Below are 71,651 nucleotides of genomic sequence, written 5' to 3' on the forward strand. Positions count from 1 at the left end.
TGAATATACACCCAGAAGTTACTCTCTATTTCACTTTTTCACTTTTTCACTTCAGTTTTCCACCCCAGTCTTGAGAGGTTAGTTTAATACAAGTGTGTATATAGAAAAAGAAGTGAAGGTATCAGTGACTGTTTTAACTCTTGTCTTTATGTTTTCACAGAAGTTTTGGATCAATCTCAGAACAGTTACAGCTTCTGGGGGTTAAAAATTGCCACTTGGTATAGTCTGGGAGTTCTTTTGGGAAGATTTGAGCAGTAACTTAGCCTAAATTCCTCAAGGACCTAATCCAGCAGACGTTGTGAAGTTACAAAGCAGCAGCTCTTCTGATTTTTTTTTATGATTTTTTTTTTTTTCCTACTGCTGTGACCCCTAACACGATGATTACTGAAAGTTTTTTAAAAAACAAAACCAACACCAAAACATGTACGTCCTTATCCTGGAGCTTTTGGAAGCACCTTGGCCAAGTCAGTGTCGCATTTGCTCGGTGTATTTATTCATGTTGCATGTCTCAGGCACAAAACAGGGAAGGAAAAGTACTGTAGGAAACAGTAAGATATGTCTGTAAACCCAGAAGTCTTTGTAGAATCTCAGAAATAAACAAAGTACCTGAAAATATTTGTAACTAATTAAAATAAGGGAAAAAAAAATCTAATTAGTAGTACAACTTTTAAGCTAAAATTCTGTTTCAGCTGAGTTCAGTGAATGGAGGGTTAACTTGTATTTTCCCTCTATCAATAGAGAGAACTTAAGACTATGCTGGAAAAAAGATTTTACAGTAATATGATTTGTTTGGCATGTACAGCACCAGGAATTCTGCTTTTCTTCTACTGGTCATCAGGCTCTGTACAGGGTAGTGTATTGTTTTGCACTGAACTTTCTGTCTAATCTTTAAATGCATATGTGACATTTTGTGTTGCTTGAATATATTCTGTTATTATACATAATAAGGTTCTGTTATATGCAAGAAGCACACTTAATACTGGTTCTGCCATTGCATTTGTTTTGAACATTGTGACTTTTACGCAGCTTCTCTTTTTCTTGTGTGACTTCTTTGTATTTTTTCATTCTCTTTACTAAAGCGATAGGGAGAATATTCTTAGTATCTCACTTAAGAAAGCATGTTATGCGTTTTTGACTGGATATGTGCAGTTCAATTACCATTTCATAAAATGGCTCACAAAGCTGTGAAGAGCTCCAGGGTCATTATTTCTCCCACCCTCTTTTTCTGACTCTCTCATTTGTCTCAGAAGGGCTTTAGTTATTTACTGTGTCCTTCGTCTTAGAATTTATATTTTTTCAGCATCACCACCTGCCCTGGGTGAAATTTCCTCCCTTTCTAACGGAAGACTGAAAGTCTGGTTGTCTAGTGAAGTGAACCCTTATGTCTTTTGGTTGTTGATGATGGGAAGTGGAATCGCAGCCTGTGACCACTTAGCTCTTCTGACATCTCACTTGCCTGTTCTCTTTCTATGCCAAAGGAAATGAGATTTTTTTTTTTTTTTGGTGCTGCTAGCTTTGCATTTCTGCATATAACTTAATTTTCTGTTTTTGCAGAGCTGGGTTTTCTTTAATTCTTAAGCTTCATCCGTTGAATCTTAGCAATTTTCTTGAGTCTCCTTACCAAAGAAGCAGCAGTTTGGAAATGACTTCTAAAACAGGGAAGGGTAAACTATCTCACTTTGTCATTCCTACATTTTACACCCTCCATGTGCGCCACAAAAGGTGAATTCCTTGCTGATCCTTTGCTGGACCATGAAGTATTTAAGTCTGGCAAATGCTGTAGATTCATCGTGTATTGTGGGAAACAGAATTAATGTTTTCCTCTGGGGGAAAAGGGGAAATCCTTTGCAAATGCCAACTACCTAAAAGACCCTACTGTATTACTGTAGTTAGGTTGGACGGACAATGGGCAGGAGCCATTTTTTGCCAGATGTGAGCACGGTTTTCAGCAGAATGGTGCCCCAGTTGCTGTTTCTAGGTGTTACTGAAGTGCAGATATATGCAATTTGCATGAAGAGGCAAAATAAAGGGTGCTGAATTTCCTCCTGCTTTCTTCAAGTTCTGCTATTTCTAGCTGCTGTATTTTTTCTTCTCTGCAAATATTATTGTGCAGAGGAAGGAGGACAGTTTATTTAAAAACAAGTATTTCATAGCTCTTAATTTGTGCAGTATTTATAGCAATTACTTGAAGAACACACGGTACCTTTTCTGTTGTGAATAAAAACTGTACTAAGCTCTACTAGGGAGTAGTGCAGGTTATCTAATGAAATACTTTGCATCGTGTGGTTCCCAACTGGTTCATTCATATCACTGTTGGTGCTGGCTGAAAGATGATTTGTTCCTGCTCTGTGAGAATAATCCCTCTGCAAGTGCCTTGTGCATCTCTGTAATGATAACAATAAACTAGTGTACCTGGAATAGTGAGTGCTTTCAAAAACGGTCTTTCTAAAAGCATGTGCTCATGTCCAGAAATGTGCACTGTTATGGCAAAAGGACCTTAATCTGTGTGAGTTTTAAAGAAGTCACTTGCCCCTCTTACGGCCTTCAGCTGGGTCACATAGGCAGAAGAAAGAAAAGTAAGGCAGGCAGGCAGGGAATGAGTGGATTGTAGAAGGGATGCTTTTGAGATTCCTGGTCAGTACAGAACATGCCTTCGTTTTGTAGGCAGCTGGCAGAGCTTTCACCAGACAGAAAGGTAGGCAAATTGCTCTGTTTACTTCCTTTACGTCATTGAAATATTTGTCACCTCTCCGAAGTGTCTGTTGCTGGTGGAAGGTGAATGTTTTCCAGCCTCAGTTGCCACTGAGGCTGATGAGGTCTAGATCTTTTCCTTTATGTTTGCAAGAGGGTGAGGCTTTACGAAACAGCCATCGACTTCCCTGCTGTCATCCAGTGACACGAGCTGCTCCCTTTCACTCTGCTGGCCCGTGTCTGACCCCATGTTGGGCTGGGTGAGATAGCTAAACTACCAGACAGCTATTCCCATTATTCTGGCAAGAAGTTGTCTGCCAAATTAGCTCCTTAAACAGATTCACTGTGCGGTCAGGTGAGTGACCGTGCCTCAGTAAGGACAGCCTGAGGAGAGGAGGCATGGCTTGCCCCTTTCAGCGGCAACCAAAGCTGGGGTAGGGTTAGCTACATTCTGTAACAGCAGTAGTAAGAGTTATATTCATAATATTTTGGTTTCTTCTGCAGTGTTGTATTGTCCATCTCTGTAAACCTAGGATCAAATGCCCATTTCAGAGCTAAATGGCTGAACCATTTTAAGAGAGCAAATCAAAGCCCAGCATGATGGTAATGACAGTATGCTGATGATCAATGAGTTTGTTTCAGACTTCAAATTTTTCTTTACAGCTGCAAAGACTAGAAGCTCTTTCAAGCATCAAAATCAGTTTTCCTTTTGAAAATAATTTCTTCACCTGTTTTTTTGGAGAAAAATAGGAATAAGGTGGTGGCAATGTTGCACACCTCTGTAGCAGAAGCAAGTATTTCCTACCAGCCAAAACAAAATGAATTTACCAGCTTTTTCTGGAGAGTAGTCTGCTACTAGCCATGTGATACTGAGAAAGCAAGTATTAGTATGTGTTTGTGCCTTGTTGAACCTGAGATTAGTGGCGAAGGTTAATTTCTTAATTGTTTAGACATAACCCTCTTTTAATAAGAATGTGTAGTGTAATCTAGATGTTGTAGTCTTAAATATTGGAATAAGGTAAAAGTTAGGCCACTTTTAACACCGGCGCTAACTTGAGGAGAGCTATTGCTTGTTAACACTATGTGAGGGCAAAACACCTACTTTGCTAAAGGTCTTGTGAAATTTTTCTGATGCATTCAGTGGGTGCACATGGGCTTTGTTATTTAGTTCAGCATGAGCTGGAAAAAATCCACACATTCAAGTACGCTAAAATAGTTTGAATATTTGTGTCTCAACACGTTTTCTTTTGGGGTAGATATAGGTGATTATGCAAAAATGAATTAAGCTGTGGAATCATTTAACATGGGGATGTGATAGATTCTCCAGTATTTGGCACTTTTAAATCAAACTGTTTTTTCCTTGACCTGATCATTTAGCTAAACTCCAAGGCATAGATTTTGTGCAGAAACCTTTGCAGAAGGAATCGGGCCATGGCCTCTAAGGCATGTAAAGTTCTGTGACTTCCATTGCTCCACCTATAATACTTGCAGGGAAGTATTTTGGTGATTTGCAACAAAGTGTTGCAACTTTGTGCGCTGTACTTTTTTCTTCAGTTGACTTGTGCCTTGACTGTTTAGCAAAAGTTGGAAGAACTGGGATCCTTCAGCATCTTCCTATGCACTTTCCATTCTTGTTGCCATTAGAAATTGCAGACTGGTTACTTAGAGTTCACGGAGAGGTCAGAACATGGGAATCTACTGGCAAAATCTTTTTTCTTCCTCCTCCAGTTTACATTAGGGAATTAATTTTTGTTTCTTTGTTGTTTATTTTACCCAAAGGCTCTTATCTGTTTCCCCAAACACATTCTGTTTCTTTTGAGGCTTAATATTCGTGTTGTCTGAGATATTTATTACACCTTTTAACAAAAAAGGTGATTTTTAGGCTTTTCTTATAGTCCTGCTGACAAGCAACTATTTCTAGTTAGGAGAGAGTTTAAAGCCTGTTAGTTTTTACCAGTTAGTAAAAGCTATGAAGCAGGCTGAAGTCCTCTCTCCTGCTCTGACAGTCTTAAGCTACTGTTGCCAGATGTTTTTACTTGCAAATGTTATGTCCGTATGGGTCCGCTCCACCTTTCTTTTCTGTTTATCTCTGCCTATGAACAAGGGCTATGTGAAAATGGTGATGTGAAAATGGATAGAAATACTGTAAACTTCATTCAGTGTGATTTTTTTGTACCCTTGAATTTTAATTTGTGGGAACAGCATCCACTTGCAACATGATGGTAGGAACTTTTTGAACAGAAGTGCTAGGGAAAAACCCATCTTGGCTTTTGGGTCTTGGTTTGGTGGGAGATGGTTAAGGAGGGATATTAGGGGAGGTGAACCTGGGGCTCTTTCTGTGGTGTAGTTTCTTCTTCTCCTAGGCTGGTGTTGCAGATGGCTCCTGAGCTGGGACTGGTGGTTGGGCTACGTTGGTCAGAGGGGTCAGGCAGAAGGGTTTCTCCTAAGGATTTGAAAGGTCCTTTGACAAAATTTGCCCTGCTAATTTAAGATACTACCTGCCTTGCCGGGCAGGGGCTGGGTTGGTAGCTGGGCTCGGTAGCATTTCAAACTTCCATGGTGAAACTCGCCAGTTCTCAGCTTGCCCACATCCCGCACCTGAAACAGAGCGGCAGGGGAGCAGAGCAGACGTTTGCGAGGGGCACTATGTGGGTAGGCAGGAATTTGGACCTGGATAATGGAGCACCAGGCTGTCTGTGATGACAGTGGTTGTAGGACTGTTAGGTGTAATCAGGAATGGGAGGCAAGCTTGCCCCTTGTCCATAGTCTTCTACAGAGAGAGGTGCTTGGTCCATCCGCAGACCTCAAAATGCAGACTTTGTTCTTTAAAAAGGACCAAAATAATCATCACAGGTTGGAGTGGGAAGAATAAAGCTAAACAGAAGTTCTTTTCTCCCATTGCCACTTGCCATCTCTTCCCACTCTAAGTGCCCAGCTAAAGCATTAGTACTTAGCTGATGAGGAGGAGTTCTGTATACAGTTTTTCATAATAGAAGCAAGCCTTTTTATGTGTAGTTGGATGTAGGTTACCTATTTTAATCTATTTGAGGTCTTGTTGACCATATTTTAATTATGAGTTTCTACCTGAAAAAAGTAATCTGTGCTCCATTTCTTTGCCTCTTTTTTTTTTTTAATTTTCTTTCATAAGCATAAAAAAACCTCTCTTCTAAATATATGGAGATGAAATGTTTTGATATGGGGAAGTTTACACACAAATCCAATGATGAGGATCAGTTAGTCATACAAACATTTGGATGTTTACCCAAAACCAGGGAAACAAACAGCAAACACAGTTCCCAGCTCTGCTGCAGCTCTTTCCTTATCAAACTCAACTCCTCCTCTTGTTTGCTGTTGCCTTACAGTGCCTTGGGAAGAAAGAGATGGCTTGGGATTCCTCGGTGTATTTTGGGAATTCTTGTGCTGAAACTACTGGTGTTCCCCTGCCCCCCCCTTTTTTTTTTCTCCTCTGTCATTGCTCTTCTTAAATTAAAGTTCAGAAGTAGTGAAGTACCATCGCCACTCTGCAGCAGAAACAATGAAAAAGGGCAGGAACGTGTCTAATGATCCATGAAAGCCACAATCCTTGTAGGCAGTTGGTTGGAAAAATAAGTCACATGTCTTTTATTTTGAATGTCTGGGGTGATTCAGAAAGCATATGCAATAGGAGAAAGTCTGTCAAAACCGTTCTTGCTGACCCTCGTGTATGCATCAGAACCTGAGCAGCTGATCCGAAAAAATGTTTGGGAGCTACTGTCAGATCCATTCTTCAAATATGGTGTCTGTGGAGTTGCAGAAGTCCCTACAACGTGCAGTGATTGGCCTTCAACTTTTTCATTAACATGGAGTTTTTTTCTTCAGTGTGAAGGTTTTCCCAAAGGTTCCATGTTCAGGACAGCGCTGCAAGCTCAGTAATAGTTTTACAACTGATGTTTTGCCTGGCTTTATTGTTGATCTCGGAGATTGTCAGGAAAAAAATGAAGATGTAAAAAGTGCTTCTCCTGATGTCATTAATTTCCATAACTTGTCAAGGTTTAAAGGCTTATTGATCTGTGGTTGCTGATTAGAGTGAACAAACAAGTTTTAAGTTGTTAAATTGTAAGGTCAGAGCAATTAATATACATAGATGTATTTTCAGAGGCTTTTATAATATTTGCAAACATAACAAGACTTGCCCATTTCTTTACCAGCAGTGATAGAAATCTTGCTTAAATAAACTGAAATAAAATACAATGAAGCCTTTGAAAACAAAGCATGGAAGGAAGGGGCAGCAATTTATTGGCTCATTGTGTTGATGACATGCTAAATACACAAGCACACAGCAAGTGACTTGGGAGGGCTTAGCTCAGGGTCTAGTTCAAAGTCTTTTCATTCATGTGTTACAGTGTCCTTAAGGAAAATGAATTCTTATGTCTGGAGGCGGTCTTAGAGACCATAGTGATAAGATCCATGCTTTATCTGGTTAAACAGTGTTGAAACTGAAAGCTGTTAAAATAGCACTAGATGGTTTTAATGTGATGTTAACTGAGGTTACTTTGCATAAAGATCTCCACGGCTTCATTATCTGGCCATGGTCAGCAGGCCAGTTAAATATGTTTTTACATAACTCATATGCTGCTGTGCTTATTTTGAGTAATCTCTTCTTCCTGCAATATAACTGTAATATTTCTTCATGTAATTTCTTGCAAGTCATGCTTCTGTAGGCAAGTAGATGAGAAGAAGGGTTCCTAAAAGCAGCTCAGCGGAACTGTTAAGTGACTCTAAATTGCAGATCTTGAGTAATTAGTTAAAAAAAAACAAAAAACCCCAAAACAACAACAAAAAAACCACAACAAAAAAAAACCAGTGAGGTTGAATAGAGTAACACTGGCAACTTGTCTTGCAAACTCTGCAAATTTAATGTACAAATCACCAGGACAAAATAAGGTAGAAACCTGTTGCTCTGTTCGTAGCAACCTTACAAGAACTTTACACTCGGGGCTGTACAATAAATACGCCATTGTTTTTATCACAGGGAGATTTTTCCTTTCAGTATAAGACTTTGCTGCTTTCTGTGCTCTGATGTTGTGTTTCAAATAGTATGTGTACTCTAAAGCTTAATGTGTTAAATGACAGACTTTAAAGGAAAAAAAAACCCTGAAACTTTTTAGATTTCAAAATTGAAAATTATTTGATTTAGACTGTTGCGGAAAGCCACAAAATTAGCAGAGCAAATAAAGAGGAAATAGTGTTGACAGGTTCCTTTTCCTTACCATAATTATTAAAAATACTGGCTTGTAAAAAGGCCTATGAGTAATGGTTATAAAATGCAGCAAGAGAACCTTAACAGTGAAAGAAAATCTAGATCTGTCCTCTTGGTTGTTATGTGCAGCTGGTCAGGGACTGAATGGAAAACACTTCTACAATAAGCCCTAAATTATGAGGGAAATGAGTTGTATTAAAGAATATACAGCTTTTGGGAAAGGAAAAACAGAAGCAATGCTTGACTACGACTAAACCCAGTGTCCCAAAATTTCATACACTTTGTTCCTGGTACATTCTTCTACCTGCAAGTGGTTTCATTTTAACTTTTTTTTTTAATTTTTTTTTTTTTTTTTTTTTTTAAGGAATTGAAACATGCCTAACACTTTCATAATGCTGTTGGCCAAAGTCTGGCTGCCTGCTGTGCCTGATTCCTTACTCAGTGCAACAGAAACTTCACTAATTCCCATCAATTTGCTAAAAAACTGCCTGCTTGCGTGTATTCAGCACTGCAGTTACTGCCTCCATTCCCTTAGTTCTTAGCCATCCTAAGGAGGATGAAATGTTTCTAATGTGTAATGCTTTCAACTGTTTTTTGGTGTTTTTTTTTTTATTATCATGGCCCTTTGCCCCTTGCTCAGTGGGATAATGCTTACTTGGGGCCCAGTGGATCAGGGTTGTTTTCAGGCAGGCTGTTACTTTAAGCCAGACTTCTTATTTCTACTCTCCAAAGTTGTAACCCTTAAAACTACAGGCTTTTTGATACTAGGTTACATACTGAAAATGAGGATCAGAGATGTGCTTTGCAGACAGATTCCAGAAAAGGCCATTTTTAAATGGTTCCTACTCTTACTTGTCCCTGAGAAAATCAAACCTGCATTAAGTGCTCTTTTGTCCCTGTAGCAGAAATGCTGCAGGGAGTTTGGGAGGAATTTTCAATCATTTCTGCAGAAATGCATACAGTGAACAGTCTTTTGGTGTCTAGTCCAGTCCTATCGTAGATGTGTTTTTTCAAGGGATGATATTTGCAGTAGTGGGAGAGAATGAACGGACTGTACACTTACGTATCTTGTTACACTTGTTGAAACTTGCAGTTTGGCCCGCTGGTCATCTTGTGAACGTAAGTTAGGATTTAAGTCTCCTTTTGCCTGTAAAAGGAACGGTGACTTTTAAAAAAAATGCACATATATCTGCTGAATCCAAGCTTGACTCGGACTTGACTGTGTGGGAATCAAGCCCCCCAGGCGGCCCCCCAGCCACCCTGCTCCTTGCTCTCTCTAGTTCAGAGCAGCTTCTGGCCAACTTCAAAGAATTTACTTCAAAGGCTTTCGGCAGACACAGAACAGCACAGGCTGAATTTGTAGTTGCTAGCTCTGCTGAAGCTGGAAAAGTCTTGGCTTCTTGGGGAGTCCTGTTCTATTTTCTTGTTATTCACTCCATCCACAGCAAAATGCTAACTGCTTTTATGGGGGGCATGGAGGCTGGCATTCACCTGTGACTCAAACCGTGCAGCAAGAGGGGAAAGTGCTGGTGAAAGGTAGATATATCTAGCTCTAGCAGAACAAAGGAACTTAAAATTCAGCTGTGGAGACAAATCCTATATTAGTTCCCCATCTCCCCTGAATGTAGGGATTGTCTTCATAATTGAAGTGCAAGGTTTAATCCTGCCCTTAAGGGATTTTTTTTTTTTTTTTTTTTTAAGCAATCTTATTGCAACTCTTCTGATTCTTCTTAGTCCCACAAAGCTCTGGTTCCTCTTCTCGGCTTCCTGAGATCTTACTTCTCAGCAACTTCCTGTAACTATAATAACAATGAGCTCCACAGAAATAGTGTGCATTACCTGGAAGTTTGTTTTCATTTTTGTTTGGAAATGTGGTACCTTCTGGGTGTCAAGGGTCTGCCTGCATGAGGGGAGACTGCGGCTCCTGCTGGCACAATTGCTCTGGAAACCTCGAGCAAGGTGGATGCTGGGGCAGCCGCATCCCTCTTGGGTTGGAATGAACCCCTCTGCAGTGGGACGGGACCTCAGTTGTGCAAAAAGATGTGCTGTGTGCATCTTCCTGCCTTAACATCCTGAAACTCTGTGTATGGGGTTTTTTTGGGGGGGGAACCGTCCCTCCCCCAAATCCCAGGGTGTATGTCCTGTTAGCCGCTGTTCCTGATTAAAAGCTGTTGTGGCTTCAGGAGGAGCCAAGTAACAGTGGGGCTGGGAGAGCTGCTGAAAAGTTTCTGTCCATGAAAAATAAAATGGGGCTGGGGGGAAGGCACCTGGTACAGCATTTTCGTGAGAGGTACTTGGTGTCCTTCAAAAGTAGATACAGAAATATGTCAAGCACAAGCCTTACCACATTCTCCACATCCCTGTTTTTTTTTGATATTAATAGTTTCCTTTAAGACAGTGGCCCTGAGATGGGGTGTGGTTTATACTACACACTTGCCAGGCTATTTATATATTTAGAGCCTCGCTCTTGGTGGCGGGGCCAGGGGGGGGTGGGGGGTGAACTGTGGGAAAAAATGCTAAAAGTCGACATTTTTTTCTTCCCCTATTATTTTAAAGCAGCTCTTTTTGTGTGTATGGACAAACCAAATATCCCAGTGCCTGCAAAAACCAGAGGTCTGCTGCTTGTGCAGAACATTAATCCAGAATCAATAGCAGAAAAGATATCTCAAATACTGATTATTTTTATTAAACCATACAAACCTTTCTTACACATAAATAATAAACACACACATACATTTTATATATATATATAAAATTTTTTTTACCCACCTCTTTCTCCAGTAGCTGTTACTAGAGTGGAAATTGGGAACTAAGACACTGATCCTGACAAGCACTGAGTGTCCTTCCAGTTAGAGCTGTGAATGTCTGCAGCTCTCCACCCCAGCCTGGCATGTGCCACTGGCTGGGAGTTGTGCGCTGGAAGACATTATCAGACAGGAACTTTTGATTCATTTGCGTGCACACACACAAAAAAAAATCAGGCAATTTTGGCTCCCATCATATCACTGAGATCTTTCATTGTCTTGATCTTGTTTTTAGAAGTCTTGATGCTGACTGGCGATTGAAAAAGCTGTGCCGCAGGGCGGAGGCTTTCCTCCGCTTCTGCCTGGTCTCTTGTGCAAAGCGGCTGCTGATGCACTCACTCGGGACTGGGAAATGGGGCTGGGGTCCTGCCAGCTTGGCCAGGTGTCAGAGCAGCAGGTGGGAAAAGCAGTTCACAGAAGCTGTTGTATGGGAGAAATGCAAAACTCAGCTCAACCTTAGCGGCTGGCCCCTTTTTTATTTGTCTATTTACTTTTCATTATTATCAAGGGGTGTAAATTTGCAGATCAATCACAAAGATGCAAGACATGGGCAAGCTTGGGTAAATGGGGCAGCATTTCAGCTGACTGCAAGTTTGTGTCTGAAGCCATAGAGCTGAAAACATCTAGTCTCTTGAGTAATCACTAACAGCATCCCTGCTGGTACATAATTGGGTATAATGCCTCATGAAAGCTGTGTGGGTACTGAAAGAGTAGTTTTGTGTATGAATGGCCACTTTCTAGGTAAGAAACTACACCTGCAACACAGTATTTTCTCCCCGGTAAAGATAACATAGTAAAAGGAGCTGTTTGGGTCTAATTGTGAGGGCTGGGAATGCTGCAATTCTCTAGAGCATGTATTAGAACATGGATTACCAAAATACCCTGGGCTGGAGGATCTTGCTTCGCTGTGCATACATTGACTCGCCTTTACTGCTGTTAATCGGAGCATTGCATCATGATCTCACTGCTGTCACTTCATAGTGTCGTCCTGCCCATAACTTTGATTAATTAGATGACTTTTTGGGTCTAACTTCTTACTATTTTTGCCTATAAACAAAACCAGCATTAAATGGTTCAGACCCCTCCCTCCCCAGGATACTAATTTCAGTGAACGTATTATAGATGTCTCTATCTGATACACAGGCTTGTCGAGTAGCATTTAGTCCCACCCAAAGCAATAGGAAATAATGAATAACGTTCTTACCATTGTGCTCCAGCTGCTTTTGAATGAGGGGAATGTACTGAGTGGCCTCTGATAGAGGAACTTAATGCTGTTCCCCAAATTACTGCTATTTAGTGGGATTACGCAGAAAGCTAAACAGAAAGGAAAAAGAACAATTTATGCCTGTCGTTTGTACGCTGCTGCCTCCCCACCCTGGCGTGCAAACAGATGCCTTTCCCCAGTGCTTCTTTTTAACGTCTATTTATTGTTTTTACAGTATTTTCTGCTCCCAGGGCTGTTGGCCTGTAGGTGCTAATAAAATGTGTATGTGTCCCAGACTTGCCCTTTCCTAAGTGCATGCAGTTCTGCAGTGGCTGGATTTTTTTTTTTTTTTGGGTATAACATAAAAACAAAAATCTACATCTTTATTTATTTTTGCATTTAGTGAAAAACAGCTTCCCCCCCCCCCAAAAAAAAAAAATTCAAGGGGAAAAAATTGTGGCAATTCAGCAAAGTATGGGGAGGGGGGTGATGGGGACAGGGGTAAGTTTTACAGAAACACAGAAAACCCCAATTTGGCTAGTTTCAAGATAATTTGACTGTTTGCTGTGACCTCATGTTTGAGTGGTTTAGGTTGGGCTTCTTGCCTGTGTGGTTTGTGTTTTTAAAACTGAGCCACAGGGGACGGAATTGGGGGGAAGGCAGTGGGAGAGGAGGGCAGCCCATGTTTTTCCCCAGCGGCACATCCCCGTGTGTCTTTTGTTGAAGCCCTTTCTTCTTTGGGGCTTGACCTCAGGTCTCCCTTGCATTAAGAATGTGTTTCGAGCTCGGTGGTAGTTAAGGGCAACTGGGCACATGGTGGAGGACAGGTCTAAGCCACACTGGTGGCTCTTGGAGAGGGAGCTGCAACCCCACTCTGCACTTTCCCATCGCCTCTGTGGGCCGGCGAGCGGGTGGCCCTGTAGCCAGCTCAGTATGCCTGTCCGAAACGTGAACCTGCATAAAGAAGGTTAGTCTGTTGGCCAGGCAGCAAGGAGATTTCGACCTGAATCTGCTGCATGCCACCAGAGTGCTGTAAGCATTTGGCTATTGGGAACTACTTTCACTGTACTATAGCTGAATGTAGCCCTTTGTTGCCTTGGCTTTTATTCCTCGCGCCCAGCATCTGAACGTTTTTGTCGTGATCGAAATAGTTCATTTTGATCTCCTGCATTGGTTTCAGTGCAAGTCAGAGGGGGTTGTCCTCAAGTGAACCCTTCTGTAAGTTCAGCCCAAATTCATGAATAGTTTAGTCTTCCCTGAAACTGTGTTTTTTAATGAATAAATGATTCAGCAAGGGGAAAAAAAAAAAGTTCCATCCAGAAACAGCAATATTAAAATCTGCTAGGCCTGTTTCTTTATTGCTATATAGTCTTCAAGCTTGTCAGGAGTGGTGTGGATCCAGTTCAGCTGATAAGTAAACTTGTCTCCCTCAGACAAATGAAGGGTTTTGTTTTGTTGCGTTTTTTATAAGCCTATAGCTTTAAAAAAGAGCATTGCACCAAAAGCTGTGATACTGCAGTAGAAGGAACTAGCTTGTATGGTAACACAAACAAGATATCCAAGAGGCAACACAAACTCTCTATAATAATAGAGGAAATGATTAGTCATTTTAAACTCATCCTTACTCAAAGCTGTTCTGACTCTCGGGCGTCTGTTCAGTGTTTGAAATAAAGGAGGAAGCTCTGGTGCTTTATTGGAAAGGTTGTTTCTGCAGAAGATCATCTCAGTTGGAAGATGATGTTTTCGTCTATTTTGGGTTGCGTAGCTGTGCAGGCACTGTGTTTCTGGGGTGACTGAGCCACCGTTTACACCCAGCTTTTCTGGTAGTTGCTATAAATACACTCTGATGTGTTCTGTTGATGGAATGGCAATAAAATTTATAGTAATGAAATTAATCAAAGAAACTTCATGGGCTGCATATTATAGGTGCTAAGATTTGATAGATACATGAAGTGTTCATATGACATGGGAGAGGTATGTAAAAGAACAGTCTAAGAGCTTAAAATGTTACTGTCCTAATATTTGGGCATGGGGGATCTTCGTACAGCATATGTTAAAATGGGATAAGAGGGTTATTAGGAAAACTGGCAATATCTTTCGGGATAAAATTCTAGTTAAATCAGGATAAAGAGTACAAAAAACCAAAATACTATCCTCCTCTTCAGTTGTTTCACTCTACAGTCTCCAGTGTGGGTAGTTTGAATGTAGGGTACAAAGGATGTTATTCAGATGAGACCTTTTCAGTAAACCTGCAATACAAATGGTTTGAGTGAGAGTTAACACCACCACAAGTGCAATCAATTTTCTTTCATTTAAATATGAAGATTAAATTCTTATAAGTTGTGTCATCTAACTTCAGTTTTTGAGAAATTGTCTAGGAGATATTCAGTGGTAGATGTTTGATCAAAAAACATGGAAGATGTTACCAGAGACTTCCCCTTTTAATTACTGTCTTTTGTAGTACTTGTGACTTTCAGTGCAGGATTATCCCTGGCTTTAAGGACTGACCATAACATCTACTTCAGTCAGGAAAAAGGTAATTCTTTTGTGTTTGGTTTCTTCTGTGCTTAGGTTGTCTGTGCTGGTGATGGATTCCTGTCTCCAGAGTAGCAGTGTTTGAATGAAAGTAGGTAACTTCATGTTCTTGCAGTCCATAATGAAACATGGTTGGTTGAAGTACATGCAGTGCAAAAACTTTTTTTTTCTTTGGCAGCTACAAAACCCTACCTACTTGCTTCTTGAAATCTTTTCTATAAACTTATCCCTGATTTTAGAGCTATCCCCGATAAGACATTCTAGTTGATGGTTGTTTATTGGGGTGGGCTTTTTTGGTTTGTTTTTTGGTGGTTGGTTTTTTGTTTGGTGTTTTGTTTTTTTGTTTGTTTGTTTTTAAACCATGACCTTGAGAAATGGTTGATGCTGTGTCTTCCCTCTTACGTGCAACAATGTCATATACGATCAGAGCTCATCTTTTCAGCAGACCACGTCTGAACCCCCTGGGTAACAGTGCAGGAGCACACACTTGCTGGTCTCTCCTCCGTTTTAAAACAGGAAGGAAACCCCTTAGTTATCCAAACACCTTTCTGTTTGTTTGGCTTTACCTGTAAGGAAGGTGCTTTGGTAAGTGTCTTTGAGAGACAGAGCAGGGGCTGGGCTCTAAATTTTAGTCTGGATTTAAAGCAGGCTCTGAACACAGCCTTCACAACATGCAGTTGCTGTTAGAAGAAGCATAGACATAAAACCTGCTGTATGGTGCACGGGAGAAAGTGTTGTAACAGTGGATTTTAAAAGGTTATGAGTCATGCAGACAGGATATATCACTAGGAAAGAAAAGGAGAAAATGTCTTTATAAAGATATTCAGCCCTTAGGGGTTGTCTAGACATCTGCCTTCATGCTTTTTGGCATCTGGAGACTCGTGTGTCCCAATACATGGTATTCCCTTGACAGAAAAAAAAAGTCTGCAGGTATATTTCCATTTTCATAGCTTGAGTCGGGTGATGGATCGGGCATCCGTCTAAACTAGGGCCTTGTCTGCACTAGCGTATTCAAGCTAATGTGTTTCTCAGTCATTTGAAAAGTCTTTTAGCTTTGCACTGGGCAGTCTGGGTGCAGTGAACAGTGGTCTTTAGTTCGACTTGGCTTGGTATGCCTTCAGTCTCATTTGTATGTGTCTTCTTAGCCGAGTCTTTCATCTTGATAAAACTACCCAGTTAGTGTCTGCAAGTCATGCTGAAACACAGGGTGGGCGTTCTGCCATACAGGCAAGGGATAAAACCCTGCTGGCACCTCTTGCTGATAAAGCAAATTGGTCCAAACTGCTTTTTCTTGTTAGTTTGTTTTCTGCAGTTGAACTGCTGTAACGTAGTTGCTATAAGCAGTGATAAAGCAGTATCACCTAGAGATGACAAGAGGCTGCCGTAGCCTGTGAAGGATGTAGGTATGTTCTGGTATAAAGTCATACTTAGGAAAGTTTTACATTCTTTATTCAAACCTGTTTTTCAGGTAGTCATGTTTCTGTCAGCATTATGTAACTCTGTGACATTTTGACTCTCTCTGTTAGAGACAGGAGAGGTGCAAAGGAATCCAGCTTGTGAATCACTCTTGGTTTAACCCTTACTGGAAGATGGGGAAGGAGCATGAGGCCATTAAGGGAGCAGTTCAGGGAAGGCAGTGTGGAAGTCTGCACAACCACATCAATTAAAAGGTACAAGATAATGAGGTTTTAGCAGCTGGAATGCAATTAACTTCCTCTTCACTCCTCTCTCTCTCCCCTACCTGCACATTTCATGCAGGTGAACAGCCACGTGGCAGGTAGCAAAGTTCAATTATTTATGTCATCTGGTAGAAGGCTTTGACTTCTGACTCAGCACCCTGACTTCTCACATTTTTGGGGTTTTTTCATGTGCTAAACTTTAAAGACCTAGGAAGATCCCACCCACCAGTGTAGTGCAGACTGCTTAAGGTTTGTGTAACTCCTGTTTTATATTGCTGCTTTATTGTTGGCAAGCAGCAGTTTATAGACAGTTACAAATATGTATGTTTTCCCCCTAATCTGGGGGAGATTTGGCTGTTACATGAGCAAGTACAGTAAGTTACTTGGCATTCTGTGACATGCACATAAAATATGATGCAGGCATGGAAGACTTAGTTTCATCTTTGTCTTAATGTTAGTTCAATGTGGCTTTAGTATTTGAGTGGGAAGATGAAGCTTTGCCCCGTGTATGCATGGTGAAATGCATCACAGTGAACTGAAGGCTTTCTCCTCTGCCCTTCTCCATAGCTCCTACTCCAAATGTACAGACACATTTACGTGGGTTTTTCTATTCAAAGCTTTGGTACTTGTCAGCCTTAAACATGCAGATGAGAAAGTTTAGAAGTATATTTTTAACAGATCAATCAAAATCCCATTTGTGGCCTAGGTATGCTTTAATGCAATATTTGAGCATTATTTTTCATACCCTTACCTGTATTTTTGTTTTGTTTAAAAGCAAATAAATAATAGGAGTGATTGTGCTGTAGCTGGTTTTGGGTATGTCCTTGTTTCCTCCCTGAAAATGATAGAGATGTTGTACTTTAGCTATTGCAAAGTATAAAAAATTAAACACTAAATGTCAGGCCAAAAAGAAATGTCTCTGATATGGAAACGTTTTACTACCATTTGTTATTCTCTTGGTTGGAAATGCTTTGCTACTGTTTATTGTAGGCATTGTTTCATCTTTAACACATGAAATCCATATAAACCTGTATGTATATAAGTCATAAAGTTCTTGTCCTTCTAGGCTTCCAAGGCATTTTGTGGTGATGCAAGGAAACTGTTTTTACAGCTTAACTCAAGGTTGGAAAGCTTCAGGTAGTGGTGTTTTTCAGTTTCTGTGTTTGTGGTTTGTTGAGGACAGAAGAGCAAAAGAGAATACATCTAATGTTTCAAAGACATGGAACGCATAATCTGGGTGAAATAAAATCAGATCTACTCTTGTGACTTTCAGTTTGAGTCAAAGATTAATTAATTGAAGGAACTGTTTAGGTGTTGTTGAAGATAGAACAAAAATGAAGCAGGAGGATGAGGAGTTGCGATTTGATTCTAGTACCTGCTACTCTTATTTCATCCTACCATTTCGTATATAGGTATTGAGAGGCTTGTCTAAAATACATTGAGCATATCTGGGGGACATCACTAGACTTGAATTTCTAACTGACCAAATATACTTTTTAAAAAATAATTTGACTAAATGGGTTAATAACATAGATAGGAAAAACAGAGATATTGATGAAGCCTTCCCCTACCCCCAATCTCTTCTGCAGTGTTGGTGCCTGACTAGTATTAGTTCTTTTTAATACCTCAGTTTTTTCAGCCACAGTTGAGGAAATAGTTGCTACTGCAGACTGCCAAAGTGAGATCCTGCCAAAGTGCTTGGAGGTTGGTACTGCGCTTGCTGCTGCCCCTTTCTGGTTTTCTATTAGGGGTAACACTGTCAACTGTTGTGGACGCCTGTGTGACAAAATTATTCCTAATAGTGCATTACTATTTCTAATAAATCTTCAAAGTGCTTTTAAAATACTTTGCCAAGGCAATCTGTTAAACAGAAGGCTGCCTGTATAAAATATATATATATATATGCGCCTTTGGAAACAGAACTTTTATATAAACTTTCTTTTTAAACTCTTGTGTTTTTAAAATTTGCAAGAACCATCATCAAGTGGAAGGTGAATTTCTGATTGAAATGATTGTGCTTCATCATTAAACTTGCTGGTAGTGGATATCCACTTAGTGGTGATATATATAACCAGTTGGGATGAAATTCGGTAAATTTTAAAAATTGCATTTTTTTAAAGGTTGTTTTCAGTAATCTTTTTTGAAAACTTTGGATTTGTCTGTTAAGACCATGCAACGGAAAGAGGTGTGCTTTTGTATTCTGGTGATATAGGTAGCAGAAAATCCATAATTGTACGGAAATAGCGAAGGCTGTGGGAAGCCATATGAGTGGTATTATTGCTCTAAGCAAACAATGACCAAAATGTTGTAAAAATTCACTCTTAGTTTTAAAAGCTTCCTCTGTTTCTTTTTTCAAGTGATGTACAAGGTTAAGCAAACACTTCACAGTGATACAACATGCAATTTATTTCAAATGAACATGTTTTGAGACTCATAATGAATAACATAAACATACCTTCCTCTTAAATATAAGAGTTTGAAATGAGCTACTAGCTATTTGATCTGTATCGGAGCTAAACCAAACACAAAGATCAGCAGGAACTCCATGTATCTTGGAAGGAGAAAGAAGCCATGGATATTATTTTTCTAGAATAAAAAGTTTGCAGCTGGTCAGGCTGCCGTGTCAGTTTGATCTCCGGTTCTGACCCTGCATCATCCAGCCTTTTTCCACCATAGCTGGTCTTACCAGATGGCCATGAAGTTGACCTTTGATAGACATGTCTATTGACTGGTAAGTGAGAGAGAGACCATGTCATTGTCAGTGAATAACTTCTCGTGCAGCCTCAATGTATGCATAGAGGCAAGACTGGCAATGGGGTGATGACAGAGCCAATTCTCATTCCTGTTTCTATTCAGCTTCTGTTCAAAGAGGAGGAAAAGGGAGACTCTACCAGAGCCCTAGATGAGCTTACTGGAGCCGTACAATGAGATCTTTTGTTCCCTCCTAGGAGTACTACTACGTGTTTTGAACGCTTGCGGTCTATTTGTCTTTTGCTACAGTTTAAATTCATTAAAGGATTATATGGGCTGACAGTTGAAGGCAAACCTCAAGGGTGTCCCCCCAGCCCCATGTTGCTGCATGTGAAAACAGCATATGGGAAAACATTGTTGAATCGAATTGTTTGTGTTTGTGATAATGCAATCCTTGTAGATCAGCCAGATCTCTGACTTATTTTAGAGTTGAAAAAGGTTTAGCACCATGTTTTTTGCTATAAGGCAATTTGCGTTTGCTTTGAAGAAGTTGATGAAATGCTACTTTGGTTTTAGGGCCCATCAAAAAAATGTAGATTCAATACAAAACAGTGCAGCTGAAGATGTGAGATGCAGTAAATAAGCGCCATGAAGAAATTCTAAGGTCCAGCCAGTAATTTATTGTATAAAATTGCTTCCCTTGTGACAGGTTAGTGATGCTTGAAGTTGCATGGAGCCTGCCTCAGCCTGCTCGGCATGGTGTCATTTGCTCCCACAAGCTGCATCTGAGCTGGCGTTTACATCTACATCCACCCCTTACACCCTAGCGTGGTCATCCTTAGCCTTGTACTTTCCAGAATATGTCAACTTTTATGGGAATCTAGGCATATTTCACTGCTGTTAGTCACTCGGGCTGAAGTTTGATGGTTTTATTGGGGCCTCTAGTGGTCTCAAGACTGCATTACCAAACCAGAGCTGCTGTTAGGCACTCTGAGGAAGGATTGATTTCCTCCCTCCCTTTGGGTAGATTTACCCAGCTACGGGGCAAGGGCAGTACTGTACAGATAATTTATTTGGATTCTAGTGGAGCATTTTACATGGAGTTAGAACTGAACGTGCTGAAGGAGCATAAATAGATGGTAATAAACAGTAACAGAGCGTGAAGGAGGAGATGAAGGTTAGCCTGAGAGGTCTCTGTGTTGGGCAGTGGTCACGGGCTGGTTTCTCCTAGCTACACACCTCATTGCTTTTTAAGTTAGGAAGTTTTCAGGATCCTGGTAAGGGCAAAAAGATAAACTGTCCTAAGAAAAGTATAGAAGTAAGGCAGGAAACAACAAGCCCTTCAGGTACCAGCATCAAGCCTGCCACAAAAAAAAAAGATTTTCTGTCTAGCAAAACAGTTTGGAGCTCTGTGTGAGCAAGCTGATGGTTTTCACAGGCCATGGTTCTCCTGGCCTGCCCCCAGACAGGGTGTCATAGATAAAAAATTCTGTCTTTATTTTCAGTATAAATCATCTTTCTTGATGTTGTATTTGAGCTTTTGTGTAAGTTTTAAAATCCCTTTACAGCTAGTTTTACTTGGAAAACTCTCAACCCAAATCCAGCTCAATGTTGTCCTCCTTGTGAAGTATCTTTTAACACTTTCCTGAGCAAAGACTACGTAGACTCTAAAGTGTCCAGCTCAGGAAAGTGAAATCTACTTATGATAAGAGAGAAACTTGAGAGTCTCAATTGCTCTCAGCTAAGCAGATCTGAAGTAGGGCCCTGTCAGGAAATGCCCCTCATTTTCATGACTGCACTGCAAAGGCCAGGCGGCTGCTGGCCCTGCTGTACATTTTCCATGTTGCCTGGGTGGCCAGCCCTGCTGATTTGGGGACAGTGAGCATTGTGTCATTGCCACAGGAGTATTTTTTTTTTCTCTTTTTCTTTTTTCTTCTTTTTTTCATTATATCCTTCTTCCAGGGTGTGCCGGAGTATTGACTCAGAGTGAAAAAATAGTGCTGTTAGGCTACGTGCAGGAATACGCCTCGTTCACATGAAATAAAGGTTGATGCTTTCTTAGTTTTGAAAGAAAATGACTGGCAATGTTAACTGAAATTCTTGTTAAAAGAGGAGGTTTTTCAGTTCAGGCATTGCTCATTACACACCCAGCTGCAGTTCTGGCGATGTCGGTATGATGTGCAGCTCGAGTAGGATAACAATTTGGGTTTTAATAAGTAATTGTTTTAAATATTGCTTATTGCCATTGCCAAATAAGCACACTGTTCTCTTTGTAAACTCCTTCAGCAGGGTCGTCTCTGAAGAGACATTACATGTAGGACTTACTGGGTTATGTGAATAATTTAAACTCGTTGCAACTTCTCAGCCTTTCTCTGGGATGAAGTTTTGTTTTCTCAGTTGGAAGATTGCAGGATGCTTGGAGGAATGCTAGTGAACTGTGAGATGGTTTGCAGCAGCTGCTGCCTGTAGTTCATCAGGACCTGCAGGTTTGGGGGAAGCAATGAAGAACTACTGGGTTGCATGGAGAAGTTTTAAACTGATGTTTGATGTGGAAGCCATTGGAAAGAAGTCTAATGGTGCTTCCTAGGGTCAGCAGTGAGAGAGCTATCAGTTGTGATGCAGTTGTGTTTGGTGTCTGGGCCTTTTGTCAGCCTGTCTCATACCAAAATCTGTGCTGCTTGGTCTTGGGTATTTCTGTTGCTTGTTTGTTTTGTATGTGCACAGGTAGGTGAATAACTTCCTTTTACCAAACCACAGGAAAACTTGCCCGAGAAAGCTTTTCTTGAAGGTAGGACTGAGGAAGGGAAAACAGATCTAACAGGTACAATTCAGATGAGATCTGTTCTATATTTTTCCCTTTATTTTGGATATGTTACCCAGAAAACTGCTTGCTCCTAGGCTAGCCATCTGAGAAGCAGATAGCAGGTAAAATTTGGAGAAAAATCAGGAGAGGAAGAAAGAACTTTCTCCAGTGTGTTTCAACACAAATTCTCATTCGGTGTCTCATCTTGCCTTTCCTACAAGGCTTTGTCTTCCACAACATTTTTAGTTCACTGGAGATGCTACACAAACTAGAATCTCCTCATCTGTTTTCATAAAAGCCAGTGGAAAAAATGATATTTGGTCTCTCTTTGGAGAAAAGCTTGCTTCAGGGAAGACAGAATTTAGAAATGTCAGGGGTAAAATACAAATACATGCAAAGTGGAAATAGTCTTTCCTCTTTCACATAACTGTGTAATAGCTCAAAATAGCCTGTGCATAGTTGTGTATGGCTGTCAACTGCTTTAGGATTTTGCATAGCTTCCTAATACAACATGGTGTCCTAAGAGCGTCCAGCCCTACCCAATTAATAACAAATTTCAGCTCATGTTTCTTTCTTCTGGGTTCTGGATATCCATCTGGTCCCATGCATTCTCATTAGTGGAGCTGCTCATTTAGGGTTAAAAGAAGAGAAGACTCCAAAGATCTTGCAAAAACTTAGTGCACTGTTTCTAAAATTAGAGCCCCCCCCCCCAGGATAAACCCACTTAAACCAAATATTCTGTGAAATGGTGTTTTGTGGATGGGCTGTGAGTGCCTGCCTAACATACCAGAAGGGACAGCATGTGGAGCTGACGTTTGCTGCAGCGTATTTTCAGTTTTTCATTGGAGGTGAATGTGTCATATTATTGAGACCATCTAGAGTTAATTTGAATAAAAAAACCTGTTGTGGGTTACAGTTAAAATGAATTTAGCACAGTAAATATACACTGGAAAAGGAAAAAAACCCCAACTAACCAGCCAAACAAAAAAACCCCCAAAACCACAAACCCAGCACCAAATCCAGAAAGCAATCAGTCTTAAATGAAACTATATAACATAATTGAATGTTAGCTTCTGACTTAGCCTCATGTTGACTATTTCCTCCTTCAAGTAGTAAGGACCTGATGAGAGGAGGGCTGAGTATTCACAAATGCCACTGAAATTGGTAACTGAACTGTTAGTGTAGCTTGGAGCAAATCTACAGCACACAGGCTTAATCTAGATTGTCTTTTTTTCTTCTCATACAATAAGCATAGGGGAAAACACTTGCTTTTCTTGGCTTGGCATATCTTCAATTGCATATGAATTTCTATGCATTTTACAATAGTGTAACAGTATGATGATTTGTGCTTAGAAGTTGTTTGTTTAAATGCAGAGAAATGCTTTGCAGAATGTAGACTTACATTTTAGGAAGAAATTAGAAAATAGGGCAAAAAATTACATAAGGATATTTTAGCTCATTTTTCACCCCAAAACCCAGAAATTGCCAAAGTAAGGCATGTTACTTGAACTAGGCTCATACAGGTTTAGGCACATAGTTTTATGCCACAGTTCAGGTGATCTCACTTTTCTTGCCTGGTGCTGTAAGCCTACAAACTTTGTGAATTTGGACATAATGTGGAAATGAATTAGGTGAAACAGCCCTGAGATGGGTTGCAAGAGTCAGAAATGTCACACCTTTCCAAACCCCATCCTGTCTCCGAGACTGTTGTCTCCTGCAGGAAGGTGTCACTCCCTGCTGAGTTAGACTTTACACTCCCAGGGATGTGGGAAGATGTCCACAGCTGGAACAGCAGTCAGTGCCTTACAAATCCTAGAAAATCAGCAAGTACTGGAAAGCTGTATCAGTTTGTGGATGCAATACTTGGGCAATCCCACTTCCATTATTGTGGGGTTTCCCAGTGGTATTCCAGGGTTTAATTTTCACTTACTTTGTGTGACCTTGAGTAAAACCATTCTGTGGGAATGCTTTCTGAATAAACCTATGCTATGTATGAAATATCAGAGGTGACAGAGCGGTCTGCAAGTGGCCAAGTTACTGGGTCTTTGCTGGTTAATGTTTGTCAGCTGAGCGGTGATGACTGATCACATCAGCTAAGCCAAGCCTGGAGTCTGAAAACCATCATGATGGTTGCAGTGTGGTGGCTTGCCCTAAAGCCCATAGTTATGGATGTGGGACAACTAATGGTAGGTGGGCATAGCAGAAAAAAAGAAGGAAGTGAGACCACGGTTACTGGGGCAGTGATGATGCTGTTGCTTTTGTGAAAGGATGTTGAGAAAGAATTTGGAGAGCACTGATAGCTTGTAGTACTTTGTGGAACTCCTCCAAACCTGAGAGGATGTGTGGGTGGAGAAGAGAGGATCTGAAGGTACACATGTGAAAGATAGTTAGCTTTGAGAGGGGTGTGATTAATTTCCTGGCTTTTTTACATCTGAGTCATAAGGCACACATTGGTGAGCACACAAGAAAGAGTAAGCAGCAGCCTCAAGTAGTGTTCTCAGAAAGGATTTGTGGCTAAGGGGTTTTTTTTGGTTAGGATTTTTTGGTTTGCTTACTTTGACTATTTAGCCAGCTTCTTAACCTTGATTTATGTGAACCAAACCACGTTGTTTGTTTTGGAAACTGGAGCACCCCAGGCAGGTGGGCTGCTGTTCACAAGGGTTTTCCCCCCAGTGCAGGAACCCTAACATTATTAGAGGGTACAGTTTGGCAGCAGAGCCAAGCTGATCTAAACTCTTGCGGCCAGCAGAAGAGGAAGCACGACTGTCTTCCCCTCTGCTGACCAGCTCCCGTGGCTCCCCCGATGCATGTGTACAGCAGGCATGTTTTAAATCCTGCTCCTGAAAATATCTTAAGGCTTAGACTTAAGACTATCAAATATCAGTGGAACTTGGGCTTCTCAGTCACTTAGTGTTTTTGAACATGTCTTCTTGCAGTACATCTTATTTCTTCCTTGATAAGATTGCCTGTGAGACTAATAATAATAGTAATTCCTTAATTAGGCGACCCGCTGTACGCTTGAGGAGGTTGGAGCTGAATCCTGCATCTCTTACGCACCACCAACTCCTGGTCAATAATAAACTGCACACAGAAGGAGTGCAGGACAGACCTTGCGCGAGTGCAGATGAATTATTCAGCTCCTCTGGAAGGTACAGCCTTTGATCAGGCATTTGCCATAGGTGATAACAGTGATGAATTTGTGCATACGCATCTCTCCTGTTCAGTTGAAATGTTTAGTCTTTAGCATTTTGCTGTCTTTTATTTTCTTGGGGATGGATGTTCCACCCTTACCCCAAGTTCCAGGTTTTTTGGTTAAAAAAATACCTAACTCTATACATTAATAGTAGGGATTCATGTCATTGAAAAGAAAAGCAGAGATGGCAGGGCTCCTTATATATTAGATGCAAACACAAGGAGAATCAGGTGTTCAGTGCAAATATAATCTGAAATAATAAACAAATGTTTTGTATAAATAGCATCTCATTAAGTAATAACATAAGGCTGGAGAACAGTTCAGTTTGTGGCTTGTGTTGAGAAATACAGCATGGAATGACTGAGTCAGGGAAGCTGACGCTTGGGAATGGGATCATTTGTTTTGTGTGGTTTTGGATTTCAGAAAGAGGCCTGCCTGCTGCCAACGGGATGGTGCTTTTTTTGAGTTTGGTTTGCACATAGGGCTCTGGGAAGTCAGAAGGGTATTGTGAGAGGGGGTATTGCCAATGTGTGTGATTGGCAACAAGTAGTAAAATGATGGTAAGCTGTTCATTCAGCATGTGACAGGAGTTTTAGCACAACTTTCCTTTAGTTATTTGAGCATCATTAAGAAAACCCACGTGTGACAGTACAACCAAGTTTCTAGCAGCTTGGTGATAATTTGCTGTTGGATCAGATTGCCCTAGCTGGGGGTAAAACGGGAATTGACATGCTTCTTGCTTGAGCTGGCAGGGGAGAAATGGGGAGGTGAGAAGCAGGAGTGAAGGGGACTTGGTAGTGGCATACCTGTTTCTCAGTCATATGATGTCTGTTGTTCCTGTTGCTCAGGAAGGATGCTGTGCCCCTGAACTCAAAATCTGGGAAGAAGGAGATGAGAAACTTTGTCATCTTCAGGCAGTTTTACAGAAGAGAAAGTAACTGAAGGACAGGTTGTGAATGATGTTAGGCATTTGCTCTTTTATCTGTAGGGCTGCAGAAATCACTGTGACTTAGTCCTGTGGTGTTTCTTGTTGTTGTTTTTTGTTCTTCTTTTTGCTATTTCCCCTTCTTATTAAATATAGCGTCTTTTTGGTTTTGCTTTTAGATTGCCCAGCTTTTCAGGCAATCTCACCTCTTGCTCATCATTCAGCAGCTGTTGCCATATAGCTTAGTGCTTCTACTCTGAATGCTGCACAGTAGTGTTTTCCTGCCTTAAGAGTGGCTTTTCCCTTTGTAGTCTCTTCTTCCTTGGCCACTTCTTTGTGAAGGAATACAGAAGGGCTCTTGACCTGAGTGCAGACGAATGTTTCTGCACTTCCTAATAGCCTTGCAGTTTGGCTGGGCTCTCAAATATTTGGAAAAGTTGAGGAGGAGCCTCAAGCTTGTACATAGGACATCTGCGTCCCAAGTAATGTCCTTTGGGTGCTGATTTGAGGGCTGTGCTAGAGAAGACCAGGCATGCGTTCTTTGATGCTTACAAGTGCTCTTTTGCCTGGGAAGTGTGCCCAAACTCTTCCTGCTGTGGCACTGAGACCATCACAGGCTGGAAGGGGGTCCCTCCACTTGAAGTTTGCTTCTGCTGCATTTCTCCTTTCTGTAAAGCTGGAGGGGTTGCTTCTAGTGTTGCTTCTCAGCAGCTGGCCTGCCTCATCTTTGTGGAGAGAGTGCTTTTTGTAGTCTCTCATATGGAGAACAAGATTTAATGGTATCTACTGACTACTTTTTGAGGGTGTGTGTGCTTGGGCCCATGACTGTGATGCAGGGAGCTACTGCTGATGGAGCTACTTGTGGCACCAGCAACACGAGAGCTGGGGGATGAGTGATTTGGGATTCAAGCTTTGCGTTGTGTTGTTGTGATATAGCTGCTTATTTTGAGTTAGCTCGTGGAATTGCAGAAGCAGCTAAGAAACTGTCTAAGAAAACAGGGTGGAAAGAGAAAATGAGACAATTTCAAGTTCTTTATATAAATGTGTCAACCTCTGCAGTCAGCAGGCTTGGCGCTTTGTGTGGGTAATGCACCATCTGGCATGAAGCTAAGCTGGATTTTCTAGAAGCAGTCCAACCAAAAGAGTAGCTGTTCTGCAGGTGATATTAGAGTCACTGGGGCTGGAGACTGCCTCTGCCTGCACCTACAGTGATGCCAAAAACAGATCCAGAGGTGCATGGGCAGAAACGCCCCATGCCCGCAAGCCTCCCTGGCATAAGGCACTGTGACCTGTGGACCCCCAGCACCACACTGGGGATCTGCCTGTCCTTGGGACATGTATCTCTGCATGCTTGTTTTTCCCTGGTCCTGTAGCTTTGCAAGGTGAATAGTGATATTTAATCCTCGATGCAATTGCTGGAGTAATCTGTTTGTTACGTGACAAAAGTGGCTGCTGCAGTTGAGTGGCATCAGCGGGCTACAAAAGTCCCGGGAAATCGGGATTTTCCTCTCAAGCCCCTGCAGACCTACCCCTGGGGCTTTTATTTCACTCTTTTAGGAGCGTTTTGTGCTGCCACCTGGAGGGAGATGAAGAAAACTGTAGGCAAACTGGCCTGTAAATTAACGGGAATGGAAATGGCTTATTCAGAAGTAAAAGCATGAAGTTGAAAGACTAAAACACGTTTTCAAAGGAAAATTCTGGTGTGCTTGTCAGTATTACTAGCAGAGTAGTTTCAGGCTGCAGTTAAATGGCAACTGATGATACTTTTATGGATATGTACACATACATAAACTAGATGAGAATATATACTAAGCGTTTTGAACTTCAGCTACACTGAGTTTGTTTCAGAAAATGCAAAATATTCTTTTGTGAGAAGTAATAAGAAAGTTTATACAGCATTAGGATGAAAGGAAAAATCTTATGCATGAAAAAGACCTAATTCACATCTGCTGGTTTTTGTGGGATGATGTCAAAGGTACTAACTAAAGTGTCTTTTGACTAAGATCTTGTAGGTTTTGTTTTTAAATTTATATGTGCCAAACAAGCAGCATAGGTTATGCAAGCTGGTTTTGTGAAAAAATAAACTGTTTAAAAAAAAAAAAAAAGTGGAAACTAACATTTTACCAGCATGTTTGGGTTTTTTCTCTAATAGTTTGGTATAGTTTTGGTGTTATTTTTATGTCAGTAGATTTTGGGGTATCTCCTTTGCAGGTTGAAAAATCTGGAATTTTTGTGTTTCTTTTTTTTTTTTTTTAACTGATTCCTTCCACCCTGCTTCCCTCACCCCCTGTGTGTTAATTAAACCAGTCCTTATTTTATTTGAGCTTCTGGTAGTTTTAAAGCTTTAATTTCTATTACTTATTTTTGTTTTCCAGGTCAGATGTACAATTGCCTGTAAGTATCATTCTGTTCTTAATTTTTTTTTTTAAGTAACTCTCATTATCTTAGTTTCTTTTAAGAAAGGTCAAACAATATTAGGTAAGTATTCAAAAAAAAAAAAACTTCCTAAAAAGAATTTTTTGAAATAGCATTCAAAAATGTAAGCTCACTTGTTTTAGTCACTGTGATTTCTGCAATGCATTTAAGGATATTTAAATATACAAATGTGTACTTTAATCCCTTTGCTTTTCAGTTTGTAAAGAGTTCTGGTAAAATCAAGTACAGATATAATATGTTTAGAAAGACTGGAAAATATACTTAAAGGCAATACAAAACAAACCCCAAACAAAAGACAACCCCAAAGTGAAGCTTTAAGAATTTTCTGAAGTGAGCATAGCAACTGCTGTACTTGCCAAGCTGACGAGTTTTCATGTGGCAGAAATTTCCAAAAGTACTTGCAGATGAGTTCTACCTTACTATTGAACATCAGACTTGCATGAGTTAGCCTTTAAATTTTAGGGCCTGAATCAACTCTCTCCACACTTTAGGCTGCGCTGCATCAACCTAAAGTTGCTTTCTGTAGGTGTGCCATGTCTCTTCTTTACTTGTGGGAACACACTGTGGGAATATGAGAACTTTTTTCTCATACAGTGAGGGGAAGAGATAAAATTGAATTGCTATGCCAGGTTAAGTAAAGCAGCTAGCTTCTGATAATACATCAGAAAAATGCACACACAGAATGTGGCTGCAAGTTTGTTCAATTATTTTCAAACAAAACTGCACTGAAAAAAGGAGCAGATCATGGTGTCTTTCATCCAAACCACGAGCAGAGTCGTGAATGACGAAACTAATGCGGCAATCTCTTAATCTAATTCAAATTGTCGCACAGAAGTTAAAAGTGGTAAAACCAGGAAATGTGCAGTGAAATGTCTGTAGGAGAACAAACTGGGAAAACAGAATTGACTGCAGGTCTGTGGATGGTATCTATAAATGCCTATACTTTTCCAAATGGGAAACCCAGAAGTTTTGTAAAGATACTTACTGCTTTGTATTCTTTCTTTCAGGCACTGAGGATTGCAGCTCAAACAATGTAACTGCAGAAACAGGAACCAGTAGTAATGATAATTTATTAGTAAACTCTGCAAGTGGGAACAAAACCTATGGAGGTGGAAGATCGACCAGGGATGTGTCACTATCTGACAGGGCAATAGGTGATCGGAACAATGTAACACGTAAGTGGTTTGGAACGTGACTGGGATGTGAATCTTCAGGGTGTTCTGTGCTTTTATACTGCATTAGCATTTTAAGCCTGAACTCTAGTCCAGAGTGCAAAGAGCATTGCAGGGGTGCAGATCCAACTGCTTTACTGGAGTAGAGAATGAGCCAAAGAACTATATTTGCACAGCTGACTGGGAGTTCAGTTTAATGCTGTGATTGGCACGTGGCCTTGAAATAGTTTTATCACTGTTAGGCTTGGGCTCCCTTCTCTGCTTATTATGGCTTTTTAGGTTGCAGCTGCAGCAGTCCAAACATACTGTGACATACAGCTTTGAAATCAGCTGTACTCTGTTACATATGTAAGTACTCTACCTAGTATAGAGGGAGCTGTATCAAGTGTCTACAGGAGAGGTATGTGAATCTTGCAGCTAGAAAGGCTCATCTCTTTGGGATAGCCAGCTTAGGAAAAATAACACCAGGTTATGTATTCCGGTCTCTCTCAGCACCCTGCATGAAGTTGACAGCTGAGGCAGGTAATCACTGCTGCACCTAGGCAGTTTTATTCCTCGAGAAGAAGTGAACCTTGAGGAATTAGAGTAGATTGCAGAGCTAGCAAGTGTGCCTTGCAACATATAAGGATGTCTTGTTTATTTTCCCAGGCTGATCACTGTTTTACAGAGACCTGTTATTTGGGTACAGCAGGGAGAAGACTCCTTTTATGTGTTTGTCAGCAAATAGTGTTGCAGGCTAAAAGATGTTGGTTTTTTTTTCCTTGCCTTTCACAGAGCCCATCCCCATTCTTGCTCTCAAGGCAGAATATGTTGGTGCTGAGAATATCAGCTTAACATGGGCAGTGAGCAACGCTGCTTCCAACTCCTACACATACAGGATGGAGGTTGCAAGTGGTACTTCTGTTAGGAACCTGACATCCAATGTCACCAAAGCCGAAATTACAGAGTTAACCCCTGGGACATTGTATAATTTCACAGTATTTGCAATAGCGAATGACGATGAGACAGAAGGAGAAGGAGTGTCCATAAGGCTGTATACAAGTAAGTCACAGTTTCTTGCAGCCCTATTTCTGGTGGACTGTATTTTGCTGTGCAGCTCAGGGCTTTGCCTACCTATGCGAGGATTGTAATTCAATACTATTGTCTGTAGACATGATGTTTTACTCGTGGAGCCTGATCTGGGCTGTATGCAAAGGATGGGATGTTAGTGTGCAGTAGAAACATAGCCCTGATGTTTTTGTTTTATTTTTAATTATCTTCCTTCCCCACGTTCCCCTCCATCCATGTCTCTTTCCTGCCCACCTCTCTGGATTCCCAAGGGAAGCCCTGGGAGATCTGTCAGAGTGTGATGGCCTGTGCTTCTGCTTTGGAGCGTCACAGGGAGATGAATCGCACTCAGAATGACCTTTCTTCAGTTCTCTCTTACCTGTCCATTGATGCAGAAGCCTCCAGGAGCATCTGGTGGTGGTGTCGGGGTGTTCCTGCACTCTGAACAAGGGGTGATGTGAAGACAGTGAAGCAGTGGTGTGCCTGTGTTTCTTCTGTCCCTGTATGTGAGCAGATGTTCTTGCAGGTTGACAGATTGTTGTGTTGCCTTTTACAGAGCCCAGCCCAGTTCTTGATCTCAAAGCAGAATATGTTGGTGTGACTTCTGTCAACTTAACATGGATGGTGAATGATGCTACTTCCAACTCCTACACGTACAGGATAGAGGTTATGAGCGGTACCTCTGTTAGAAACCTGACGTCCAATGTCACCGAAGTCGAAATTACTGAGTTAATCCCTGGGATATTGTATGATTTCAGAGTATTTGCAGTAGCAGCTGATGGTCAGACGGAAGGAGAAGGATTGTCAATAAGTCTGTATACAAGTAAGTCACAGCTTCTTGCAGCCCTTTTCTGCTGCGCAGCTCAGAGCTTTGCCTACCTGCCTGAGGGCTGTTGCGTGTAGGCGTGATGTTTTAATCCTGGAGCCTAATCTGGGTGGTCTACTAAGTATGGGGTCTTAATGTGTGGAAGAAACATACCCCTGCTTTAAAAAAAAAAAAAAAAAAGGCAAAACCAGCCAAACAAAACCCACCTTCCTTCCCCTCCATCCTTATCTCCTCATATGGGAGTTGTCTCACTAAGTACTTGTGGCAAGAAGTTAACTAGGAAAGGTGCCCTCCTAGAATTGCTATTTGTGAGTAGAGAAGGACTCATGGGAGATGGGATGTCTTGGCCACAATGATCATTAAATTGTTGAGTTTAAAATTTTCAGTGTAATGAGAAAAAAATAGCAGAGTTGCTACCCTGGACTTCAAGAGAGGAAATTCTAAGCTATTCAGGGAGCTACTTGACAGGGTACCCTGAGAATCTGATTTTGAGGTCTTAGGATTCCATGAATGCTGGTCAGTTTTTAAGAACCACCTTTTAGAAGCACAGGAACAGGCAATTCTGCTGTGTTGAAAGTCAAGCAAGCAGGCCAGACAACTAGCTTGGCAGAGCAGGGAACTCCTTGTGGAGGTCAAGAGGAAAAAGAAATTGTATGATCTCTGGAAGCGAGCTCAGGCTTCATAGGAAGATTATAGAGCTGTCATTCATACATGCAGGGAGAGGACATGAAAGGCCAAAGCTCAGTTAGAGTTGAAACTGGCCAGTATTGTGTTAGACAACAAGAAAGGCTTTTTTAAGTGCATTAATAGCAAGAGGAGGTCTAAAGAAAACACTGCACGAATACTTGTTGAAGATAGTCATCTGACTAACGGGGATGAATAAAAAGTGGAGCCATTCAATGCATTTTTTGTTTCAGTCCCTTGGGTTGCTCAGTCCCCTGAGTTCCTGAGTTGGAGGACCACGAGTGTGGGGAACAGTGACTTTCCATTTGTGGACACTGAAATTGTAAGGGACCAGCTGTATCAGCTGAATGTTCACAAGTCCATGGGGCCTGATGGGGTTCATCCCAGAGTAACGAGGGAGCTAGCGGATGTTACGGCAGGACCCCTCTCGATCATCTACCAAAGGTCTTGGGAGTCTGGAGAGGTCCCTGCTGGCTGGAAGTTAGCCAATGTTACTCCAGTTTACAAGAAGGGTGTGAGGGAAGACCCAGGAAACTACAGACCTGTTAGTCTAACCTCAGTTCCTGGAAAAATTACAGAGAAGATCATACTGGGTACTACTGAAAGACATTTAAGGAATAGCGCAATCATCGGGCACAGTCAACATGGGTTCACAAAGGGAAAGTCCTGTTTAACTAATTTTATATTCTTCTATGATAAGGTCACCTGCCTAGTGGATGAAGGGAAGGCAGTGGATGTAGTTTTCCTGGATTTTAGTAAGGCTGTTGATACTGTCCCTCACAGCATCCTTCTGGACAAGTTGTCCAACTGTGGGATGAACGGGTTCCTGGTGCACTGGGTGAAGAACTGGCTGAATAGCATGGCTCAAAGGGTTGTAGTGAATGGGGCTACATCTGGCTGGCGACTGGCCACCAGCAGTGTTCCTCAGGGTTCAATCCTAGGGCCAGTGCTGTTCAATATATTCATCAACGATCTGGATGCAGGAGTTGAATGCACCATTAGCAGGTTTGCTGTTGATGCCAAGATGGGAGGTGCTGTTGATTCTCTTGAGGGACAGAAGGCCTTACAGAGGGATCTAGATAGAATGAAGCATTGGGCAATGGTTAATGGGATGAAATTTAACATGTCCAAATGCCAGATTCTGCACCTGGGATGGAGTAACACCAGGCACAAGTATGAATTGGGAGTGGAGTGGCTGGAGAGCAGCCCTGCAGAAAGGGATCTGGGGGTGCTGGTTGACAGCAGGCTCAGTACAAGTCAGCAGTGAGCCCTGGCAGCCAAGAGGGCAAACGGCATCCTGGGGTGCATCAAACACAGGATAACCAACTGGTCAAAAGAGGTGATTATCCCGCTGTATTCAGCATTGGTGCGGGCTCACCTTGAATACCGTGTGCAGTGCCGGGCCCCACAATTTAAGAAGGATGTGAAGGTCCTTGAATGCGTCCAGAGGAGGGCAACAAAGCTGGTGAAAGGGCTGGAAGGCATGTCTTATGAGGAGTAGCTAAGGACTTTGGGTTTGTCTAGATTGGAGAAGAGGAGGCTGAGGGGTGACCTCATTGCTCTCTGCGGCTTCCTGAGGTGGGGAAGTGGAGAGAGAGGTGCTGATCTCTTCTTCGTGGGATCCGGTGACAGAACATATGGGAATGGTTCAAAGCTACGCTGGGGAGGTTTAGGCTTGACATTAGGAAGCATTTCTTTACTGGGATGGTGGTAAAACACTGGAACAGGCTTCCTAGAGTGGTGTTCGATGATGCCCCAAGCCTGTCAGTGTTTTATTGAGGGCATGGTCCAAATGCCTCTTATATGCTTTAACTTTTGGTCAACCCTGAAGTGGTAAAGGCAGTTGGACTAGATGATCATTGTATGTCCCTTCCAACTGAAATATTCTAGTCTAGTCTGTCTCTTTCCTGCCCACCTCTCTGGATTCCCAAGGGAAGCCCTGGGAGATCTGTCGGAGTGTGATGGCCTGTGCTTCTGCTTTGGAGCGTCACAGGGAGATGAATCACACTCAGAATGACCTTTCTTCAGTTCTCTCTTACCTGTCCATTGATGCAGAAGCCTCCAGGAGCATCTGGTGGTGGTGTCGGGGTGTTCCTGCACTCTGAACAAGGGGTGATGTGAAGACAGTGAAGCAGTGGTGTGCCTGTATGTGAGCAGATGTTCTTGCAGGTTGACAGATTGTTGTGTTGCCTTTTACAGAGCCCAGCCCAGTTCTTGATCTCAAAGCAGAATATGTTGGTGTGACTTCTGTCAACTTAACATGGATGGTGAATGATGCTACTTCCAACTCCTACACGTACAGGATAGAGGTTGGAAATGGTACTTCTATTAGCAACCTGACGTCCAGTGTCACCAAAGCAGAAATTACCGAGCTAATCCCTGGGACAATGTACAATTTCACAGTATTTGCAGTAGCAGCTGATGGTCAGATGGAAGGAGAAGGAGTGTCAATAAGTCTGTATACAAGTGAGTCACAGTTGCTTGCACACGTGTTCCTGGTGGTCTGTATTTTGCTGTGCAGCTCATGGCTCTGCCTACCTGCCTGAGGGTTGTAATTTTAATACTGTTGCAGGCAGAGGTGATGTTTTGGTCCTGGAGATGGCCAATCTGCCAAGCATGGGAGTTAAAGTGCAGAAGCAGCATTGCACTTATAGAAAGCTGTTGGTGAAATTTGTCCCCAAGACTGGCAATGCAGAGAAGAGATTTCCCACCCCACCGCCCCCCCCAAGGACTTCCCCTAAATTTGGGAAAAGGGGTTGCATTCATTTCCTAGAGGATGGAGGCCTCATACTCTTATTTTAAGGGGGTCCCACACAGAGCATATTGTGCCAGGGGAACTTTTGTAATTTGAGGGCCCGTGGCTGCCATCGGGCTGCAGCAGGAGAGAGAGATTTAGGCAGCACTAGTTCAGGAGAACTGCTTTGGCCATCCAGCACTTTGCTGTGTTGAGTATCAAAGGTCTTGACATGTGGTGTTGGAAGGACCTTTTTGGAGCTGGCCTGCAAGGCTGTAGCCCAGCCTGGTCATTCCACAGGGTGTATTTGAAAGAGAAGAGATGCCTGTTCTTGTCATTTGTGTTGTCCTGAAATGTACCTGTATGTGTGCTACTGCCTTTCCAGTCGATTTCCAAATGTCTTGCCTGTGTTGCCTGACTGTAATGGCTAGTTGCCCTGTTTTGAAGATGCACAGAGAATAGGGTGCTGGAAAGAGGGGTTTTGGAGATGGTCTCTCTGCCATGGGAGTGGGCACACAGGGCATGAGGGTTGGAGAAGCAGCAGGGTGCCTGGGTCATCACCTCTGTTCCTTCTCCAGTGATATTTGATGTTCTTTACTTTTTGCTGTGCAGAGATGCACCACCATTTTCCTTCCACTCCATTCTTCTCTCCTTCCTGCCCACCTCTCCAGATTGCCAGGGGAAACCCCGGGAGTGCTGGCACCATGGTGAACTTGTGCTCCTGCTTTTGAACATGAAAAGAAGATGAATCACACTTGAGATGCCTCTTTCTCATTTTTCTGTTACCCAGCCATTGATGCAAAAACTTCCAGGAGCATCTGGTGGTGGTGTCGGGGTGCTCCTGCACTCTGATCAAGGAGTGATGTGAAGACAGTGAAGCAGTGGTGTGCCTGTGTTTCTTCTGTCCCTGTATGTGAGCAGATGTTCTTGCAGTCTGACAGACTGTTGTTTTGTCTTTCACAGAGCCCAGCCCGGTCCATGATCTCAAGGCAGACTATGTTGGTACTGAGAATGTCAGCTTAACATGGGCAGTGAACAACACTGCTTCCAACTCCTACACGTACAGGATAGAGGTTGTGAGCGGTACCTCTGTTAGGAACCTGACATCGAATGTTACCAAAGCAGAAATTACCGAGCTAATCCCTGGGACATTGTATGATTTCACAGTATTTGCAGTAGCGGCTGATGGTCAGACGGAAGGAGAAGGATTGTCAATAAGTCTGTATACAAGTAAGTCACAGCTTCTTGCAGCTCTGTTCCTGGTTGTCTGTATTTTGCTGTGCAGCACAGGGTTCTGCCCACCTGCCTGAGGGTTGAAATACAATATTGTTCCAGGCAGAAGTGCTGTACATGGCCTACCCGCAGTCAGTGATGTTAATGTGTGGAAGGGGGTTTTCTGGGGGATTTTGTTGCCTTCTCCTCTATGTGGATGAGGCCCTTGGCCCGTATTCTGAAGGGCTCCCACAGAGAGTGCGTTGTGCCTGGGCAACTTCCCCCTTTGGAGGGGTCCATGGCTGCAGCTGGGCTGTGGGCAGCGCTGTGCTGTGTGGCTCTCAGCCACGCTGCTCTGCTCAGCTTGTCAGCAAAGAGAAGAAGGTTGAGGTACTCCTGTGTTCCTGTTCTTTTCCCATGGAGCACAGATGATACTTCTTCTAACTACATGTACAGGATAGAGATCCAAAGTCATGGTTCCTCCTCTAGAAACCAGACATCCAGTGTCACCAGAGCTGTTATTACAGACATAAACCCTGGAACCTTCTATAATTTCACTGTATTTGTAGGAGTGGCTGACAGTGTTACTGAAGGAAAATAAATATTTATAAAGTGCAGTAGAAATAAGTCCCAGTCACTCACATCTATCTTTTAACTAAATCTGTTTCTTCTGGTACACAATTCTGCTTCTCCTTAGTTTCTTAAAATAATAGCCCTTTTTATTAAAAATAATAAAAATAATTTAATCCATGAGTCTCTTACCCCAGTATTTGGAAGTACTAAATACTTCTTTATCAAAAGAGGAAATAAATTTGCCATGTGTTACAATTGTAGAAGTTACAAGAGCTTTGGTCTTGAAGGCCCAAGTTTTATAAGATGTTTAGTTTAGAGGGACCTTTCTTCTCAGTGTTACTGCTACATCAACTTCGTAAATATCTTTTTATATCTGGTCATAAGGTTGCGATTTTTATATTGTGTCCTATAGGACACTCATACAAACTGACATGCTGTAGTTGCTGCTCTTAAGGATGACTACTGCTGTGCTCTTAACGCACAGAGCTTATATTTGTTTTCTTATTTCTTGGCCACTAAGAGTTTTATGTAATTATACAGGGAGTTAGCATCAATCTACATACTACTCTAAAAATGTTCTTAGAGTAGTACGTTCAGTGGTTGAACAGTATTTTGAAAACTTAGCTGACTTGACAGATACTCAACCTAAATTTTCTTGATAAACCTGTCTGCAGAGGAGTTAGAGAGCACAGAAGAGGTCTGTGTACTTCGTGTGCTAAATACTTCTCTTCCTTATAGGGTAGCAAGTCCCTGTAGGCAGTAGCTTCATCTTTTGTAAAACTTCAGGGTTCTTTTCCACTTTTAAAATGTTTATACACAGAACTTGCGAATAGACAGCTTTTTCTATTTACTGCAATACTTGAATACTTGATTTCTCCCTCCTCTTTTATTTTTTTTTTTTTTTTTTTTTTTTCAGTTCCTGCCTTAGTGAATTCATTTCAGTGTGAACCAGTGGCCAAGCAGTCTTCTCTAATGCTGAAATGGGAATGCCCTTCTGGTAACAATTCTGGCTTCAGAATTAAAATATTTAATGGTACATGGGCAAAAGAAGAACGGACTCCATCCTGCACGAGGGAAGGCTCAGAGGAAACCTTCAGAACAGCATCTTTAGACTATTTCAGCACCTATACTGTTACTATTGCAACTCTTTCAAATAGTTCTGAAAGCCCTTCAGTGCAGAAAATGTGTAATACAAGCATTACTGGTAAGCTTTAAGATTTGAGAATGAAAGATATTCATAGGACCAAAATATTAACTTCGTGATTGCAGAATACCAAACTTGATATGCAGTACATTATCAGCCTACAGATTATGAATAAAACACTACATTCATGCAAAGCCTAATGTGACACACAATAAATATGCATTACATGAACAGCATCAGTATTACAGCGTTTCCTTGTTTGGAAAACTTTTCTTTATCAGTACTAAAAAATATTTCTGTTTATAGACCCACCTGCTCCAAGCAAAGCTCCTTTAGTCAAGGAGGTCAGTCACAGCTCATTGTCTGTGGAATTCTCTGATTTTGAGTCAGTGAATGGACCATTAAAAGCCTATGCAGTAATGATCATAACAGAAGAACAAGGTAAGATGTTGATATTATCTTGTAGCTGTGTGAAACAATTTATCAAACAACATTATGTTTTAAACTCTAAATAGGTGTTAAATGGATAGAGAAAAAGCTGACTCGGTATTTTCAATCACCTTTCAAAAATCACGAAGCAAATGCCTCACTTGCTTGAAGTCAGATCCCTCCTTGTTTTCAGAAGGCCACTGTTTTCACTCAGCCTTTTCCAGCCTGACTTATCCTTGTATAAGTCTCCTACATATTGCCACTGTGCTGTTGTCATCTTAATTTGCCACTGGTTTCTGCCACAAGATTGTGTAGTATCCTTTTTTTCTCCCACAGAATAATTTTCAGAGTTACTAATATAAGTAACTTTGGAATGTGGGATGTTTCCCCACTCCCTTCTTCAGCTGGAAGATACCTGCAGTGAGATCTTAAAGGAAGAGAGCTTTCCTTCTGATTTTACTTCAAGCACTTTATTAACTGAGCGAGATGGCATGCAGGTGGAAGGCTTGAAAAGCATTGTCAGCATTACATGCCAAGGGAGGTTGAACGCCATGGAAAGCTAGAGGGTAGTCTATCAAACTCACCTCTTTAAAGCATCAAAACAGAGAAATGTCTTTAATTGGTGGATGTCTAGTGATAAATCATAAAATTAAGGAACTTACCTTCGCAGTGTAGGTTCTAGTCGAACAACTTTTAATTTCTGCCAGTGCGCTGGAGGAATAAAGCAGCTGATGGAGATAGTTTTCCCCATGTGAGATTTGACACTCATGCTTATCCTTTGTCTTAACACTGGAAATTCATCTTGCAGCATTTTGACTGTAGATCTTTCTTCTGTGGTTTTCCATACAACATATGTCCAAGAAATGCCTACGTATATGGATATGTAGTACACCAGTGCAGAAAATTCCTATTTTTCACATCTACGTAGCTGCCCCAGAGTTGCTGATTTGAATGTCAATCTCTTGCATGCAGCAACAGCTCTGCTTGTACCTTCAGCAAGTCCTGTTTAGTCTTGATGAAATTCAGTGTGTTCTTCAGTGTGGGTTTGATTGCAAGGTATTCAAGGAAGAGGAGTTTCAAGATGTGATTGAGAGAAATAAGGAAGGAAGATTGCCTGTATTTATAATATAGTCTGAGTGCTTCGATAGGAACAAAAAACCATCAGTACAGGCAAGCATTACGTCAGCTTTATAGTGTTGAAATAGCATTAAAATGCTTGAAATGTGGTTTTCTGTCTTAAAACAGACATCGTTACCTTTAGGATAGACAGGGGACTTTATTGAATAGTGTAAGCTATGGTGTCTACGGCTGTTTGAGATCTCCTAGGGTGATACCCAAGAGATCCACAAAGAGCTGCAGATATAACCTGGGATGTCCATCCTTTTGGAATGGAAACTAGGGACCAGACAGGACATATAATGTATCTCAGATAGTACTGAACGCCTGTTTCTAGGCAACTGAGTTAATTGCGACCTCAGCTGCTTTTAATGTAACCAAACTAGTGGTTTAGAAGAGCTGTCTTGCACCCTGTTCCTGCACAGTTACAGTTGATGAGAGCTTTGCTGTTGGTGGCTGATCAAACCTTGTCTACACAACTGTAGAAAACTTACTAGAGCTTTTCCACTTTTCAGAGTTCCTGCAAGGCTTCTCCTTTTTAAAGGTGAATTCAATACTATATTTGCTTTTATAAGGAGCTTTTAGCTTTGTAAAGGCAGTCAGTAGAGAGCAATGTATACAAACTTCAGTCAAATGAGCAAGATTCTTCCTCCTCCTGCAGCACTTTGAATATTTATGTCAGTTTGCTCACTTCTTGAGTTGTTGGACAACTGGTAATTTGAGCTTGTTTGTTACCTCTTAGGTCAGATATGCCTCAACTGTATAAGCTGCCTCAGGTTTCTGAGGTTCATCTTCTAACAACAGACACTGTGAAGTGATGCTGTTCTGCAGATGGTGTCCTGTTAGTCACTGTTTGACTGCAGTAGCCTCTTTTTCTCAGTCTTCTGGAAGAGAAACTGTTCTGATCACTGTTTTGTCCAATGCTTGTCTATGTCAAGAAAAGGCAGAAATTAACTCTTTCATCTCTTAGGGTTTCGGTGTGAGACTTCGTGTAAGACACAGCAAGGAAGTATAGTTCAGGACGAGTTTGGTGTCACCCTGAATGAGGCTTGATGCTGTTCGGGTGGCACAACGTTACCAAATACCAGCTGACTTTTTCTACACTGTTTGCACTCTTTACATATGATAATTGATAGAGTACATATGGTTATGACTGACTTGTCTAGTGAAGGCTGTCCACGAGGACACCAGAATCCACCACTAATGTACCTTTACAGAGAAGCTCCACTATACGTGGTAGAAGTAAAACCAAAAGGAGATTAAACCAAGTACAACTGGGGAGCAGGGAGGTAGTTCAGTAGATTGCATTGCAGTACAAGAGACTTCTGAGATTGTCTGTTGCACTCAGCTTTTCATTTCAAGCAGTATTTATGGAGTAATAACTGTGGTTAATGTGACCATCTCAGCCACTGTGCCAATTGATACAAAATCAGTGGATGATATATTCCACATATATCCTTGTTTTTTCCTGAAGGTTGTGGGTCTTTGAAGTCTAAATTGAAGAACACATACAAAGATTTCAAGAAGAAGATGACAGTCACCTATGTAACATATGTCATAGATACAGAGCAGGCAAAATCACCTTCTTTCCATTCTCAGAATGGTACAAATGTCGTTAATGTTGGCAAGGGAAACACAATGTATGGCTACGAAAACGGACCATTGATTCCACTTCATTCATACAGGTATTTATTTCAAACCACTGTTTGGTTAATTTTGCTGCAGTTGGAATCTAAAAGATCATCTAATGAAAAGATTACAGATCTTGCTTAAGGCTGTTAAAACCATGTAATGTACCTGTGGTTTGTTGTTTTGGTTTTTTTTTCTTCTCCCTTATCAACAGGGCAAGTGTTGCAGGTTTCACTAATATAACCTTTACTATGGGCAACATCATTGCGGAAGAAGATAGTTATGTATCATTTTCACCCTGTTCTGAGGCGGTTTTGCTACCCCAGGATCCAGGTATAGTTAATGTCAAGTATAGAACTAGCGGCTTGGCACATACGCAGTGTGCAGAGATTCCTTAATTATGGCAAATTTCATAACAGCAAAACGCACATTGGTTTCTCTGTGATGGACTGTTTCTTTCTAGCTTTGCACTGCTCTGTAAATTTATACCTCGCTAGTTCTGTGGGTGACCTTTTTCCATGTATGACTTCCACTGTGGAAGTAACCAAAAGCTGTGCTACTCATGGCATGCTAAAAGGGATTGGATGGCACAGCAAGACTTTGGAACAGAAACAAGTGGCAAAAAGCAGCTGATGTTCTAACAGTTCTGGTAAGTTGGAAGCAGGTGTATTGGAATGCAAATACTGGTCCTTTGATGCCAATTTTTTGTTTATTTATCATCTTTGATTTATTATTCTTAATGCGCTTTCAATACTGGTGCTGCCAAAGGACCCAGTAAAGAAAAGAAGTTTAGTAGAGCGAAGTGTGCTCTGTCACTTGCGAGGTTCTCTTTTAGCACATTGATCGAGTTAGATCATTACCAAAGAAGTAAATCAGTAATGAGTAATATGTGTTCTCTTTTATCAGGTGTTATTGCTGGAGCCGTTATTGGATGCCTTTTAGCTATATTGGCTGTAGTCACTATAGGGGGTTTCATATTCTGGAGAAAGAGAAGGTAATGTATGTTCATCATTGTATTTGTTGTGATGAGGAACACCAGTATTTCACTTCTGTATCTTTCTACTAAAAAGGCCTCTTTCTGTTTTATACATTTCTGTCACGATGCTTTAAAATACATTCTATTAAAAATCTTGTTTGTATGTTACAGATTAGAGATAATGTATCAAACTAGTTAAATGACTTTGTTCAACTCCATAGTTACAGACTAATAAGTTAAGATTTGTTTTGTTTAGCTCTTCTGAATCCATGCATGCTGATAAAGTAATTCAGTCAGAAGTGAGCAAGCAACACAAATTATTGTGCTAAAAGACATATGTAATTGTATCTTAGATGGTTTTATTTTAAATTATCCATTAATCGTGCTGTTTAATTGCTTGATGGCCTGTCACATGAAACTTCCATTCTGGAGCTTCCAGAAGTTGATGAGTTGCCTAGGGTTTGAGCTGGTCTCTCAGTTTCCAATCTTTTCCAAATAATATGGGACTTAAGAGTTCACAAAGGCTTTGTCCTGTTTCTGGTCATGCAAAGAGTTAGCTGTAGGGCCCTTAGTCCAGTTTTCTTAGTTTCTTTGATTAACTGCTGTTGGTTTTACAAGCATGTCTGATAGCTGTGGACAATAATGAGAAGAGCTTCCTTTAAAGCTAGGAATGCTTATTTTCATTTAACTACCACTTTCAGTACCACTGACACATCACTGTTGAACACTTACTATAGGGATTCTGGGATTAGTAGCAGTTCTCCTGTTACCTAGCGATGCAGATCCCTCAGATGTACTTCTTCCACCAGACTTTGTGCTTTGTGTTCAGGCATTATACTGTGGTTCCAACAGAAAGAAACAGTCCCGTTGCACAGCATCACTGAATGAAGGATGAAGTATTTTATTCTTACTCCAGGTGTAAGGTTTGCCTCAGGAGGTTGTTTTTTTTCACAGAATAAGATGCTTTAAAAGAAATTGTTCTGAACAGGCACAGGAAATAGCTGTTGTCAGAAATCTGATATGCATTCCATTAAATTCTACTGTGAACCTATTGTGTTGTTTTCTTTCGCCTTATAGGAAAGATAAAAGAAATACTGAAGTGTCCTTTTCTCCAATTAAGTAAGTCCATATCCTTTCACACATTGTTTTCTGGGCTTAAGTGATATTTGCAGAACTTACTCTGAATCCTGATACTTGTTTTCTGTACAGTTTGTGTAGAATTTTGCAGTATTAATTCGTCATGGAATTTAAAGACTCCAGCCTGCAGACTAAAAGTAATCACATTGATCGAGACTTTTAGAGCTGCCACAGGGATTGGAGTGCTTGCTTCATGAATCGCTATTAGACACACAAATGGTCCATGTAGTTTTGAAAAACAGGATGTTTGAATGAAATGCAGGCTTCTGCGCACATTGAGGAGACAACCCAAATTGTTGATAAAGTGCACATAGGCAAAATTCTGCACTGTGGCCTGAATTTTCCTTTGCTTTATGACTACTTTGCGCCGAGCCATTAATTTGGATAATGTTGGGATTGTAAAATCTGGCCATGGGAGGGTAACCACAATATATTGGAAGTCACAGGCAGTGCAGTTGAATCACAGTATTGGTTCTTGCACCAGTTCTTGTGCTGATGGAAAGGCATGGCTGGAGCATTCCATGAAGTCCCACCTGTGTAGACTTTGATAGTTGACGTAAAATACATCAGGGAATGGGGCCAAAGTGATGGCAGTACAGAAGCAGCTGACTGCCACCTTCTGTGATATTCTTCTCCTGAAGGATGCACTAATCTCTCCTTGGTTTAACAGATCAGTTAAATACTATGCTTGATATCCTGTCCCCTGTAAAATGCAGTTTTGTGGCTGCTACTAACAGTCATGCTTTCATTCTTAGATTCACATAGTGAAAAATACAGCTGCATGTGTCTAATCAACCTCTTTTTCTTCCCCCCCACCCTCCCCTGAAGAATCAAGAAGTAAGTAAAGCATACTTTCTAACACATGAACTGAATTCATGGTTTATTTACCTAATACTAGTTACCAATACATGGCTTTTCTCATTTTAGATCAAAAATGATTAAGGTAGAGAACTTTGAGTCCTACTTTAAGAAGCAGCAAGCTGACTCCAACTGTGGTTTTGCTGAAGAGTATGAGGTATGTGCCTTCAGTGGAGAGAGCTTCATGATAAATATTTTTGGAAAGGCAAATTAGCTTTCCTATGGAGCATACGGGAGGCTTACTGAAGGGGAAGAGAAGGGACCTTTATTACAGAGATTATTAAGCCTCATGTGTAGCCTTCCCTTCCCTGATTCAGCTTCAAATTTAGTTGAAGCGCATGATAAATACTTCATATCCTGAACTATTATCTCTACCTGTGAGCTTATAGCATGGCCTGCTGATCAGAGCTCTCACCAGAGACAGGATCTCCTGAGTCCCTTCCCTAGTCGCACTACAGAGTTAGCCTAGGGAAAGCTCTTTAACTTCTCTGCACTTTGGGTTTTTTATCTGTTTTTTGTTTTTCTACACAGCAAGACAGGTCTCTCGCTAATATCACTGACTACCTCAGTGCATAGGTGCGATTTGCAAACCGCACCTGTGAATAGCTCAAAGGAGCAGTCAGAAAAATGGCAATTATCATTTGCTTAGTGACCATAAATGTTTTTCTATGAAATGTACTAAAGCTCAATTGTTATAAGGTACAAAAGACAGGAATCAAGTGTCAGTAAGGATTCTGTCTTGTCATGTCTGCTGTTAAAGAATCTGGGTTTTTTTTCATCTCCTTGAAGCTGTTAATTGACTTTCTTCTTTCCAGATCAAATTCTCTCCCTTTGATTGTACTTTGCAGGCTAGTGCTCCACCTTGCCTGCCTCTCAGATTTTGCTTCCTTCAGTCTTTTCATGATGTGTTTGCTCCCTTTCTCCCTGAAATGTCTGCAAAGCTTATGCCAAGTAGTTCACTGCCTTGGGGTCAGAACGGGTGCACCGTTGATGTCAGTGTCACATATTTCTGCAAAACTGTTTCTGGGCTTTTAAAGTCCATCTCTGGGTTTTAAACACGCAACTATTCTTACAAGCTATATTAATCCCTTCTCTATCAGGTTTGCCACTGTCACCCTCCCACTCTGTAAAAGATGATTTCTATCATCTTTTATCCCAGTTTGACATGCTTACTTTTACAGCAAAGTCCAAGAGTGGAGTATTGTTTGTTTCAGTCATGTGTTTCTGTATGATTCCTAAACCAGGACCAGATGCTAATGAATCCTTTCATTGTAGGAACTCAAGTCTGCTGGTGTTCATCAGCCCAAATTTGCTGCTGAACTTGCTGAGAACAGGGGAAAAAATAGATACAACAACGTCTTACCATGTGAGTTACTCTCTTTGGTTTTGCATCTTCTACTGGTTGAGATTTTAGGTGAAAAACCTTGGGTTTGGCTAATTTGGCTTTAATAGTACCCAGAGGTTTCAAAGAGGGATTAATGTTGTCAATTTCCAAATGAATGAATTTGGGCTGCTGCTTTCCCAAAATCACTGTATAAGCAAACCTAAAGAGCTTTCCCTCAAGAATGTTCCCTAAAGTTCCCAAAATTTCCCTCAAGAAAGCTCCTTAAAGAACTTTACCCTTAATTAAATAATTTTAGTTTTCCATTTGTGAGAAATTTGCAGTCTAGACTGAAAAAGCAAGAGGTTAACAGTTGACTACAGACAGATAGATGTGCAGAGCGATGAGAAATATTAAGACCTTGCTGGCCAGCTTTGCAGATGAACTGAGACCTGAAGCCCTGCCAAGTTGTCTGTGGGCATCCCAACATAGCAGAGTGTAAGAGGGAATTGGAAGGCGAACAGTGACAGGTACTTGGGGGTGCTTTGGAGGAAAAACATTAGCTGCAATGGCAGCTGGAGACAAATTACCTATTTTTCTCCAGTAATGAAAATCATAGTTTTGTGTTGGCTTAAAAATATACAGATATGCAAAGCCAAACCAAGTTTTAAAAAAAGAGGAAAAAAACCCAAAACAAACCCAAAAAACCTGTGTTGAATATTCTGAATCTTTATCCTGGCTACTCATTTTTCTGAAGGCTTTCATTATAAAAATTCTAAACTACTGCTATTTATGATTCCTAAAGTTATATTCTTATTCCTAAAATGCACATTGTTCTAAAACACCTTTCATTCAGAAACCATGCATTAGATAAGCAGTATTTTGCTGAAAGGTTCTGGTTCTAAAATGCATAATTTTCTTTTCTTTTTTTCTTTCTGCAGATGATATTTCTCGTGTTAAACTTTCAGATCAAAGCTCTGCAACTGATGATTATATTAATGCAAACTATATGCCTGTAAGTTGCTTCATTAGTTGAAATGAAATATAATGTGTATTTTTATGATGTAGGCTTAACAGCTCATAATGATGTTCAAAATGGGCTTTTTCTGTCTCATTGATGCACATGTGTGTGTGATATTTATTTTTTTTTCTTCTCTTTATTTTTTTACCTTCTTAGGGCTATAACTCAAAGAAGGCATTTATTGCTGCACAGGGTCCTTTACCCAATACTATAGAAGACTTCTGGCGCATGATTTGGGAGAAGAATATCTACTCTATTGTTATGTTGACAAAATGTGTTGAACAAGCCCGGGTATGTTTTTATTAAAACTGAACTATCTCTTGAAGATGGTTGGATCTCTTCTAATTTTGTTGTTGCCCTAGTAGGTTGGAGACTGACCACTTTCTTTTAACAGCCATCCACTTACTGGAAGACTGTTTTCTGAATTAAATAAGCCAAATTATTTTTTTTTAAGCTTTTTCCCATTTTTATATCTGCTGACTACCAGAATAGCTTGTCTCAGGAGGGTTGTGGTATTGCTATCTTTAAGGGTGGGTTCTTCTCCCTAAAGAATGATCTTGGTAGAGCTTCTCCTGCCCTGGGTTAGGCCATTGGGAAGGGTGACGTGTTTTCTAGCCCTGCGTCAGGTGGTGTGTTATTTAAAACTAACAGTCAGTTGCTTCATTGCTGTGTGTCTAACCTTGTAACTCTCTTCTTAGACAAAATGTGAGCAATACTGGCCAGACAAACAATCCAAGAGCTATGGTGACATTATTGTGACAATGGTGTCAGAGATTGTCCTTCCAGAATGGACAATAAGGGACTTCACTGTAGAAAAGGTGCGTACCCCCTCGGTTGTTAGTTGTTAGTGTATAAATATCTGTAGAAGTGGTTTATCACATCACTGTGACTTCACATGTCAAGAAACACTGGAGTGACAGAATATAATAATTTCACTAAAACTTAATCAAATTCAAAGTTATCTGAGGGAAAAGGATAAGAGTGGTTTATTTTAATTTGAGGCTTTGAATGTATTGGTCTGCTTTCTGCTAAAAGCGCGATTTAAAATCTTTCACGCTACTTACTGACAAGAAGATTCCTGCGATATTTATGTGTATGCATTTGTTCATATGCTCTGGCTTCTCACAACAGTGTTTTAGTAACGTAGCCAGAGGTGGGAATGAGTTGTCAGTAAGACCCTCCCTGTGGCAGAAAGAGATCTGCCAGCAAAATCCAGCCTGCCAATGGGAATTACTGATTGCCCCGTCAGCGATCCTGCAGCTCATGTTTCCCTGAGACTTGCACCAAAACTTGTGCTTGTGCAGGTACTTGTGATACCTGGTAGACCAAACAGCCCCATCTCTGTCAGCAAATGTAATGCAGCAGAGATGATCTTGGAGTAAAGTGAAAAGTAAATGGAAATTATTTCAAAGTATTCTCTACCAGAGCAGAAGGAAGAGGGAAATTGAAATATCATTGGTCAAATTACTGCACGCTTTGTAACAGGCATCTTTAATGAAGCTGAGCTTTGCCCAGTACCCACAGCAGGAAGCCCTACTGTTGCTCCTCTGAAGCCGGTTTTTGTGTTTTGTTTGGGTTTTTTTATTTTGGGGGTTTTTTTTTTTTTCATGTGTATTCTTCTAGTCCGACACACCAGAGAGCCACACGGTGCGCCAGTTCCACTTCACCTCCTGGCCAGATCATGGAGTGCCGGAGACAACAGATCTTCTCATCAACTTTAGACACCTTGTTCATGAGTACAGCAGTCAAAATCCAATCGACTCTCCTACTCTGGTGCACTGCAGGTAGGAAGAACGTGTTTGTGTTAGACACACTTTTATCTTACGGCTTTTTTAAGAACAATTCTTTTTCAATGTGATTTAAAAAAACAAGAACAAAAAAAAGGAAAGAAAAAAGTTTCTTTGCTTAAGGACAGGGGCTATTCACCCTGCCAAATTAAAACCTTTGCCCCCTGATTCAGAAAGGTAGCAATGCTATGTAGGTAGCAAAGTATGTGATACAAAATTTCATTAGAATAGACAGTCTCTCCTAGCCTGGCAAACTTAGCTGAAAAAGTTGCCTTTTCAAGTGCTTTTATATGTAATCTTGTGCACCTTCAAGGCTGGGAAGCCTAGAAGCACGTCCTCCCTCCCTCTTGGTAAGAACCACCTGTCTGGGCTGCAGAGGCTTTTAATACCTATGCCACTGAAAGAATAGAAAGCATCTTACTAGCTTCACTGGCTTTTCATCAGGCCACTGGTGAGTGAGCAGGTGGTTGAGAGAAAGCAGTAAATAGCTTCCCCATGTCATTGCAGTGCTGGTGTTGGGAGGACAGGGACGTTCATTGCCATTGACCGCCTGATTCAGCAGATTGAAATGGAGAATACTGTGGATGTATACGGAGTGGTGTATGATCTTCGCATGCACCGACCTTTAATGGTGCAAACTGAGGTAAGGCTGTCTTTCATCCAGCAGCATGTTTTTCAAATGTGTGTAATAATCCAGGAAGGGTGGACTCAAGATGTAGCTCAGAATTACAGGAAGATAAGATACTTAAGGAGCAATCTGAAATTGCCTTTATTTAACTTCCCTTCTTCCTGCCTCATCTCTTCCCACAATAGTAGTTGCAGCCAGGGACCGTAGTATGTCCAATCAATCTCTTTGCAGAGTACTTTGTAGGACTGACATTTGCAGCTGGAAAGAATCAAAATCTGGAAAAGTTTTTATTGCAGCTTGTTTTACCCGTGTGAGTTTTGTCCTTATAGCTATGAGCCAGAATTGTCTTGAGTCAAGTGGTCTCGGTGTGCATCTTTTCTTTGGTGTTCTACAGGAACATACATGTTCCTGCTGAAATTATCACTTTGATCCAAAATTTGTGTGGATTAACTTAAGCTGATTTGAAGAAGGCTGTAAAATCTCCATCGTGAAAGTCTTTTAAGAGGGTGTTAGGTATGACAGTAAATTTGATCCTGGTTTTTTACAAGGGGTTGATCAGATGACATCATGAGGTTCTTTCCAGCCCTATTTTCTATGAACTATACATACAACTTCTAAAAAATACTCTGATAACATTCAGTGCAGTGCATCCAAAGCCTATATTCAGGAGCAGAATTAATTCCAAAATCTGGTATTTTCTAGAAATGTATTACCCTCTCTTTTTCTCCCATCAGGACCAGTATGTCTTCCTAAACCAGTGTGTTATGGATATTATTAGATCCCAGAAAGACAAGAAAACCGATCTTATTTACCAAAACATGACAGCAATGGCAATCTATGAAAACTTCACACCTGGGCCAGGCTTTGGGAAGGCGAATGGCTACCACGCATAGCCTGGAAGGAGCACAGTGTCTCAGGAGGTGTTAGCTGCGCATAGGAAAGGGAGATGTTCTACTCATGTTTTCCGGGATCGTGTGCAGTGTCTCATGTCTGGCTTCTCCAGTTCTGTCCATGTTCGAAGATGTGATCTACACAATGCTGGCAGAGGAGCCACAAATTGGTATTTAAAAAAAAAAAGAAACGAAACAAAACAAAAAAAACCAAGGAAAACTCTTTAAAGTTAACAGAGGAATCTTGCTTTTTCTTGGGAATTTAACAGTACTGATAGGTGAAATAGCATTTGCAGTATGAATGGTGAACTAGAATTTAAATATTAATAACACAAGCTTTTTATTACAACTTTATATGATTTCATTTACAGGCACCAGGCTTGTGGGCTGTTTTAATATATTTAATTATAAGTTTCAGGAACATATTTTATCTACTGTATCTGGTTACTTAGCTAATAGATATGTGCCTCTGTGATTGTTTTTTTTTTTTCTGTGTTCCTTTTTATTTAAAGAAAAGGAGTACAAACAGCTCCTTCAAATGGACATTTATACTTGGAAATTGTGCCTTTTCTAGTTGCTACTCTAGAAAAAAAACAGCAGAGATTCTATTTTTGTACTGAAACTCTTAATGAGAACACAGATTTTTAAATAAGGCTTATGTCAAACTTAACTGTAGTTGCACTGTTGGCAGGACTGTCCAGAAGTTTGGAGGTGAGCTTTGTTTTTGCATTTCACCACAAATATCCCCTGCCTTAATGTTTCGGTGCCTCTGCTAGAGGAAAAGGAGTGCGGTCTGCCACTCTGAGCTTTAACTATAGGAAAAAAACTGAGCAAGTGAATATGTGAATGTGTGTGCGGGGGCGTGTGGGGGTGTGTATGAAGGACAGAATAGCTCCTCCCTGTTCCTGGCTGATACTCCTGTTTTTATACAATTTATAATGATTTATTTAAAGGTGCAATATATGATTTACTGAATAATGATCACTCTATTCTAATAGAGTTTTACTCAGGTTGGTGTCTTTTTATCATTGTTGGTTTTCCTCAAATATATAAATCTGTGAAAATGTCAAAACTAAGGTTCCAAGTGTCCAAGCACTCCCAAACAGATTGACTGGCTTTATTGTTTCTACCAAAACAAATTGCATAAAATTCTGCTCTAAAGACCAATTTTTCGGTTTTTTTAGCCATTCAAAACTGAGACACATCTTACCTGCCTACATCTCATTGATCTAAAGTAGTTGTTTTATAATTATTTGCAATATACTGCTGCTGTCGTTTCAACTGGTTCTTTTAAAAAGAGAACAAACAAGCAGAAAACCCCTAGTTGCTGATTTTACAAGTCAAGGATTAGATTGGATTTATTTTGCTGGTACATAACTGTTAGACTTACGAAGGCATTACCAATGAAGGACTTCTACAGTAGCTGGGGGGGTGGGGGGTGTCTTTTGGTCTTCGGATCATTGCACTGGTTGCATTGCAGACGAATATGAAGTTTATGAATAATGCTATAGAATAGCTATAAAGCAGTGAAAATCTTATGAAGGTTTAATAACCAGAGTCCCTGGAATTCTGCTGCTTTTTTTTTTGTTTGGGGGGGGTTGGTTTGTTGTAGCAGAGTTGTCAGAAAAAGCTACAGATACTAGGAGTATATGTGGCATTACAGTGGAACCTGGCAACCTTGCAGAGTTCACTGTCAGCTGAAGGAAAATGTAGGAATTCCTGGTGCACAACTGTAACTTTACAGATATCCAGAGGAATTTTTTACAGCCTGGTGTGAAATTGTGGTGTGCTGTGTGTGAGCAAAACTGGAGGACAAACCACAGAGTGCTTCAGCTTTGGGTGGGTTTTTTTGGTTTGGTTTGTTTTTTTTTTTTTTTTTGTAGCAGCCACTTGTGGGTTCTTGAATATCTTTTTTTTTCCTCTCTTTCTCTGAAATACTTTTAAAAAAATAAATTTAAAAAAAACCCACGAGGTTAATGATCCTGCCCAACTCCATCCAAACTGGCAGTCCACATAGTGGATCTCTCACCCAGTGTTCTTCCTAAGCTGCTGTCAGATGACAAACAAAGATAAACCACTTGGACCAAACAGAACCATTCCAAAGGAGCTGGGAGGGAGGAAAGTCTGCCCCTTACAGTCATGTTTTTTGGTTTTTTTTTTTCTTCTTTTAATTACTGCACATCTGTGCAGAGCACAGAGCCAGTATGCATTTTTCCAGGTCTCCCAACAACTTGCTGCCTTAGGGTCGTGAATTCTCTCTTGCTTCAGAAGGCCCTTGTTTTGTATAGCACTGAAGAGAGGGAGATGAATCTTCTATGCTAGGTCATGTGTTTGCATTATATTGCAGCAGAACATCAGAAAACTAGCTAGAATGGTATGTGTTTCTGCCTAACCAACACCCAGATAGTCTTATAGAAGACAAACGTATCTGTCCCATTGTTTTGATGTTGGAAGCAGGTGCCAAATTCTCTCGTGTCATCTAATGAGTATCCATTTTTAATACAACTGTGTTTTCCCAAAACCAACTCATTGTGAGAAGAGACTGACGTTTGAAGTAAATGACCTGCGGATCCCAGGTATAGGTGGAAGAAGTTGGTAAGGTTTAAAATGTTGTAAACATAAAGTTGGCCATAGTGTTGATGTGAGTAAGTCGGGCATGCCTCACAGGGTATCTCTGCAGGAAGAGGGAGGTTACAGGTAATGCTCTACTACCTTGTGGATCTGTCTTGGTCAAGACTTGAATTCCTGCAAATATTTTTTCCCTGCCTTCTGATGTTCTCTGTGTTTATAATTGCCAAGATTTGTCTCTTTGGTCAGTGTTTTTTCTCACTGTTGCTTATCTAAAGCGATGTGCTTTTCAGGCTGAAAGCTCCACTGTGTGGCAGTTACGTCTCCTGCATTTCTGTTCTACTTTTTTTTTTTTTTTTTCCATTTGGGGCCTGCTTAAGAAGGGAAAAGTTGATGTGTTTCAAATAAGTGACTGTTCAATATCTTGAAATGATGTACAAATTTTATTGTTTTCATATCTGTTGTACAGGAAATTTCAGCACATGTCTATAATGTTTTTAATGGTTTGATTTGTTTTTAAAGGTATAAAAATAACAATTAAAAAGCATCATCCTAGAGCACTTTCTGTCTTGTTTTTCCTCTCTTGGGGTTTTCTTTTTGGTTCCTTTTGAATAAAATTAATTTGCCAAAATACCCATTTCATTTAGAAGGGCTTTATAGTGGATAAGGAAAGTGGGCTCCCATCCTCTAGGGTGGCACTTGAGTAGGATGTGTATTATGGTCACTGGGGCTCCCTGCAAGGGTGTTAATCTGTTGTTGAGACTTGCCTGGCAGGACCAGGACCCAGTGCTAATGTGTCCCGGCAGTTGGTGGTTTCCCTAAATGAAGAGCTTCGTACCAGTTAAAGAAACAATACCTTCATCAAGGTCAATCGAAAGATTTCCACTCGCTGAAATAGCCTTGGGGGAGGACCAGTGTTTCTAGGACTCATTTACTTCCAGGAAAACAAGATTGAGGACGACTTTACCCCTTGAAGGAGATGTTCTGTTGTCAGGGAGCAATGATAGAAGGGGGTGCAGAAATATCTTTGTAATGTTACAGCTGGCTTCTTGATTACAGGTTACCTGACTGTAGATGCATGTAAAATTACCTCAGTTAAGTCCCTTTCTTCTAAAATTCTTAGTTTCCATTCCTGGTTGCCATCTGAACCACTCCCAAGAAGGATCACATGCCTGGAGGGTGATACTGACACTCAGCAGCTCTCCTGTTCATCATGGGGTGCTGACACTTACTGTAAAATCTTGTGATCCTCCATGGTGACTCTGCTGCGTTTTCTGAAATGGTGAGATGGGAGGAGCAAAGCGTGATTGTCTCATCGTCTTCCAGTGGGAGCATGTGCCAGCCACACGATGGTTGTCGAGTGCTCTTGGTGAGACTCATGCTGCAGAAGAGAAGCTGTGACAACAAACCTCCCAGTGTAGGACCTGCAGCAGGTGACCACCACTGCCAGGGGCAATCAGCCTCAGGGAGACTTTTACGGAGCAAAATTTCTCACTTCTTTTTTCTTAAATCACATAGGTTTGAAATATTAGAACTTAAGTAAAGCCAACTGTTCTGGCTGTCATTTGGAGCATTAGTCTGTTCAGGTGGGTAGAGCTGAACCTGTGTAGCTGGAAATCCCATTCCATACCTGATCTTGCAATGTATTTGTTTCACTGTCTTTGAGATTAAGAAGGTGGAGGTCAGAGAGGAGAGGACACAATGTTTCTGTCCTGTTCTTTCCTTGATAAATGGGATGTAGCCAGAAATACTGCTGCCCTTGCATGCCCTTTCTGGCTGGGTGTTATCAGGCAGCAAATGGAGTTTGGAGATGAACAGATGTGGATGCTCTTGCGGAAAAGGGTCTTAAGTGGGAGCTTGGAAGGGAAAAACACCTGAAAACTTTGCACACTCTGCTTTTCTCAAGGAAAAAGAAAAAGCTCCTTAGCAATGGGAAAGATGCTAGGTCTTAACAGCTCCTGGGTGATGTGAGTAATTAAAAAATGCAGATGCAATCACTTTTGTCCAGGGGCAGAATGAGGGGCAAGCAAAAATCAACAGTTTACTTGCTTCCAAGGTAGGTAGGTACAGTGTTCTCCCACTTCTCATACCCACCAGAGAAGGTACTGTACTTCCTTTTTCCAGTTATTGTGGCACTGCTTCAGGGAGTCCCTTTCAGCTCTTCACATAAGACATGTTGTTGAAAGCTCTGGCTTTAAATGGTTCCATTTTCAACACTTTGCAGAAGCATTTACAGAGTTGATACCAGATGGTGTCTCTCTCCAGTGTTGTGCTTCATTCCATTCTCCCTCCTCTCCAGCTGGGCTAACTCTGCCCATATCAGCCTCCTGCCTGTGAGGCAGGAGGAAGCAAACGAAGCAGAAAACCTGACTTGGAAGCACCACGAGGAGCTGTTTCCTGCCTGCTTTGCTGGCAGGAGGGAAGGAGCTGTTTGTACACCTCACAAGGAGGAGAAGCTGGGAGCCCCTCAGACTATTTCAGAGACTTGAAGAAAAAGATTCAGGATCCAGGCCTGTTCTTTGTCCCTGTTACTTAGCAGAACCCCATTTATTCATTCAAGTTGCTTTTCCTGGGATTGTTTCATTTAAAATTAATAGACATCATCTCCTAACAGCCAGAAGCAAAGCTAGCAAATTAGCCCCTCTCACTGAGCAAAAGTAGTCTAGTTTGATCTAAAGCGAGTTACTTTAACTCACCTTTTACTTCCAGCTTTCCAAGTGACTAGGGGAAAGGCAAGATTCTTTGGAACGATGTTCTGGATGTAATGCTAGTGCTTTGTGGGCATCCCTAGTGTATTAATAGTGCTTACAAGAAGATTGCCGGGGACACGAGCTGTAGTGTGCTAGGGACAGAGCGCTCTCCACGCACCTTGCCATGTCTCTGCCTGTGTTTCAGTGCAGGGCAGTGATGAGCAAGAAGACATTTATCCTCTGTAAGAGATTTCTGGGCTTTTTTTTTTTTTTCTTTTTTTTTATGCTGGCAGTTTTCTGATATGGTGCTTCCAGTGTTGGGAATGTACTATCAGAAGGAAAACAGGCTGATCTAATGTCAGCTCTGATTAAGGTATGTATCTGCTACCTAAAAGGTGTGATTGCTCTGTCTCCAGAAAGGAAATACAGCGTGTTCATTTCTGCTTTAAGCCTCCAGATGGCACATCATACCACCGTTCTTTCCAGGGAAAGCTTTTCCTGCCAGGCTGCTCGCTTTTTTACTTCCTTCCCAGATTCTGATAACCTCCCTCCACCGCATATGCTGTTTCCCCTTCCTTCTCCTCACTCTGCAGGTGCAAAGCCTGTCTTCTCCAGCCCTGCCTAACGTCTCCTCCAGCCCTGGCGCATGTCAGTGGTTAAGCCCAGGCCACCGTGCCTGTGAAAGACTGTCTGCCTTCTCCACAGGGGCTAGGTACCTCATGCTCATCTGTAGAGTGTTGTACACCTGCTCAGATGACTTTTTTCAGAAACTCTTAAGTTCAGCAATAGCCTGACAATGCCAAAGAATCCTTTGCTTCCTTGGTAAGTGCTCTTACACTTGAGTCTTGCTAAGACTTAAACATTTTCTGATGGTGTGTGTAGTCTGAGGTGTAAGGGCTCTGGCTCCGACTAGCCTGGAGCTGGTTATTCCGCATTATCAGCTGTGTGCTCATTTCCCAGTTTATCAGTCTGCTCTGCAGCTGTTCCCAGCAATAACGGATTTATAGGATTGCTAAACACAGTGCAGATACGTCAATAAAGACAGCAAACAATGACTTGCTTGCTCATACTGCTCAATATGAATAACAGTTAAAAGGCTATTTCAGTTAATGGATCTGTTTATGTGTGTGTGTGTAACACTAACCGTGATTCTTCCATGCCTTTTTTTGCATAAGTCCTTGGGGAGGTTTTAAATGCACCTTTCAAAGCATCCAGCAACATCTGCTGAGTTACTTTGGCTTCTTCCATCTCCAGCCTAAAATACAGCGAGATTTCAATGCAAAGCTCTAGTGATATATATGTTTTTTATGAGTGCAGCTATAATGGACATGGGTGTGTGAGGGAGCTTCAGCAAATGCTCTAAACCTACAGAAGATGTATCTACAACTACCCAGCTGCTTACAAACCCTTCTGCTTTTGAATGAGGAATAAATCAAAACTAGAAATAACACTTCACATCCAAACTTCTGATGCTTGTATATCAGTACCAGTCCTGTGGAAGATCTGCTCTGAGCAGGATTTGGCCAGGCTGACCGGCTCTCAGCTGCTGCCCCCTGCCCTGAGTGATGCACCCAGCACTGACAGTGACAGGCCAGGTTGGCACATGCTGGAGGAAAGCTGAGCTCTGGAGGTCCGTTACCAAAATACGGAGAAAAATTTCTGAGCAATAAGGGTCAATCCAATGTTTAAAACTATTGTAATTCAATAATAAACCATGTCTAAAGCTATTGTTCTTCCTCTGCATGATGATCTCTTAAAATGTGACTAAGATGCCAGCAAAATAGATTTCATAGTGTTACCTGCAGCGAGACCATCAATATATTCATTTGTCAAGCTCACTGCCAGCACGTTAGTACCAGTCATGTTATTTCTGTTAAGACACTTAATGTTGCCACTTGGTATTTTGAAAATGAGCTTTTTTGGGTTTTAGAGAGCATTGCCTTTAAAAAATGCCACCAAACAAAGATTTGAACAGTTCACAGTACCTGAAAAAAAATTTTCTTGGGAATTTCTTTCCATTTTATTTTTCACCGTTTGGACATTTTTTTAAAGCAGTTTAAAGTAAAAATTAATGTTGACTGTTTCAATCAGGATCTAAGAGTATATTCCATTTTTGTTTCTCTAAAATGTGTTTTGTAGTCAAGGGGACTGAAGCACTGAGAAATCCAAAGAAAGCACCAGTTTCAGTGGCACATGACCTTATCTCTGCTCCCCTACCCTTGCAAGTCAGATTAGAGAGGGAACGGAGGCATACCCAGAGCAAACAGCTTGCACAGGGCCTTGGCAAAGTGAACTTTTTTTTTTGAGCAAAATTAAGCACCCAGATAGAAAATGGTGGGACAGAGAATAGGGAATCTGACTATATCCGGATGTCAATCAGTAACACCCCTTTAAACTTTTTGGCAGATTGTAACCTGAACTATGTAGAACCAAAGACAAATTACCCCTAACACTGATAGCTCTCCTATGTGTAGATTTTGGTATTGAAATAGGTCAACGCACATAAGATGTATTTTCTTCCACAGTATTCTCTGATCTAATTTATAGATTTGAGTTAAGGCCTTATTTTAAGCAACTGTGGAAAGTATATGCTTTTTCCTGAAGAGCATTTCACTGAGCCATCCATCATGTGTATTTAGGTACTCAACTTTCCATTCCACAGCCAGAAGTTAGATATCTTCTTTTAATTTTTTTTTTTTCCTCTAGCGAAGTTACTTCAGTGCAAGGTAAGAATGCATGGCTGAGTAGGCTGATATTTTACAAATCAGTCTGAGGAAGGCAGAATGTTATTACCAAACCAGAGCCTTAAGGCTCTCTGTGTCACTGGCTTTAAATGATATTGGAAGAACATGGACGTATTATTCTATAGAATACGGTCAATTGGTTCTAGATGAAACACTATTATAGTCGCAATTTATACATAAAGTGATCAATATGTTGTAAATGCTTTTACTAGGTAGAGCCAGAATCTGTATGAAAAAACAACCACCAGCACCACTGTCTGCAGAGGCTGCTCTCTCTGCCCTCAGAGAAAACATGACACTGCAATTTTTCCTGGGATTGGGCTTTCCCTCAGCGAACATTTCAACTTTCAAGGACTTTGTTGTTTAGTTTACTTTGGAAAAGGTAGGATGCCTCTGGAAGCGTCAAGCTGGCTTCTTTCTGGGCTGGGGACAGAGCTGCTGAGGAGGGAAGGACCATCTCCTGATGAGAGTTTGCATTCAATGATGTGACCAGAGGCAGGACATAAATACAACCAGCAGCAGAGTGAGGCACAAGACAGCAGTGTGATGACCATGGTCACCCTAATAAATAGCATTTGCAATTGTCTACCATTTTCTGGACTTCTTAGATACAAAATTTTTAGGAGACATTTGAAGGCAGTTTTGCAAAACGTTCAGAAGCAGTTCTCTTCAGCAACACGGGTGGAGTGGGAATAACATCAGAGGGGTTTGTGGATGATTCAAAGCCTGGACAATGAATGTTGGTATCATTAACAAAGACACACAATCACCTATGAAATACCACAAAAAAGATTGGCTAAATGAATTGACATCTCTGCCAACAGCTGCATTGTGGGGCTGAATTGCTTTCCCATGGGCTGGGGGAAGCAGAATGCACTCTTGCTGTGCCGGAGCTGAGGGGCTCTGGTGGGGAAAAACTGTGTGTTTCGCTGTAGGTGTATACTCCAAATGTTCACAGAAGTGAGGGTGCAGTGCCTTTTCTTCTTGTTTTGCACAACAGAGAAGGGGAAAAATAAAGCATTTCCACATAGTTAAATAATTCCATTGCAATGAATATAACATCTCAATAACCTGGGACTGTACCAGAAACCAGCAGGCAAACAGCAGGGTGAGATTAGTGTGGAGTCTCTCATCAGCCTCCATAGGGAAGGCATCATGCTCCAAGCTGACAGTGGCCTTTTGACTGTGCTGGTGCATAAGGAAAATTCTTACATGCTAATAGTCAAATTATGATTTCCCATGATTGAAAGTTAGGAGCTGCTAAGCATAACAAAGTGAGCTTCTCCTGCTCACTAGGACATCTGTCAGTGCTGTGATCAAATCATGGCTTTCCTTGGCCCACAGTCAGGAGCAAACTGCATATTCTTGATCAAAAGCACAGTCTGCTTGGGTGGAGACCATTTAATTATTGGTGACAAATCTGACAAAAGTCCTTTGAAGTGACAGTCTCAGGATGGCTCAATATTCGCATATGGGGGAATCAGTTGACTAATTACAGCAATAAATAACCTCAGCGATAAAACTGAAACATAAGGTGGGGGTCGGAGCTGCGCAGTCACAGGCAGCAGGCGTGACGGTCAGGCTAGGAGGACTTGTTGGTGCTGAAGACTGTGGGTGGGGGAAGACTTGTTTGGGGTAAATCAGTCGTCTGAGGATGTGTCTGGCTTTTGGATCTGGTTCTTGCTATGCAAAAGCAGCTGAGGGGCCAGCCCAAGAAGTCACAGTGGACAGAGCAGCGTTTCTCTTCACCAGCAAGAGCTGGTGCCTTGCCAGCCTTGCAAAGGAGCTGGCAGGGCTCTGTCTCCATGTCATGGGCTGGTCCCCAGGAGCAGCTGAGGGCCCTCCGCGCCGAGCAGAACCACAGCACAGGAAAACAGGAGATACAATAGGGCTGGAAGGGATGGGAAAACCCCAAATAACTCGTAAGTTAAACGAAATGCCAACTACTCCTAAGTAACTTCACAGCAAGGGAAGAAAGCAAACAGAAAACACGGTGGTGATTAGGGTCTCGCTACACCTGGGCAAATCCCTCTGCCCTGGAAGCTGACTGTTTTAGTTGCAAGGACAGGTTTGTGAGCAGCCTGAGTATGCCTGCTGTCCCAAATCCTCCCTGCTCTGCTGGTAAACCAAAACCAGGCAGGCATCCTGAATGTGGCCGCAGGCCTGCTGCCTGCTAACGGGTGTGGGGAGGACTCATTTCAAAGGGCGGAAGTCTTGGCACCCAGATGGATTCCCCTTTGGCAGCAGATGAAAGCCGTGTGGTTTCAGAACAAAGAGCTCAATTTTTGCATGTAGGAAATTAAGAGATCAGCTGAGTAATGTTATGCAAGCTGGAGGGGAAGCCTTAAAAGTTAAAAAAAGCACATTACACTTGATGCATTTGCCAGTGATGCTGACTGGGGCATTCTGTGCTAACTGAAGTTGCAATACAGCGCAGGTGAGGGTGCTGGGCCAGCAGAACAGTGGTGACAACAGATTTATACCTCTTCTACACTGCAGCACATCGCTGTCACTAAAAGGAGGAGAAACGGGGTTTTTAACACAGATCTGTTTGTGACTGTTTGGAAATGGCGGCTGGAATAAAATGCAAGCAGTGGTACCTAGTACTTAAATTATAGAAGCCAGTAATAATTTCTTACTTTTTCTGAGTTTAGCTGTGCCTATGGACTTCCATGCTGGGGAGCTGACTCGGAAGGACCAGGCTGACATCAAAGGTTTTCTTCTAAGGAAGTCTTCATGGCTCTCATGCATGATCCTGTGAGTGTATACATCAGTTACAGCAAGAATTCCTGTGGCACTGACAGTTGCAAACAACTTTTAAGATACGAGCTCACATAAAAAGCTACTGTGCTGTACATAGTACCTTATTCCATGGGTTTATACATAAAAGCGCCCTGAAAACAGTGGACTAAACACAGAGGTGGTACTAGTGTGGAAGCAAAGATGTACCTGCCACCCTGACGGTGCGTACCTTGAGATGCAGAGATGTGGAGAAACCCGAGTGCACTGGAGAGAGAAAAACACACAAGGAAATTGTCCATATTGGCCACAAAAACACGTACAGCAAATCTAAAGAAGAATAAATAGTGGAGAGACAATCACGAAGCTAACAGGAGAGAAAAGAACAAGTACAAGACTTGTAGTTTGATGATTAATAGTATGCAGTGAGTTGACCTTGGCTGGCTAGAGCCCCTCACCCAACTGCTCTCTCACTCTCCCCCCTCCCCCAACAGGATGGGGGAGAAAATAAGATAAAAAAGCTCATGGGCCAAAATAAAGACAGGCAGACTACCTACAAATTACCATCATGGGCAAAATGGGCTCAGCGTGGGAAAATTAATGTATTGCCAATTAAAATAGGTTTGGATAGTGAGAAACAAAGACAAATTAAAACACACACACACCCCTTTTCCTCAGGCTTAACTCTGCTCCCTCATTCCCAACTGGTCTGCCTGGGGAGGCGCAGGGTGATGGTGAGTGGGGCTGTGGCCAGCCATAACGGTCCCTCTCCGCCCTCCCTCCTCACACCTCCCCGGGGCGGTGGAGGGGGATCCCTGCTCCGGCCGCCCGAGCTCCCCCTGCCCCTCTTCCCGCACCCGGCCTGGCTGCCGGCAGGGCTGTTCCTCACACTCTGTCCCTCACTCCTCGCTGCCTGTGTGGCATTTTGCCCTTTCTGGAGAACGTTTTCCCAGAGGTGCCACCATCTTGGCTGTCGGGCTGGGCGGTGCCCTGTGGTGGGGCCGTTGAGGAACCGGCTGGAACCAGCTGGGTCCAGCACGGGGCAGCCCCTGGCCGCCTCTCCTCACAGCGGCCGCCCCGCAGCCCCCCCGCTGCCAGCACCGGGGCACCAACACCTGGTGTGGACCTTCTCCTCACCACGACACCGCCATTAGGCGTGGGCTCCTCGTCTGACCTGGCCACCACATCCAATCTACCCCGCTCCCTCCATTGCTCAGGACAGGACAGGCATGGCCCCGCAGCTGTCACCCGGCCCTGAGGCGGCACCTGGCCCTTGTGTCACCCAGCGGGTAAGTCTCCCTCATTCAGACATTTCCCTTCAAACAGAAATGAAGTGAAAATGTTGCTGAGAGAAACAGGGAGTCCCATCCCAGGCACGAGTGCCCTCAGGGCCCTCCGGGGCTGGCGTTGCCCTGGAGCAGGTAGCAGGGGATGCTGAGGCAGCTCCTTGGACCCCCCGCCACTTTGGGGGCTGAGGGGAGGTTGTTTTGGATCTCACATTGGGGGTTTCTGGGGCACGTGTTGGTGGCCATGCCACAGTTTTGGGGGTACACCGGGCTCTCCCCAGCCCACAGCACCGGCTTGAGGGCCAGGAGGGTTGTTAGGGAGCCCACAGGGAGGCTGACATTTCCATGGATCAGCTTCCTAGCCTAACACAGTGCTTCTACGCCTTCCCGAGGTCTGAACCAAACCGGTCAGTAAACATGCAGGATTTTGGGTTCTCTGGCAGAAGTTAGCAATGCCCAGAGCTGGGCCAGGCTGCAGGCTCACACCCTTGAGAGCTGGTGGCGATGAAGGGCTTGAGTTGATGAGTCGTGCTGATTGATCCTCGTGCAAGTGGAAGGGGAGAGAGGGTGAGGGTGGAGGGATTCATGAATAATTAAACACTGAGATGGAGCAACATACATAATGCATGATAAATTAGTCCAAGCACAGCAGAGGAAGCGTGCGTAAAGTTTGTTTCAACAAGCATAAAATGGGATGTGACAAGGTATTTATGCCAGAACAGCTGTTTGCTAAAATTTTTCATTTATTTATATGGATTTCCTCCCCCTCGCAGTTAGGGGTTCTGCTTAGAGTGGGACAGAAATCGGCAACTGAGCTTGAAAATAAATTTGATTCCTGCTGGGTCCCAGTCCAGCACTCTCCCTGCCTGGGAGATCTCTGTCCTTGCTTGGTACTAGACTTTCCTATTTGATAATCTGATGCAATATTTCCCATGCTGAGAGTCAGCCCAGTCATTTGGGCTGCAGTTTGATTGCAGTTGAGGTGGGTAGGGTAACGCTTGTAATTCCATGGAAACAGAGAGGCCTGTGTTCACTCACTCTAGCCTTTTCTGATCCCAGTTTCCCCAAATGTCTTCTTCCTTCCAAACTGTATTTGCTGTTGCAACATAAATTATTTATAATTTAAGATGTTACATTCATTACAGATGGTAATGAGTCTGCCAACCAGAGGGCATTGGCTCTATACTGCAGTGTCAAACTGATTTAAGCGGGGGGCAGGGTGGTGTGTGTAAAAAAAAATCCAGTCCCTTCCTTTTTTTAAACAAGCTTGGCAGGTCTGTTCAAATTCAGTTTTCCTGTAAATAACACTAAAGGCCAAAAGCTGCATTATTAGACTTGCAAAATTGCTTCATCTGAATCAAAGTGAGTTCTGAGAAACATGACTTTTTTTTTTGCACTGTGAATCACTTAAGGTCTCCTTTCCTGTGTTAATGAATAAGCTAGGTATTTGTCACGATAGATCACAGGACACCATACACAGAAGGTGTTTGTTACAGATAGCTGGTACAGCTACTCTGACACACAAAAACCCCAGCTTTGGCAGAGCTGGCTTCATCCCTTTTGTTCATGATGGGCCGCACACAGAGTAGGATTGTGTGAAGCCACCAGGAGCTGAGCACTGAGCCTTTCCTACCACTCCTGCACCCTTCACACGAGGGCTTACTGAAACACCAGTCCTTTCATCTTGTCTCTCCTTCCAAGCTCTACCCGCTCCAAAGCAGCCTTCCCCCTTAAAGCAAAGGCCACTGAGTGTCATGCCTGCTGACCTGCCTGCTCCAAGAGAGGGTATCTTTCTTCTCACAGGTGTAAACAATACACAGGGAAATAATTTTCTGTTTCTCTCTGCAGGCTGCATTTTTCTGCTCTAGGACTGATGCATAGTTTCTGGTGGGTATTGCATTTCTTTGCCTAGGATTGCACTTGGATTTCTCTGTGTTTCTGGAGTTGACAGAATAGTACCCTCAAGCAGGGACTGCTTAAACTTGAGGTGGGGGAAAAAATAGTCTGAGTTCTTCTGATTGTTTTACTATACGTGGTCTTTCATCATTCCTTGCTAGAAAGGGTAGAACTATGGAAAGTGACGCTGTCCCGCTGTCACTTGTGCACAAAGTAGATGTGAGGGGTTGACTATAAAACAGCTATATGTTCTCTTTAAACATTAAGGTCCTCTCTCTATATAAAAATATAAATATTAAAAAAACATGCAAATACTGAGCTCATAAAATATGCAAAAACAGGAGACTGCTCTTAAAAGGCTTAGTCTGCAAAACCCCCTTACTGAGGACACACAGATGCAGTTGCATATGCAGGTGCTGGAAGGGATGGGGAAGAGGGAAGCAGCTTTTGATCTTGCGTTACAGAGAAGCCCAATGCAGTTTCAACAGCCTTAGCTGTAACTACAAAGATATGCTTCAGTTCCTTGAAGTGTCATAGGCTTCCTGCATGCTGCTGGGCTCTCCCTGTAGTAAGAAAGTAATGTAACTCTCCCAGAAGTGACGCCCTACTTCACAAAACCATCCTAAGGATAAATGCAGTAAAGAAAATAAAAATGTGCTATGGCAGGCAAAGCACAAGCATGCTATGGAAACTCCTCAGTGAGCAGGTTCAGCAGGCAAGCAGAGTTCTGCTTCTTTCTTTTTTTTTCTTTTTTTTTTTCTCCAGGGTTTTTCTCCTTCAGCTGTTGCAATGACTCACTGATTTGCATGGCCACTCATGTTTTGGTTTCTGAAAAGCTTTAAGCACACAATTGTGATGACGAAGTGCCCTGTCAGCTGCTTCTAAGTCAGCTAGATTTTTTTCTTCCTCTCCCTTCTCCTCCTAGTGCCTTAATCTAGATGGGCCTTACCACTTTAAAAATAAAGTGGGACACAGGGATGTGAGAGAGAAAAGGAAAATTTCTGAACTCTCTGCTCTGTTCCAAATTAATTAGAGCCAAAACCACCTCAAGTATGTGTAGAAAGCAGCTTAGAAAATGCTCTCCATTACTGCATTTAAACACCAAATCTAAAGTTTATGGTAAACGATAAACCAAATTGTGTGTCAGCAGCTCTCTGTGCAGTTTGACCACACTCGAAATGCACAGGAGGAGAAAATGTAGGTATTTACTGGGTTTCTAGTGCAATGTGCGCAACTTGCAGAATAATCAACCCTATGCTTGCCAGTGGGATGGGATACAGCACGGCTGCCTGGCTGACTGATTTTTCTTTTATCAGGTATATGAAAACTAAGAAGTTCCTGGAGGCAGGGTGCTGTAGTAAGCTGCTTGGCATCCCTTTCTTTTTGTATGCCACTGCTGTGGGTCCTGGCCTCCTGCTGGCTGTGTGCTCCCCTACTCCCAAAGGTATGGGGGCTCCTCAATTGCTTGTCATGTTTCCCTTAGTCTCCTTAAGACAGCTGCTTCCAGTAAGTATATGTCCTGCTCCTCTTTGCAGTCAAGACACTGTTTTCCTAAGCTACTATTTGACAAGCCTCTTTCCACAGCACCAAGACCGCCTTTGAGGGAGCACCCAGCATGTAATTACCTTCAGGGTGGCGTGTATTCCCTGCCCAGCACTGCCATTGAATGGACAATATGGTAGTGTACAGTGGCTTCAAATGAAACCCATGTTTTCCAAAGATAGCAGAAGATCCCCAGCTGGAAGAAAACCCTGTGTGAATTGGTGTGGGTCTATGCCAATTTACATCAAAGGAAAATCCAGATCACAAATGCTTGCACATGTAGCTTTCCAAGATCAAAGTCCAGGCTGTTGAATTCAGTTAGGCTGTGCCTCTGTGCTGCCTGATTCTAGCATTAGCTCTTTAGGAGCCTCTTTTCCAGCTCCTGCAGTGTAACACAGCCTTCAGAACTGTGGGGGTAACATCTTTGGTTTGTGGTCCTCCAAAGGGCTGTAGTATCAGCATGTAAAGAGAGCAGAAGCAGCACTGTCTCGCATAAATAAGTAAAAATACATCCATGTCAAAACAGGAGCTTAAAGGCAATGGCACATGAAAGGGAAAAGTGGCTATTGTTAACAACAGTCTTGCTGACCCTATTCTAATGTAACTCTTTTTTCCTTACCATTTGCTTTTTCATTAAGAAACCCCTCCCATTTCAAGATGCAGTGTAGCTTTCTGCAAAATCTTAACTTTCCAAGGGGTTGTCTGCACTACAGACAACTTTGTTCTCTAATACATATAGGTGAGGGTAAGTAATGTTACTGGTGAAGACTGGATGGTATTTTCTTTTCACTTGTATCAGGAGACTGAAATAAAATGATGCTGGAAACATGGGCCTTGGCCTGCACTGCCTTCAGATTGGGTGGCAAGTCAGCTTTGCAGATGAAGCACCTTGGTACAAAACATCTCTGGAAACATATCCAAATAGTTTTTACCTCAAAGAAGTTAGGAGAGGTAAATGCCAGCAAGGGAGCAAAACAGTGTGCAGAGACCACCTGTGCGTTTTCTCTATTAGAATTTCATAGCAAAACGGGCCATCTGCTGTTAAAGTACACATTTTCAGACTGGTGACATACAGGCCTGGTCTTCCTCATAGTGTTAATTTAGAAGTAAAGACCTCCTAAGGCCTTTCATGACATGTTAACATGCATAACTGCAACAAATGCTTTGTCATCTTCAGGATTCACTGTAGGTTAGCTAACACATAGACTGACTTTTTTTTTCCTAGTAAAGGCAAGACCTAAGGTTTCCCAGATATCCCCAGATGTCAGCCGGCTCTGACTGCCACCTCTGTGAAGTCTTTTTGCACGCTGGGATTTTTTGCTGCTGTAGGACTGGCAGGGTGAAATCAAGGGCTCTTCCGAACAGCAATGAAGTCCAGGACGAACACGTGGGTCTAAGGACAGAATGGCTTCATGCAGCCACTGCAGCAGGTCAAACTCTGGAAGATAAAATCGAGGTAAGATTTCAATGGTCTCCATACTGCCCACCACAAACAACATCTCTGTCCTCAAGTGAATGCTAGGTTGTTTGAGCAGTAATTCCCACCGCTCCCTACAAAGCTAGGTCTGATGTGGAACCCCCACTAGCAGCGTGAATTTGCGGCTCCGGATGTCGCTATACTGCTTCCCAGCACATGAGGCACCTGCTTGACTGATTCCTTTACCCTTGTCAGTGTTCAGAATAGCTATGCATCTCTTTTAGCCAGGCAAGTCAAGTGCAAGTTGTTTTTCATGTAGGATGACTGTGTACAGCAGCACAGGCAGAGGAAAGCTGAATTTTTGGAGAGCAGACCCTTAGTATGGGGCAAAATGCTCACCCGCACTCTGATGCTGATTTTCTTCTTTATTGGCTGCTCCTGAGTCTGCAGCCGGAGGAACAGTCTCCTGTGGAACGGCAGCTTTAGACAATTTTATTGGCTGATGAATCTGATCTTGCCTGGCCACCTTCCAGAAACACTGACTTGCCCGAAATGAGAGTGAGGGGAAGGTTGCTCTGCCTGGGGCTGTAAAGCAATTGTTTCAAGACCAACGTAACACCCATGCCTTGCTGCACAGTAAGTATATAAAGATAGGTCCGTATACACACATATATATGTGTAAAGTGCTTTATAATATAACTGCTGACACAATTAAATGTGCAGCTCCTGTGGACTGTGTCTCGTTTGCTGCTTAATTATGTGAAAATGTACTTGGTAAATTGCTTGCTGTCACAAAATGCTCAATTAACTGTTGCAATGATCTAAGTTGAAACACTGCATTTATCTCCTCCTCTGATTATTTCCTGTGCTGCAAGACATTGATTTAAGCTTTTTGCCATGAGACAACAAAATACAGCTGCAAGATGTTGATATTAAAATGTTTTCTTCAGCTTTATTCTTTTGCTAGTGGAAACTTAAAATACCAGAGCTGCTTGCTAATATTTGCTCAAGTCTTCTAAAAATTGCTGATTAATCTTGCCCTTTCTTTTTAAGGGTAACTTCTGTGAAGTTTGATGCTATGGATTGTTTTGCAAGTTGTCCTTTCAAGAGAGCAAAAATAGGGCAGAGCTAAAGAAGAGAATGTTTTTAATGTAGCCCCCAAAGTGTGTGGTGCTCAAAGTGGCAGGATACTGCATTGCACCTACATCAGTTGCAAACAGCTTTCCAGATGAACATTTCTAGAAGAGCCTCCAAAACTATTGCTATCTAAGGAATTGATGGTTGACCCACAGCATTAGAACAGATTGAAGGAATGCAGCTTTTAAGACTGCAGCAGCTCTATTATATTTAAAGATGCAGCTAATCCTGAGAGCACAGCATACCTGCTGCTTCAGAAGTGATACTAAATACTTTAAGTCTCACTCTAACAACCTGCAGAGTGGAGTTGGAAACTGTGACTTTTTGACAGCTTTGGGGAAACAACCTTTTACCACTGTACTTGTTCAAAATACCTCTCCCTCATGTTTCATTGTTCTTTGTTAGGAGAGGTGGGGGAGGAAGTGGGGTAGCAGTGTTTTCTGCAAACAGATCCCCACTGAGTATAGTGCAGGGACAATATAGTATCCTCAGGGCTAAGACAAAGTATTAATTTAAAAGATGAGTAAAGCTATATACAATCCCCAAACACTTCCTGAGCTAGAACTTTCCATACTCTTGGACTGTGCTTAGCACAGCTGTGTTGATGGCAATGATGCTTTTCTTTGTTGTTCTTCCAGAGGGCCAAAGGGAAACCTGATCAGCTTCATGATTTGCCTTGGCTGGAATAGCTTTGCAGTACCATACTGGCCTGGGATGCAATGGGTTCCTTAAGGAGCCAGAAATAGATGGCATGGTGCTGCCTATAGCCTCTCAAAATCACCTGCACCGCAGCTGTCTTTCCAACCTGTGTTCTAGTTATGTTTTGAGAACTATGGGAAGATGTTGGAGTAGGAGGACCAAGTTTTGCAGGTGAAGGAGAGACATGTGCCTTAGTTTGCAGCTGTAGTTGTAAGGAAGATTTTCCCCATTGTGTCCAAGTAGGGAGGAGGGGAGACCCACTTGGTGCAGTTCCTAGCTGTGTTTCAGCTGCAGGAGGAAATAACCTTGTTGAACTGGCTCCCAAGACAAGTGGAATGGCAGTATACGAAGTCATGTAGCTCTGTTATCAGCTGCAGTTATAGGAATGAAATAGGACCTTACCTTAATGAGAAATTATGCGGCAAATGTGTTTTAGTATGACTTTGGTGCAATTGTGCCAGGTAGCATTGACAAACTTTGGTGCTGTGTCTTCTAAACATTCATTTTGTTGGCCCTGTAAGTAGTCTAAACTACTTTTTTGCTTGCTTCTGTGTTTCTGCACTACTCCTGCTTCTGTTCTTGCTCGCTGAGGTTTCTAAGGGAGCCACAGGAAGCTGACATTCATACTCATTGGATTTCAAACATCACTTCTAGAAACCACAGGCACTGCCATTATATGGAAGGTGAGGCAGTATCTGCAAAACAGAATTTTCTAGTTTTATAGATGTGTTTGTAATTTCCTGGGATTTCGTTGTAGAATTTCAATGAGTGCTTCTTTCAGGTTCAGATTTAATTTTAATACCTGTGGAAAATATAGTATTGACATACCAGTTTGGTACCTGTTCACCCTCCTGGAAAAGTTTTTTGTTTTAATGTCAGACATGCATCTGTGAAGTTGCAATCTTTGGCTGTTGTAGGAAGGAAAAGGGGAGGAAACTGTGTATGAAGATGTGAATTCTGCTAGTTTTAGGTTTAAATGAGAAGCATTTGAAAGCAACCCATGGAAGAAATGGAGCTTTACCACTAAGAAGGATGCAGCTTACTTGGGGGGGAATGCATGGTCCTCTTGTTTCTCCAAAGGGCTTATTGATACCCTGTTACTGGTATGCTGCTGGTGTGTTTCTGCAGGACAGCAATTGTGCAAGAGCTAAATAGAGGCTGCTTATTTATTTTTTGAGCACTTGCAATCACTCTAGGTGCCACAACAGTTAAAATGCTGGTGACTTCTGTCACTGTCAAGCCAAAGGTAGAGGTGGCCTCACTTCGGGCACCATGGAACCCAAGGAGCGTTCCTTGTGCCTGCGCTGCGCCAGTGGCCTCTGTGAGCAGTTTCCAGGAAGCGAGGGTGGCTCAGGGCCCTGTGGCAGGGCAGGGGATGAGGACAGGTCACATCAGGTGTGTCGCCTTTTCCTGGCCTGCTCCAGAGCTCGCAGGAGTGCGAAGGCCACAACTGCAGCCAGCCTTAAAACAGTGTGGCAGAGTTTTGCTGTTCTGCTGTCAGTCATCTGGTGAGGTGCTCTGCACCCCAGTTGCCTCCCTCAGCCTTGTAAATGTGCCAGGATCTCAATCTCCCAGTTTTCTTGGAGTAGATAAAAGATAAGGGCATTTCTAGCCCTTTTGCCTTGAGGAGGAAAATGGAGAAAAGTGGAAAAATCTCAGAAGAGGAGGCAACTAAAAATACCGTAAAGCTTGTGATCTTTGTTAATGGTTATATTTGGCAATTCTGTAGTTATGGATCTGAGAGAAAACTATGATTCTCAGACTTTTAAAAAAGCATTTCTTTGGAAATGTTTTGTTTTTAAATTCAGATGTGAGTGAAGAAAGTGGAAATACATTGATTTGTATTTTGACAGTTTAAAATAGCTTTTGCACAATGCTTTTACAATATGTTAATTTAGAATGTGGACTTGCAAATTACAATAGTATTTTAAAGCACTTGAAATTCAGAATGACACGTAAACTGACTGCAGTGATTTTATTTTTATCTTGGTTGGTTTTGTGTTAGTTTGGATGTGAATTTGTGTTTCTGTATATGTATATAAACATAATCCTATTAACATGTATGTAAGTAGGAAGCTGGTAGGCAATGTGCTTACATATATATCAGCATATTATTGAACCATAATATGAAATATTTACTACCAATATCCATTTGTAAACCTGATGTGCTGTGAATTCATGCTAGGAGTAATAAGGCAAGAAACTGTTTATGCTCTGTGATACAAATAGCCAGATCAACAATGTGAGTGAAAATTGGAATATTGTTTTCAGTTTTAATTACAGCCCGACAAATGGTGCATTCATTTTTCATTGTTAATAAATGGCCCATATGGCATCCTTTGATCACATGCTCTGCAGCTTCTGCAACAGTAGGGCACTTATTTTCAGGGAATACGGAACATAACATTTAATGTGGGCTTTCTGAGCAGAAGATTGTCTAGAGTGAGAAAATGAACACTACCAGGGAAGGTACCTTAGGTAGCTCAGAGTTTTCCAGTCTGAAGGCTTGGTGCATGTTGCATGCACCTCAGCAGCAGGGCCAGCAAATTCCTCACGTTCCAAATCAAACTGGGTAAAACCAGGAAGGGTTTTTCCTCACCAGCAAAATTCTTTCTTTCACAGAATGTGCGAGGATGGTTTTTCCATAGTGCACAAGCTGGATTACAGGATGCCTGGCATGCAGGAACAGATGAAAACTAACCAGAGAAGGGGGCTTTATTTAGAAAGCAAAGCAAAGCAAAATTAGAATGTCTTTGTGTGTGAGAAATATGCATCACAAAACCACCACCAACCCAACCCGCCCCCCTGCACACCTCAGAATAAAGACAACCTATTTGCTTTTAATCACAGTATTTATCATACCTTTTAGAAACAAAACTGAAATCCATAGCCAGGACACCAGCTGGAGACATTCAGGAATATCTCCATGGAAATACCATCTTGGAAAGCAAAGCTTGCTGAAGTTTGCTCATTATTATCTTCAGAGCATTGCTGTCAGGAGAAAACAGGAGCTAGGCGACAACTAGTCTCTCTGTTTTCTCACCCGCTGTCACAACAGATGGATGGGTGATAGGATCTCTCCAGAGCAGCTCGTTTCCTCCCTTACAGTGTAGCTCCTGTAGCCACTTTGATCTGAGTGGGCAGCCAGTGTTTGGGGCCTTCCTGGGGCGTTTCTTCAAGAAAATGATACTGATTTTACACGACTCATATCTCTAACATAATCTTATGTGTTTACAAAGCATGCTTGTATGTATGCTTCTGTTTCCCTGAACACAAGAGGTTTCCTCCCTCACAGATTTCATGTGATCCTTCCAGGGGCAAGGAGATGCAGGAACGAAGCAGGGAGAAGGAGAGGGGGGAAGGCCTATTGGTCTCACTTTGGGAAAGCTTCATCAGTAAGACAGCAACCTACAACCACTCATAACCTGCTGCAACACTGTCAGACCCCCCAGAGTAGTTTGAACTTCTGGTTTGACAGTAGCAGATGACCAAACTGCACAGACTCACTCATTGCTCCATATAAGCAAAGATTTGTGTCCCCTTAACTTT

General features: G+C 41.9%; 1 protein-coding gene across 1 annotated transcript; it reads left to right on the forward strand.

Annotated features, from left to right (window-relative positions):
* The first annotated feature begins 21,008 nt into the window (after positions 1-21,008).
* PTPRJ (protein tyrosine phosphatase, receptor type, J) lies at positions 21,009-49,969 on the forward strand. Its single transcript, XM_010563935.1, has 22 exons — positions 21,009-21,014; positions 28,140-28,158; positions 29,208-29,375; positions 30,147-30,413; positions 30,976-31,242; positions 34,129-34,219; positions 35,718-35,893; positions 37,365-37,652; positions 37,899-38,033; positions 40,612-40,822; positions 40,981-41,099; positions 41,673-41,760; positions 42,820-42,861; positions 43,708-43,716; positions 43,807-43,894; positions 45,013-45,103; positions 46,000-46,073; positions 46,236-46,370; positions 46,778-46,897; positions 47,703-47,863; positions 48,374-48,509; positions 49,229-49,969. Exons 1-22 carry the CDS (start codon positions 21,009-21,011, stop codon positions 49,385-49,387), a joined length of 2,850 nt encoding a protein of 949 aa, XP_010562237.1. The 3' UTR covers positions 49,388-49,969.
* Positions 49,970-71,651: the final 21,682 nt, after the last annotated feature.

Source organism: Haliaeetus leucocephalus, unplaced genomic scaffold (genome assembly GCF_000737465.1).
Source record: "Haliaeetus leucocephalus isolate CR32 unplaced genomic scaffold, Haliaeetus_leucocephalus-4.0 Scaffold173, whole genome shotgun sequence".
Classification (NCBI taxonomy): Eukaryota; Metazoa; Chordata; class Aves; order Accipitriformes; family Accipitridae; genus Haliaeetus; species Haliaeetus leucocephalus.

What these genes read in the sequence shown, in the direction of transcription:
- PTPRJ (XM_010563935.1), top strand. An exon ending in TTAATGCAAACTATATGCCT is followed by an intron (nt 46,074 to 46,235) that starts GTAAGTTGCTTC and finishes TTACCTTCTTAG; the next exon opens with GGCTATAACTCAAAGAAGGC. An exon ending in GGGACTTCACTGTAGAAAAG is followed by an intron (nt 46,898 to 47,702) that starts GTGCGTACCCCC and finishes GTATTCTTCTAG; the next exon opens with TCCGACACACCAGAGAGCCA.